At 43.5% G+C, this 72089-nt stretch overlaps 5 protein-coding genes across 5 annotated transcripts; 1 reads left to right on the forward strand and 4 right to left on the reverse strand.

Annotated features, from left to right (window-relative positions):
- Positions 1-1185: 1185 nt before the first annotated feature.
- Positions 1186-9183, forward strand: PDCL (phosducin like; the record flags this gene model as incomplete). Its single annotated transcript, XM_079706142.1, has 4 exons — positions 1186-1261; positions 2666-2842; positions 6250-6431; positions 8632-9183. The coding sequence occupies exons 2-4, from the start codon at positions 2671-2673 to the stop codon at positions 9181-9183; spliced, it is 906 nt and encodes a 301-aa protein (XP_079562268.1). The 5' UTR covers positions 1186-1261; positions 2666-2670.
- A 12181-nt stretch (positions 9184-21364) lies between these two features.
- Positions 21365-22315, reverse strand: LOC307054941 (olfactory receptor 1K1-like; the record flags this gene model as incomplete). Its single annotated transcript, XM_079706825.1, has 1 exon — positions 21365-22315. The coding sequence occupies one exon, from the start codon at positions 22313-22315 to the stop codon at positions 21365-21367; it is 951 nt and encodes a 316-aa protein (XP_079562951.1).
- A 6769-nt stretch (positions 22316-29084) lies between these two features.
- On the reverse strand, positions 29085-30055 carry OR5C1 (olfactory receptor family 5 subfamily C member 1; the record flags this gene model as incomplete). The annotated part of the gene is given in 4 exon segments (XM_079706666.1): positions 29085-29392; positions 29395-29788; positions 29792-30031; positions 30035-30055. Coding segments are annotated over 4 exon segments (963 nt in total).
- Positions 30056-57104: 27049 nt separating this feature from the next.
- Positions 57105-58049, reverse strand: LOC307054124 (olfactory receptor 1J4-like; the record flags this gene model as incomplete). The annotated part of the gene is made up of 1 exon (XM_079705653.1): positions 57105-58049. The coding sequence occupies one exon, from the start codon at positions 58047-58049 to the stop codon at positions 57105-57107; it is 945 nt and encodes a 314-aa protein (XP_079561779.1).
- A 10863-nt stretch (positions 58050-68912) lies between these two features.
- On the reverse strand, positions 68913-69861 carry LOC307054772 (olfactory receptor 1J4-like; the record flags this gene model as incomplete). Its single annotated transcript, XM_079706667.1, is given in 3 exon segments — positions 68913-69016; positions 69019-69556; positions 69559-69861. Coding segments are annotated over 3 exon segments (945 nt in total).
- Between the last annotated feature and the right edge of the window lie 2228 nt (positions 69862-72089).

Here is a 72089-nt window from a genome sequence, read left to right on the forward strand (position 1 = left end):
AGAAATCTGAGTATTCATTATGCAAACAAAAAATATAAAAAGTTACCATAGGATCTCTTTATATGAATTGTTCTTAACTTTGGGGATGGGGGTTCTGACTCTTTTGGTAGCCTGAACAAACAGCTTCTCAGAAAAATATGCACATATACAAATTTGCAGACAATTGCAGGTGGTGTAGAACCACAAATTAAGAATCTCTCAAACTTTAGGGAAATAAAACTTACCTGTTTTAAAGAGTGTATTGTTTTAGTATATTTCGAATGATTCAATTTACACAAAGCTTTCCATGAGCTACTTCGTGTTGTGTACTGGACATCTCAATAAGGGCTCAGAATTTGAAATTATTTTAGGTTTCCAAAAAGTTGCAAAAATAGTATAGAGTACCCCTATGTTCTTCACCCAGAATCCCCAAAGTTAACATCTTACATAACCGTAGTACAATTATCAAAACTATTGATACAATAATATTATTACTTGATACACCTTGCTCAAATTTCGTCAGCTGTCCCATTCACGTCCTTTTTCTGTTCCAGGGTCCAATCCAGGATTTCACTTTGCGTTTAGTTGTCCTGGACTTGGTTTTTTTTTTTTTTCCTTCTTTTTTTAATCCAAAAGGGCTATGTGTTCTTGGGCAAATTAATGTCCGAGTCTGTCTTCTGTCTTAATAGACGTGATGTGATTAAGAATCAATAAAAAAAAAATACATGTGGAATATTTTCGGAAACTTCAAAGGTAACGAAATTGTTCTTACTGCTCAAAGCTGGGCATATCTAGTGTGGCCTTTCGTTCAAATTAAAACAAAAATAAAAATAGAAGCGTATTATTATTGTCGAGATGTTTGTCCCCAAGTAGGACCCGTAGCTTCTCCCTTGGCCGCCAGGATACGCTTCCTCTAATTGGGCAGCGTATATCCGCGCTGACGCAGGAAGGCCGCCTCATTGGTCCGCGCAGTCGGGACTCAGGCGGCTTTTCTCTTAGTGCTCAAGGCGCCGACCCATTTCTCTTTCTCCAGCCGAGCGCTCCCTTCCTTCCGAAGTGCCAGCCTGAAGGGATCCAGACTGAGGTAGGCCGGGTAGCTGCACTGAGGTCAGCCGGGAAGAAGCGGCGGGCATGGAATACAGGTGGGAGGTGGTGGAATACGGGTGGTCGACGAGCCTGGATGAGACGGTCTTGTCGGTGCGCCCCCTCGACCCCCACGCTCTCCGCGACTCCCCTGCCCCGTCTCCTCCGCTGGCCCCACCTCCCTCGGGCTCCCCTAGAGCTTCCGCGCCCCTCCGCCGCGCTTCCGCTGGCCCCGCCCTCGACCCTCTAAGGTCCCGCCTCCTTCGCGAACCCTCCCGCTGGCCCCGCCCTCGACTCCTCCCCCGAAAGGCCCCGTCTCCCCCGCCGGCCCTCCCTCTGGCCCCCAGTCCGCCAGCTCTCCCGATGGCCCCGCCCTCGACTCCTCCCCCTAAAGGCCCCGCCTCCCACAGCCCCTCCGCTGGCCCTGCGCTTGCCGCCTCCTCAGCGGCCCCGCCCTCACCGAGCACACATTCCTCCCCGTCTCTTTCTTCCCATCTTTACCGCCTTGGTCTCTCTGCCTCTTTAAGTTAAGTTTAGTCCCCCTATTTCTCTCCACCTCCCTGCGCCCGGCCGTGTACCTGCACCTTTTTCTCAACCCTGCCACTTAGGTACCCCTCTCCTCATCTGACTGCCCGGGTCACCGGATTCCCCCACTGATTCAGGCTGCCTCTATATGAGCTTGACAGATTGTGCAGAGGCCTCGTGCTGGGCATTGGAGGTCTCTGTTTGCAAGACCTCCCCGCCCGGTGGGAGAGTCACTTTGTAATGGAGTCTAACAGGCTCGGGGATGCCTTTAATCAAAGATGCATAGTATTGGGATGCTTAAAGGAAGGGGTGCTGGAGTTACAACCCTTCCTTGTGCGATCTGCAAGCAGGCCTGGCAGGGACTAAGCTGTACCTTTCTCCCAGAATGTACCAGGCTTCTTCTGATGCAGAAGCTTGGCTCTAACCATTGTCATTTACCTTTAAACACTGGGGAATGATTAAAATCTTGTCATGGGCCCGTCTTTTAACCAAAGTTAGTAGGGCTTCAGAGCCCATCCATTCTAACCCTCGCTGTGCTGATTGGGAGGTGAAAGGTAAGAGACAGATGAATGATTGGCTTAGGCAAACAGTGAGTCAGCGTCCCATTCTTGATGCTGCTTTTTGGAATTTCTCCTGAGGATTCTTACAATTTTTCAATTACCAGCAGTCTTACTTGGTAGGTAAACCAAAGAGTATGTGTAGATAAAACCTTCAGTCAGTCAGTAGTTTCCTCCAAGCCACCACCCTACTTCAGTGTATACTGTTCAGAAGATGGTGACTCACACCTTCAGTCTCTTGGAGTCAGGAATCCCTGGGGTCTGAGCCCAGCTCCACCATTTGCTGTAAAGGTTGGCAGAGAAATTTTATCTGAGCCTCAATTTTACCTTCTACAGAAAGAGCATGATAAACCCTATCATGCATGGTCATGGTATGGATTTGCTGAGATCCTGCTTAGGAAAACAGTCACTCTTACGGTCCTGTACATAATAGGATCTGAGCACAGGTGAGCCCTAACTCTTCAGATTCATGTCTGTCTGATTCAAGCCAGCAAAGAGCCTGCTGTGTCGCCCTCTCCCAGGCACCATGACAACCCTGGATGATAAGTTGCTGGGGGAGAAGCTGCAGTACTACTACAGCAGCAGCGAGGATGAGGACAGCGACCACGAGGACAAGGACAGAGGCAGGGGTGCCCTGGCCGGCAGTTCCACGCCTGCAGATGCTGAGTTAGCAGGCGAAGGCATCTCAGTTAACACAGGTACTGGAAATCCCTGTGCCCTGGGAACAGGTTTAAAAAATACGGGAGTTCCCTTGTATGTTATTTGTCATTTTCCCTTGGTGCTTTCAATAATTTTTCTTTGTCTTTAATTTTTGCCAGTTTGATTACTATGTGTCTCGGCGTGTTTCTCCTTGGGTTTATCCTGTATGGGACTCTCTGCGCTTCCTGGACTTGGGTGGCTATTTCCTTTCCCATGTTAGGGACGTTTTCGACTATAAGCTCTTCAAATATTTTCTTGATCCTTTCTCTCTCTCTTCTCCTTCTTGGACCCCTATAATGCGAATGTTGTTGCGTTTAATGTGTCCCAGAGGTCTCCTAAGCTGTCTTCATTTCTTTTGATTCTTTTTTCTTTATTCTGTTCCTCAGCAGTGAATTACCATTCTGTCTTCCAGGTCACTTATCCGTTCTTCTGCCTGTTACTCTGCTATTGATTCCTTCTAGTGTATTTTTCATTTCAGTTATTGTATTGTTCATCTCTGTTTGTTTGTTCTTTAATTCTTCTAGGTCTTTGTTAAACATTTCTTGCATCTTCTTGATCTTTGCCTCCATTCTTCTTCCAAGGTCCTGCATCACCTTCACTATCATTATTCTGAATTCTTTTTCTGGAAGGTTGCCCATCTCCATTTCATTTAGTTGTTTTTCTGGGGTTTTATCTTGTTCCTTCATCTGGTACATAGCCCTCTGCCTTTTCATCTTGTCTGTCTTTCTGTGAATGTGGTTTTTCTTCCACGGGCTGCAGGATTGTAGTTCTTCTTGTTTCTGCTGCCTGCCCTCTGGTGCATGAGGCTATTTAAGAGGCTTGTGTAAGTTTCCTGATGGGAGGGACTGGTGGTGGGTCGTGATCACTTCTAATTCCAGCCCCGTGTCCAGAGATAACCTAATGTTACCATTTCACTGTGCGTGGTTCTAGCCATTTCACTGCCCAGTATGAATATGTATGCATAGCAACATGCTGATGATTAAAACAGACTTGCCTGCATTTGAATCCAGCTTCTCAAATTGATAGGTGTTTGATATCACCTAAATCATGGGTATGAGTATATTGGTAGTATAAATTCCGAGAAATGGCATATTTACACTTTTACATTTTATTATTTCCAAATTGCTGTCAGTTGAGTTGGTACTGGTTTATAGTTTAAGCAGGAGTGTGATATTTCCCCATATATGTGACCTTCTACTATGTTATCAGACTTTTTGATCTTTGCCATCCTCATGGATGGCAAATGGCAACTCACCTTAGTTTTATTTTCTATCTTTTTAGGAGTGATGTTGAGCCTCTTTTTATAATTTTAAGGGTTGTATTCATATCCTTTGCTCATTTTTGAAATTGGGTAGTTGGTCTTTTTCTTCTTAGGGAGCTATATATTAAGGAAATTAATCTGTGGTATGAGTTGCAAATATTTCTACCAGTTTATTGTTTGACTCTTGGCTTTTGTTCTTATCCTGGCAGAAAGTTTTTTTTATTGTTATGTGCTTGAAAGCATTATTTTATAGTTTCTTAGTTTTGTTTCTTATGTAAAGGCCTTTCTTCACTCCAGGATTATAAAAAGACAGTCCCATGCCTTTATTTTTTTTTTTAGTATTTTTATGATTTTTTTTTAACACAGCTATCTATCTGGAATTCATTTCGGTGCAAGGTATGTGGTAGGACTCCAACTTAATTTTTTTTGGATTGCTGCCCAGTTGTTTCAGCATCATTTATTGAATAAACCATCTTTTCTCCATTGTTTTGAAATGTGAGTTTTACCACATACTGAATTTCTGCTTATATTTGCGTCTTTAGCCGTACTTTGTAGTCTCTTCCACTGATTTGTCTTTTACTGTGCTGTATCACACTGTTTTTAAGGATCGTGTTATAATATGTTTTAGTATCTGGTAGGTCTGGTCCCCCGCCCCATACAATACCCTTCTATTTTTATTATTATTTTCTTAACTTTTGCTTTCTTATTATTTTCTTAACTTTTGCTTTCTTATTTTTCCACCACAAATTCAGGAGCAGGCACATGTGTGTAATCACATACTTTCATCAGAAACGCTTTAAATATATGGATTAATTTGGGGATAATTGGTACCCTTGTGATGTTGCATCTTCCTAGCAAGGAATATGGCGTTGCTCCATTTATTCAGGTCTTTTGTAGTGTTTCTTGGCAGCATTTTAAAGTTTTCTTTATACAGATGTTTATATTTTTGTCTGTGGTAGCAGATGACCTCCTAGTCTCAGTGTCTTGTGACAACAAAGGTTTTTTTCTCAATCATGTTACATGCTGCCTGTTGGGGTCAGCAGCTGCCCGGCTTCTGCTTTGTATGTCCTGTCATCCAGGAACTAGGCTGAAGGAGCAGCCCCTGTCTGGGACATGCTGTTCTCATGACCAAGTATAGAGAGCAAGAGAGGGCTGTTGGAAACATGTAGTGACTCGTTGCGTTTTTGCTCAGAATCCATTGGCCACAGCACGTCACATGGGCAAGCCCTACATCAGTGGGCTAGGGATACATGTTCTCATCCCACAGGAGGTATTGCAGTTCATGTGGTAAGGGACAGGGCTATATAGCATGGGGACAGGGGGGTGTGGGGGTAGCTTGACTAACAGAATAACCTGCCAGAGTCTTGTTAAAAAAGTCAGATAGAGGGGCTTCCCTGGTGGCGCAGTGGTTGAGAGTCTGCCTGCCGATGCAGGGGACACGGGTTCGTGCCCCGGTCCGGGAAGATCCCACATGCCACGGAGTGGGTAGGCCGTGAGCCATGGCCGCTGAGCCTGCGCGTCTGGAGCCTGTGCTCCACAACGGGGAGAGGCCACGACAGTGAGAGGCCCGCGTACCGCAAAAAAAAAAAAAAAAAAAAAAAAAAAAAAAGTCAGATAATACGGAAGCATAGTAAGAAAAAAGTAAAAGTTCTCTCTCACCAGTCCCCTTAGATCTCACTGCCTAGAGACAACCACTGTTAACAGTTTACCTATTTTTCTATGGACATACAAATGTACATGCACATATACAAATATCTGTAAATATTTATACATGGACATACAGTTCTTTTTCTAAAAATTGAAGGATCATACCACGATACTGTTCTGCATTTTGCTTTTTTTTTGACCTAATATGTTTGGACATTTTTCATGGCAGGGAACATATAGCTGCCTCATTCTTTCTAAGAGTCACTTTGTTTTCCTTTGAGTAGATGAATCTGAATTTATTTCACGCATCTCCTAACGCTGGGCCTTCGCGTGGCCCTTTAATTTGCAAACCGGGCTGCCTTGGACATGGTTGCGTGTAGACCACGCTGCCCTGTGTGAGTGTCACTGTGGTGTCGATGGAGCCAGCTTTAGACAGATGTGCGCTGGCCCATAATCCCTCGCTCATCCTTGGTCACCTCCGCATTCACACCACCTCAGGTCCAAAAGGCGTGATCAACGACTGGCGCCGCTTCAAACAGCTGGAGACAGAGCAACGGGAGGAGCAGTGCCGGGAGATGGAGAAGCTGATCAAGAAGCTGTCCATGAGCTGCAGGTCCCATGTGGACGAAGAGGAGGAGCAGCAGAAGCAGAAGGACCTCCAGGAGAAGATCAGTGGGAAGGTAATTAGAAGCGCCCAGGCCTTTCTCAGAGGCTACCCTGGCTGCTGGGGTTAGTGATTCAAGCGGCGGAGGGGTTTGATTTGGCCTCCAAGAAGCGGTGCAGGGCTTCCCAGGTGGCGCAGTGGTTAAGAATCTGCCTGCCAATGCAGGGGACACGGGTTCGAGCCCTGGTCCAGGAAGATCCCCAAATGCCGCAGAGCAACTAAGCCCATGCACCACAACTACTGAGCCCATGTGCCACAACTGCTGAAGCCCTCGCGCCTAGAGCCTGTGTTCCGCAACAAGAGAAGCCACCGCAATCAGAAGCCCGCGCACCGCAGTGAAGAGTAGCCCCCACTCACTGCAACTAGAGAAAGCTGTGCAGCAACAAAGACTCAGTGCAGCCAAAAATAAATAAATTAATTAATTAAATAAATTAGAAAAAAGATACTAAGAAGCGGTGCAGTGCAGGAGAAAGTGCAGTCATGTCATAGCTTGGCCACACCTGGGTTTGAATCTCAGCTGTGCCACTAGTAACTGTGGGGATGTCTCTTCCACTCTGACTCTGGTTTGTCGTTGGTTAAATGAGGTCAGTCTCTCGATACAGTGCCCATCACAGGCTGGTTGAAAGTGCTCAGGAAATGTGAGTTTCCTGTCCTTTCTCGAGGTCTTACCTTGAGCCAGAAATAAACCTCTGAGATTGGGAGATATTATCCCCATTTTACAGATGGTGAAACCAAAGCTGAGAGGCGGGAGGGGACTTGCTCAGGGCAGTGCAATTAAGAAATGCTAATAGGAACTAGGATTCTAACCCAGATTTTCCTGTTCTTTCCATGATGTTGTTCTGTTTCACCTGAAGCCTATTCATGAGAATTTATTTTAGTGAAGCAATACAGTAGAAACAGGCAGACACTGTGGAAGATATTTGGAACTAGATCCCTGACTCTCTCTTACCTTCCCAAAGCGTTCTTCAAAAGGATCCTTTATTCCCCACCATGCTTTCTGACCATGGATGGATGTCTAGAAGTGCCTGAAATCATTTGGCTGTGGCCCAAAGCAGCTCTTGGCTGGAAATACCTGCCGGGGTCGGGGAGCAGACAAGAGGATTAAGTGAGGAGTGCCTTGACCAGGAGGACGATTTCAGGGCATTAGACTCAAGCAAGACCATAACAGGTCAGAAAGAACCGCTCTGGAGGGGGAGCAGTGAGAGGGAAAGAAGAACGGCTCTGGCTGTGATGCAGTAACAACACGTGTCCTGATCTGGTGTGGCCTCCCAGCCGCCACCCTCTCCTCTGTGCCAGGGTAGGCAGAGCTGGGCTTCATCACAGGAGCAGGGATGTCTTGCTACACCAAGGCAGGAGAGGGAGAATGCTTTTGTAATGGAAGCTGGCTTCAGGACAACATGCCCACAGCTCACAGCGCTTCCTTGTGCTGCGGTGGAGACCAGACAAAGCCACACAGCACATGATCACATGGGGCAGTCCTGCTGGGTTGTTGCAATGAGACAGAACTGGAAACTGCCTGAATGCCAGAAGTAGGGGAGTGGCTAAGCAAAATAGGCCACATTATGTATAATTTTATAAAACATGTTTGGAAGCATGAGGAATAATTTATGATATAATAGTGCTAAGTGGCAAAAGCAGGCTATAGCTTAATTGGTACACCCACAGCTGCTGTTATAAAAGCAGAAATGGTTTTAGCATGTGACTGGTAATAAAAAGAAGAACAGATTTTTAGAATGTGTGTGGCTGTGTGTTTTGGCGTGGGGGCAAGGAGGGCGGTGCAGGGCAGGGATTATGAGTGTTCAAGTTCCTTAATGTCCTGTTGTCTTTTCAACAAAAGCAAAACAGTGGATAAAATAATTAATCCATTGTCAGGACTGACAAAAAGACAAAAGCTCACGAAGTGATGTTATCTGATGCTGCCTGTCTGGATGGAGAGGCGCTATGACACAGTAGTTGAAAGCCTGGGTTTCTAAAAAAATCTAGTTTGAATCCTGGTCTTATACTTGCTACCTATGTGAACTTATACAGATAATCTCAAGTCTCAGCACCTCATTTGTAAAGTGGGGGTAAAGAAGTCCCCTCCCGATGGGGTTATCAGCAGATTTCAGTGAGGTATAACGCATCTAGAGCATCAGCGTGGCGCCTCATACATCTTGTGTCACCCATGTCACTGTTGGGTTTATGTTTCTTGCGCTCACTTGCTGGTCCTCCCGCAGATGACTCTGAAGGACTTTGCCGTGATGAGTGAGGACCAAGACGACGAGGAGTTCCTGCAGCAGTACCGGAAGCAGAGGATGGAAGAGATGCGGCAGCAGCTCCACCAGGGGCCCCAGTTCAAGCAGGTTTTTGAAATCCCCAGTGGAGAAGGGTTTCTGGACATGATTGACAAAGAGCAGAAGAGCACCCTCATCATGGTCCATATTTACGAGGACGGCGTCCCGGGGACCGAAGCCATGAACGGTTGCATGATCTGCCTGGCCGCAGAGTACCCAGCCGTCAAGTTCTGCCGTGTGAAGAGCTCGGTGATCGGGGCCAGCAGTCGCTTCACCAGGAACGCCCTTCCCGCCCTGCTCATCTACAAGGGGGGCGAGCTGATTGGCAACTTTGTCCGTGTCACTGACCAGCTGGGGGAAGATTTCTTTGCGGTGGACCTTGAAGCTTTCCTCCAGGAGTTTGGATTGCTTCCAGAAAAGGAAGTCTTGTTGCTAACCTCCGTGCGTAACTCAGCCACCTGCCACAGCGAGGATAGCGATTTGGAAATAGATTGAATGGCTGGGCTGGTGGCATGAATTTCTCATTGTTTGGGCTGGAAGACACATGTCCGTGTGTTTATTTTCGTTCTTTTCTGTGTCTTCTGGCTTTTCTGCTGTTCTTTGTAGTCCCTTTTATGATATGTCAAGTTAAGAAATTCTTCTATCAAATCAGAATGTTGAATCACCTTGTGGCTATCCATAAAGTGACCTAACATTGTATAAACAGGAAGCCAGGCTTTTGAACTGTTTACTTAAGATTCTCTAGCATGACATCTCTGTTATTGTTTCCAGTCAGTATTTACATAGCATCCTGAAGACAGTGTCCTGGAAATTGTCTTCAGATGATCTCAGAGGTCTCTGCCAGGTCCGGGAATATAATTCTATAGTTAGTGTGTTATTTGCAACATAAGTAATACATTTCCTTCATCAAATGATTGTAAATTATATTTAGTTATAATCAGACTCATAGTCTTAGAAGGCAGTTAAATTTTTTCCCCCTAGACCATATTCTCTCCCAGGGTCTTGTTTAAAGGTTCCAGACCATGTATGTTTGCCCCATCAAGAGGGGGTGACCCTTGTCGCCAGAGCCCATATCCTGCTCAAGCATTATTAAGTCTACAGTAGAGGAAGGATCGAGATGGACTGCCCTCTTGATGCTGAAAGACCAGCTTGGCTTGAAAATTAGAGCTGAGATAGAGCTGGGAAGCCTTTTTAAAGGAAGATCTTTCAATTAAGATACCCCTGCTCATCTTTTTCTGTTTCTTTTTTATTTAACAAGGTAATTTTTTGGTTTCATGTAGCTTTTGTTAAAAAACTTTTTTGCATATTGAGAAAGTTAATATTCAATAGAATACAGAAAACACAGAAGCAAAACTAGGAAAATTAGAATAATCCTGCCACCTAGGGTAAAACACTATTAATATTTTGGGATATTTCTTTCCAAGGTGTTTTCTTTGTGTACACAGACATTTTGTTTGCTTATTAAACAAAACAGTGGGATCATTCTGAACATACTGTTTTATAGTATGGTCAGCTAATATAGCAAACGTTTTTCCATGTTATTACATACTCTTTTACGACATTTTTAAGTGGCTATTTATACCATTGTATAGGTGTGCTGTAATTTGCTTGGTGGTTGTCTCTTGAAAACAGCAAAGACTTTTTATTACAAAAGTAATTGATGTTCATTGTAGAAAATGTAACAAAAATTAAGCTAAAAAGATTTAAAAGCCTCGTAATTCCACCAACCAAAAATAATCCCTGTTAATCATTTTTACAGGTATCTTTCTGCTCTTCTTTCTGTGTGTTTATAATAATGATTGTCTTTTGAGTTTTTTCCTCATGTTTTTTACTTTAAAATATGTACATTGTAGGGCCAGGGAAAATGTAATCTGTAATTAAATGTTAGCTTTAAAGTTCAGTTTTGCTTTTCCTGGCTATTTAGGAATTGACTAACTGTAGAAGGGTCATGACAGTATCTCTTGTAGTTAATCAACAAAAAGAAAGTGCATGGTTTTTTAATTTAAAAAACTCATTGTAGAAAGTGTATGGAAAGTATAGAAAATTATTAGAGGCAGAGACAACTGTTGTCAGTGTTCTTATGTTCTTCCAGTTTTTTCAATATTTTTAATACATTGAGAGTTTTTTTAATTTAGTCTGTGTTTTGTTTAATTTAATATTATATCATAAATGCTTTGACATGTTATAAAAATTCTAAATAAATAATTTTTAACAGCCTGATAATATTCCATCACTTGGATATGCGATACTTCATTTAACCAGACCCTTAATATTGGATATTTAGATTCCTAGCTTTTTGCTAAAACACTTCGTATTTTGGGCTGTATTTTGGATTATTCTCTTAGTATAGATTTCTAGAAGAGGAATTATTGGGTAATGGACAGAAACATTTTAAAAGCTTTTACAGGCCATCTGCTGGTTCTCATTGGAGATGAAAATATATTGATATTATGCGCTCCCAGAACCTTGACTTCGCCTTTCAAGAGCAGAAATTCTAGGATAAAGTGAACAGACATGGAATGGGGAAATCTTAGAGTGTTAAATCTCCAACTCAGGGGTAGTGCAAACAGCACGGGCTTTGGAGTCAGATCAAATACTGTCTGTTTCTCACTGGTTGTGGAGCTTCCGTTGAGGCACCTAGCCTTCCTGAAACTCAGTTTCCTCGCCTTGGCAATGGGAACAACAGTACTTCGTGGGTTGTTCAGTGGTTCTCCATGTGTGGTTCAAGAACAGCAACATGAGATACACTGGGGAACTTACTAGAAATGCAAAGTCTCAGGCTTCATCCCAGACCTAATGCATCGGAAATTCTGGGAGTGGCTCGGCACACTTTTCACAAGCCCTCTAAGTGATTCGGAGGCTGGTTCAAGTTTGATCATCACCAACCTGTGGGTTGAGGTGAGTGACAGCAGCTCTCACAAAATAAGGGCTCACTGCTGTTGGTTTCCTTTTTTATTTGAGTAAGGGAAGGGAGGAGTTAAAAATAGGACAGCATTCAGATCACTTCTCTTCCTCTTTGTTTATATGAATCTCCTTTTTGGTCACAGACTTGGAGGAGGTAACAAGAAACTAATACTTGTCTATTACAAACTGTCTCAGTAGTTTTCCGGATTTCATTTCCCTCTGGAATGAAAGTTCCATGAAGCCGTGGACTTTATTTTCCTCCATGTATGGTATAACTTCTATTCACGCTGGGAATAGGCTGACATTTACAGCTTTGTGGGCAAGATATCTGCACTCCTCCATACCTCAGTCTCCTCATCCAAGGAGTGGAGATGAGTAACATAATACATGTAAAATACCTAGAATACAGCCTTCAAATAAGTGCTGTTTTTATTTTTATCATTTTTAAAAATATTTATTTATTTGGCTGCACTGGGTCTTAGTTGTGGCATGCGGGATCTTTAGTTGTGGCATATGGGATCTATCTAGTTCCCTGACCAGAGATCGAACCTGGGCCCCCTGCATTGGGAGCGCAGAGTCTTAACTGCTGGACCACCAGGGAAGTCCCTTTTTTTTTTTTTTTTTTTAGTAAGTGCTGTTTTTATCATCCCCAGGGCCCACAACTGGGCTTGGTGCTTGGTAAGAATTATTGAGTGTTTAATAATGAACATATGGGCACATTGAAGGCCACATCCTTTCAAGGTAAGAAGTAGTAACTTTTCAAAGATGAAGAAACTAAGACTTAGGAGAGTTAGGTAACTATTCCAAGTTGCATAGCTAGTGGGCAGGGCAAGGTTTAAAATCAGGTCTGTGTAGTTCCAAAATTTGTACTATTTCCATGACGCATGCTAGTTCTTGGTGGAGAAAGCACAATGATCAAATGTCAATAAAATGGTCAATTAGAAAAAAGGTAGTGGAGAGAACAGGTTGGAGGAGGAAAAACAGGGAGAGAATTTTAAGAAGAGAGAAAAAGGAGTGAAGCTGGGTGGAGACCTGGGTCTCCTAGGCTGGCCTGTGTTTCATGTCAGAACCGCTTCCGTCTGGACTGTGGCTGTGACCTGCAATGTACCCCCGAGGCATCCCCCTTTCCTCCATGACTCCCCAAAGGTCCTTCCTCCCAAAGTCCCTTTATACCCCCCGCCCACACTGTCACCCACGTCCGGCTATGGGTGGCAACGATCGGGAGTACAGTGAACATGAACTCTAGCCCTCTCCCTGACCAGCTGTGTGCCCTAGGATAAGTCTCTTCCTCTCCCAGGGCCTCAGTTTCCCCACTTGTAAGATGATAGGTTGCATTAGATGATTTTTTTTTTTTTTGCGGTACACGGGCCTCTCACTGCTGCGGTCTCTCCCGTTGCGGAGCACAGGCTCTGGACGCACAGGCTCAGCGGCCATGGCTCACAGGCCCAGCCACTCCACAGCATGTGGGATCTTCCTGGACCGGGGCATGAACCCGCGTCCCCTGCATCGGCAGGCAGACTCTCAACCACTGCGCCACCAGGGAAGCCCCACATTAGATGATTTTTTAAGACACAGTGAGCTCTCAAATTTTATGAATCAATGAATTTTAAAGGATCTACTGTTGCCGTCACACTATCATTCTGTATTGATATTTGGTTTAATTTAATGAAAAATGTAAACTTTTTCCTTAGTTGTGAGATGTGAAAGTCCCGGTGACTTGAATGACCTTGTCTTCCTTTCCCGTAGGGTAACCCCATCTTCAGCATGTGTGGTTGCCTGAGTATTTGTTTACACATTAGACTATGAAGTCTTTGGGGACAGGGAGTGTGTCTCATCATTTCAAGTCTCTGATCTGAGTTGACATAATTGAATGTTTGCTGCTTAAGTGGGGAAGATCCCCAAGGCTGGAGTAGGCTGGAATTCACCACAGTAAGGTAGAACACTATCTGTTATATAGCTTTTCCAGACGTGTTATATGTTTTTTTTTCCAGCAGCATTTTTATTATTTTGTTTTATCTTTTTTATTAGTTATACATTTTATACATATTAGTGTATATATGTCAAGTGTTATATGTTTTTAATCAGAGGTGTACTTACCTGTGCTCACTGAGACCCAGATAATAAATTCAAGTTAAGCTCCCAGCCCTGCCAAGGCCTGTGGAAATGCTGGTTATAACCGATATGACCACATGGTGGCAGCAGAGGAGAGGGAACGAATTTCTTGTGTGTCTGCTGTTAAATCAGCAGAGCCACAGACTTTGGGACCTGTGGGTGATGTCTAGCACCATATACGAATCCTTTTATTTACTTATTTTCTTTCTTTCTTTTGGGGGGCTGCTCCACGGGCCTGCGGGATTTAAGTTCCCCGACCAGGGACTGAACTTGGCCGTGGCAGTGAAAGCCCAGAATCCTAACCACTAGGCCACCAGGAACTCCCCGAATCATTTTAGAGAATTTGTTTTTAGGAAAGAGACCCGGAAAGTACCACATTCACATGCTTTATTAATGAGTAATGAAAAAAAACAAATATAGTTTCATGAATAAACATACATACACTTAACTTTCATATTATGCTCAGTTAAGGCTGAGGGAAAGTCTGGCCAGGAAGAGAAGAGGAAAGCAGGGGACACCCACCAGTCCCGAGTCCCAAGGACCTCAGGTCAGAGCACAGCGTTTGTGTCCAAATCCCAGTCCCGATGACTTCTTGTCTCTGTCTCCTCTACTTGTGGTGATGTGAGTGACCAACATGTATTTTGACTTACTTTGTGCCAGGTCATTGTTCTAAGCACTTGGTATGTATTTTCTTAGATAATTCTTGTAACAACCCCTGAGAGATATTATTACCCTCATTTTATAGTTAAGCAATTTGCCCAAGGTCAATCATCTAGTAAATAGTAAAGTCAGGACTTAAACCCAGAACTTGGAGTTCAGGAGTCAGGGTCTTAGTACTGTTTGGCAGCCTTTCCTATGAACAGGCTTTAATGATGTTCATCCAGAAAGACTTCTGGAAAGAGATGAGGGGTGCCTGTCCAATGGTTGGTGTTATGGACTGAATCCTGTCCACCCTAAAGCCCTAACCACCCCCCAAATGTGACCGTAGTTGGAGACAGGGCCTTTCAGGAGGTAATTAAGGTAGAATGAGGTCATAAGGGTGAGGCCCTAATCTGATACGACTGGTGTCCTTATAGGAAGAGGAAAAGGCACCAGAGCAGGAAGAGAGCTCTCACCAGAAACCAAACCTGATGGCACCTTGATCTTAGATTTCCAGCCTCCAGAACAGTGAGAAATAAATGTCTACTATTTAAGCCACCCACTCTATGGTATTTTGTTATAGTAGCCAAAGCTGACTAAGACACTGAATCCCGGTAATTACTACAAATTCAATAGAGAAGAGAGAAATACGATACCTCAAACTTACTTTAAAGGAGAGTTGGCAAGTGTATGGCTGTTAGCAGAAACGATACCATCTCGGGCACTTACAGTTTCTCCTGTCCTTCTGCCAGCCCTACCCAGGGCTCTACTGTGCAGTGAATTGCTACTCTGTCATCAAGGGCTTTGGATGTAATAGATATTGTTTAATAATCCTTAGGACCAGGTAGCCTCTACGCTCTGTTAGTCCCCAAACAATGATGAAAAGCTTCCCTGACATGTTCCCAGCACCCATGTAGCTAGTTACTCATTTATAAATCTTAACTTAGGAATGCACATCCTGTTTCCAAGCACCTACTCCCATGCCCTAGGTTAACTATAAATTGTCCTAATGGCCCTTTGGTGGTGCTGGGTTCAGCTTCCAGTGCTTCTGGATCATTTTCTGCCCGATCCCACCCTATGAGTAAGTTACCCTACAATAAACTGTGTTGATTATTTGCAACGCCTTCCTCGTTTTTCGGTCTCAAGATGCCTTCTCAGTTTGGTGGGTACTTTTCGTTCCCTCTGTGTCCTCCAACAGTAGGAATCACAGAAACCTCTTCTCCCCAGTGTTCATCATAACCGTCCATGTTTTCCAGAGTTGTATATTTCCTACAGCCTTCATGTCACCTCTGAACACTTCCCAACCAGTTCAGACTTTTTAAAAGCAGGGATGCCATATCCCTTTTGGCAGTCTCAAGTGTTACATGATTTAGGTCAGTGACTCTATTAGTGTGCCCCGCAGACCACCTGCATCAAAATCACCTAGGGTGTTTATTCAAAACTCAGTCCCATCCCTGGTGGCACAGTCGTTAAGAATCTGCCTGCCAATGCAGGGGACAGGGGTTCGAGCCCTGGTCGGGGAAGATCCCACATGCAGCAGAGCAAGGAAGCCCGTGAGCCACAACTACTGAGCCCGTGTGCCACAACTACTGAAGCCTGCGCACCTAGAGCCCATGCTCTGTAACAAGAGAAGCCACCGCAATGAGAAGCCTGAGCACCACAATGAAGAGTAGCCCGTGCTCACCGCAGCGAGAGAAAGCCTGCGCACAGCAACGAAGACCCAATGCAGCCAAACAAAAACAAAAACACAGTCCCAGCCCTCACCCAGGCCCTACTGATTCAGAAAGTTTGGGGGTGGAGAGTAGAATGTGCATTTTAATAAGCGTGCCATGTGAGTCTGATGCGTGGTCAGTAGATTTGGATAAGAAGCAGGTGAGGGGAGGGCTTTTACTATTTTTCATTTCAGTCCAGGGACAGATCTGTGCTCAAATAATAATTCTACCACTTTCTAGTTTGGCGCCTTGGGCAAGTTACCTCCCTGAGCTGCAATTTCCTCATCTGTAAAATGAGCATAATAATGTGTGCTGCACAGATTTTTATGAGTATCAAATGATACGATGAGTGCAAAGCCACCAGCACCAAATCTGGTCTATAATTAGTAAACTTCCTATCTTGTCATTGTGGTTTCCGAGGTCTGTGGTCACTTGATTTCGTGATATGTGTGGTGATGGTCTTGGTCGTGGGTTCACCAACTCTCAGTTGTTCTGCGTTTCCTAGAGAGAGGAAGGGGTGGGACGGTGGTGTCTGTCTATGTGTGGGGTCTGGCTACTTGCCAAATAGGCTGACTTGATCAGTTGTGCTCATTTTATCCTTCCAGCCTTTGCCAATTTCTATTTCCCTTCCCAGGAGGGAAGAGCTGAAAATGTTCCAGGGTAGGTTGAATCTGAGCGGGGGAGTGATTACAAAGTCCCCCCAAGAAGGCAACCAAGAGATGACCCTGGCTCTCTACAAAGAAAATATTGATCTCGTTATGAGATCTGAAAGGGGGATGAATCTGAAAGGGGGAGGAATGGCTCTTACTTCCAGGCGCTCCTCCTCAAATGGAAAGACATGACTAATTTTCCCTCAAAGAATCCTCGGTAGATTGGCAGAGCCTTGAGGGCAGAAACACGCTCAGAACAAGAATGTAAATCCCCAAAAGCAAAGAGAGAAAGCGAGTGTGCATTGGCAGCTCAGTCCTCAGGGCATTGAAGGGGCCGGGATGTGCTCCACTGGAGACAGAGGCAGGTATCAGAAACGGTTATGGGAGCTTCATCGGCTTGCTGTTACTGTGTAACACATCACTCCCAAAACTCAGTGGCTTAATATTTTCACTCCAGTGTCAATGAGATAGCCTGGGCTTGTTCTTGTGTTTGCAGATCAGCTGGGGGCTCTGTTCTGTGCTGGTCTTGCCTGTGTCACCTTGACTGGAGCAGCTCTGCTCTGTGTGTGTTTTATTCTCTGCTAGGGACCAGTGGGCTAGCTGAGCACGTCCTTCTCATGACAAAGAGAGAAACACAAGAGAACAAGCCCAATGCCTTAGCTTCTTTTAATGCCTGTGTCATGCCTCCTAATATCTTACTGGCCAAAGCAAGCTGGATGGCTGAACCCAGAGTCAGAGATGGAAGGCAAAGTTATGTGGCCAAGGATTTGGGGATGGGTGAACTGGAGCTATTAATGTCAGCTGTCAGAATCCTCAACTCTCCCTTCAATGACTCCCAATCTCCAGTCATTGCTCCCTCTTTGATGCTTCTATAATCTGCATTTCAGTTACGTATGTGAGGGCAAGGACTGTCTACAGCCCTAGTGCCCAGTATGTAATCATAACAGAGAGAGAGAGAGAGAGAGAGAGAGAGAGAGAGGGAGAGAGAGGGAGAGAGCCAAAAGGGAAGGAAGTAGGAACACAAGCAACAAAAAAGAGAAAACAGGGCAGGCACATCAGGGTAAAGGGAGCTGAGGAAACAGGACAAAAGAGACATGGAAAGGGTAAGTTAGGGAAGCACCCCTGGTTCAGAGTGAGCTAAATTGCTTGCTGATAAACAGCTTCTTGGAATATTGATCCGTTCCTAGTATTGTAAAGCAGTCATTTTCACAATGAGAAAGAGTCTTTATGTTTTAATTTCACGTCTAATGGCTGCATTTCCCTGTGGCAGCCCTTGCACGAAAGTAGACTTGGGTTATAGAAATTTTTTTGGTGCCCTTAGGAGTAATCAATTTACCATTTATGATCAGAGCCTCTTTCACTGCTAAGATCTCTCCAATTGCTGTACCTCTGGAATGAAGGCTGAAACTTTATAATGCAGAAAGATTGTATTAGAAACGAGGCTGGAAAGGCAGACTCAAATTCTTTTCTTGAAATGTCATTGTTTATTTTTTCTGGATGACGTGGTTCCTACATATTATCGGAATAAACTGAAGGGTTGGTAATATCAGTGCTGGGAGGGTAGGCTAGATTGATTCTGAAATGGCGAGAAGTCATTTCAGGACAACGTCAGGGAACGTGGTGGGTGAAGAGAAGCAGATTTCCTTGTGCAGCTCAAAGTCCTTCTGAAGAGGGACTGCAGATTCCCTGGAGCTGAAGCAACCTCCCTGGGATAAGTGTCATCTCTTCCAAGGGAACCGCTTGGAAGTGAATCAATCATTTGCATACCTTTGCTTAAGGTGTTGAAAATTATTCATGTGAAAAAGATGCAGGGATAATTCTTCAGTGGATTTATGAACTCCTTAGTGGTTTTTCTTGACTGGGGATGGGGGAAGGATTCCTCTTCTTGTCTCCAAGTCAGTATCATTTTTTAGGGCTTCCTGAAGTAAAACAAGAGGCCAGATCTAGGTGGAGGTGGGATGGGAATGGGGCCCGGGGACGCATAGGCCTGGTGACTGAGGCTATTTATGTGCCCACCATTCCCCTCTCTTGCCTGTCTTACTGGGAGTCTGGAACTGATCAGGCATCATCTAGCCCAGCACCTGGCACATAGAAGATGGTCAATAACTATTTATTAACTTGAATTGAGTGACGGTTTGTGGTGTGGTAGAGAGAGCATGATACTGAGAGTCAGGAGAACTGGGGCTTAAATTGGCGGGTGGAGCAAACCAGGACAAGCCTCCTTTCTTCTCCGAGCCTCAGTTTCCCTACATTCAAAGTGGGGATTTCTCCCTGGGCCATCATGAGACCTGAGAGCACTTGTGATGCTGGTCACAGTCATCCCGTAGAAGGCACTGACCATGCTGGGGCGGAGACCGCGTGCCTTGGTCAGAGGCCAAGGGCAGAAGCCAGGCTGTGCTACAACGTAGGTGGTGGGGACCACCCCCACAGAGCTGTGGCCTCTTTTGGGGGTTGACATCTGAGCAGGATGACCAAGTCAAGGCTGGCAGCCCAGAAGAAAGAAGCATTGACCATCCCCTGAGCCCCAGAGGGCCCCTTTCCCCTTACACAGAAATATCACCTGGAAGGAGACCAGAGGACAGACAAGGTGACAGCATAGCACATGCATATTCTCTGTCCAGGTTCTACAGACACAGAGGGAACTCAGGCAAGGTCCCTGATGGCCAGGAGGTGACCCACATTATGCCATAGGGCGGGGCTGATGGTACAGGGGTTGAATGGGTGATAAACATCACGACCAGTGTGTTTGTGAAACTTTAGAGAGGCGGTGGGAGGAAGCAGTTGCGGGACTATTGATAGAGTAGCGAGGATCTGGCGTCAACCTGGGCCTGCGGGTGTGGGTGGAAGGAAGGCGGACCCGGAAGGGATGGTCTCATGTTATTGCAGGACCAAGCGATGGGGTGCTGGCGGGCCGAGCCATTGACTCTGTGTGACCCGGGCAGGTCCCTTAACCACTCTGGGTCTCCGTTTCCCAATTTATCAAGTGAAGGGGTTGGCTTAGATCAGGGGCCCTTCAGGGCAGTGAGGAAGAGCATCGGGGAGGCTGAGAAGATGGGCTCCAGGCCTCGGACCCTTGTTCCAGCTACACTGTACAGCTTTTCCCCCTTCATTTTGGATAGTATGTTTCTGGGTAAGATTTCATTGAAGAAAAGAGTTGTGGTTTTCTGTTTTGTTTTGTTTTCTAAAGCCACTGGTCTAAAGACCTTTAAGTTTCCTTTCAGCCATAAACAGCGTAGGATAGCAGTTCCAGGGCCAGGTGGTGGCAGCTCCTTAGTGGGAGCTGGTAGGGAGAGCTGACCCAGCCCTAGGACCTCTGCAGCCCTCCTCCTCTCTAGAAAGGGGGGTGGGGAGGTACTGGGGTGCTGGAGTGGGTACAGATTTCTGGGAAAGACGGACAGAAAAGCTCCTGCTTCGTAAACCTGTTTGGTAAAAATTTGGGCTCACTGTGAGGGCCTTTCAGACCCCAAGACGGGTCCTCACCCGAGACAGTGCATCTGCCCTGGTCTGGGGTTTCTTCCTGCAAGTTCGTCCACGGAGGCTCCCAAACCCGGGGCCTGAATTCTATGGGGCCCAGTGAAAATACAGCTGAGGGACCTGAGTCTGCTACTGACTAACTCAGCACCTTCAAGCCTCCGTTTCCTCACTCGTAAAGTGGCAATAAAAGTACCCACGCTTTTTGTGGGTAAAAATAAGTGAAGTGCAGGGACTTCCCTGGCTGTCCAGTGGTTAAGACTCCGCGCTTCAAATGAGGGGGGATGTGGGTTCGATCCCTGGTCAGGGAACTAAGATCCCACATGCCGCATGGCCAAAACATAAAAATTAAAAAAAAAAAAAAAAAAAAGTGAAGTGCTGACATACTATAAAAACTTTAAAAATTACCTCTTCCATCTGCCCCTAATACCTGTGCCCCGTGCCTTCTCTGCCTTGCTTAATTTAATTCAATTTATTGATTTACGGTTCATGCCTAAAGCATGCTCCTAGTACAGAAGGCCAGGGGTAGCTGCACGGGCAGCATCACAGCAAACAAGTACAAGAACAAAGGGTTAGACAAATGGACAGCTTCTAAGGACTCATGAACATAAAAAATACAGTCATTTATTCATCTCAGATTCCCAGAGTGCCTCCTGTGTGCCAAACTGGGTTTACTAGGTGAGGTCAACCCCTGACACATGGTTATGTGAATTTTTGTTTCTGTCTCAGACAGTTGAGAAGAAGTCATTGTTTTGAGAAAACATGGTGATGTGATGGAAAACAAAGTGCCAGTTCCCCAGAGCAAGACCTGGGTGGCATAGCCTCCCATATAGCTTTAAGCCCTATACAGCAGAAAATGGTAGCATGCTCCCCAAATGCCTGGGAGTGACTGTTAGAAGAGGGCATGATGTGGCCGAAAGGTCCCAGGTTTTGCCACCTAAAAATGGTGTAAACTTAGGAAGGTCAAATCTAACTTTGAGCCCCAGTTTCCTTATCTATGAAACTGGGTCATAAAATCTGCTTGCCTGGTTGTTGTGGAATAAAATCAGATCGGGCAAGGATCTGCTTTACGGTAGCACTTGGAAAGGGATCTCCATTATTAAGGTTTTGGAAAAAGCACAGAGCGGATGATTGCATTTATGAGTGTCACTGTGGGAGATGCAGTCTGTCCTTGGTGGGGTCCAGGCCTCAGGAGTCACCAGCTGAGATCCTGTGCCGAGTGAAAAGGGCTCTGAGCACCCCCCGCACATCGCGATTCCGGAGGCTGTAGGTGAGAGTGTCCAGCATAGGCGTGACCACAGTGTACGTGACGCTGGCCACTCGGCCCCGCTCGGCCTCATACTGGGACATGGGCTGGAAGTAGACTGCAATGACTGTCCCGTAGAAGAGGCCCACCATGGCCAGGTGGGAGCCACAGGTGGACACAGCCCGGAGGTTCCCCGTGGCTGAGGGCAGCTGGAGCACCACAGCTGCGATGGCCCCCTGGAAGGCGAGAATGAGCAGGAAGGGAGTGACTACCACCGCGGCACCCTCGGTGAAGATGACGAGCTGGATGTGGTGGGTGTCGGAGCACGAGAGCCTTAAGACAGGCTGGTGGTCACAGAAGAAGTGGGGCTCTTGGTGGGAGGCATAGAAGGACAGGTGGGCCACAAGCAGGATATGCAGGAAGGAGTGGATGTGGGACACGAGCCACGCAGTCCCCACCAGGGCTGTGCACACAGCCCGGGACATCCTCGTGGCATAGTGGAGGGGGTGCCGGATGGCCACGTAGCGGTCATAGGCCATGGCAGCCAGGAGGCAGCTGTCAGTTACACCCAGGGCAAAGAAGAAGTACATTTGGGTCAGGCAGCCAGCCAGGGGGATGGAGCGGTCATGGGCCATCAGGCTGGCCAACATCTTGGGTACAGTGACGGAGGTAAAGCAGAGGTCAGCAAAGGACAGATGGGCCAGCAGGAAGTACATGGGCGCATGAAGGGTTGGACTGGCTCGGATGACGGCCACAATGAGTCCATTACCCAGGATGCCCGCCACATACAGGACCAAAAATAGGACAAAGAGAGGCCGCTGCTGTCCAGGATTTGTTGTTAGTCCTAGTAGGGTGAATGGGGTTCCTTCTGAAGTCTCATTGGCAGCATCCATGGCTGGGCTGCTTCTTTGTCTGGGACCCCAAGGGTTCCTTTCTACTGCTGAGTCATCTCCCCAGTGTCAAAGGAAAAGGGTGAAGGGCCACTAAGTTGCTCAAGGCTTTCTGGCCATGCGGGAAATCATGGGTTTGGAGTCAGACAGCCGTGTTGCTACACACAGGTGTGGACCATGTGCAAATCATTTTTCCTCCCTGAATCTTCTTCCTTTCCAGGCCTTAGGTTCCCCATCAGTAAAGTAAGGGAGCTGAACCAGATTACCTTGAAGGCTGCTTCCAACTTGGATACTTTGTGATTTGAAGCAAAAACAGAACAAAAACATTGCCCAGGATGTGGACCAGAGAAGGAAGAAAACACAAAAGAAAAGATCAAACAGAGAGAGGATCAAAATCAGGGAGAGATTTGACCAATGGGCATTTATTTCAGGAAAGTCAGAGTGGAAAAGAAAACCCAGATGGAAGCAAGGAACTTACCAAAGAAATAAAAATTCCAAACATTAAGGGCACACATATATTGACATGAATGTAAACCTACAGCACCCAAATGCAAACATGATGTTTTAGAACACTGAGGGACAAAAGGAGAAACCATCACTCCCAGGGATGTGAGGATCTGATGATGTTCAGATACCCAGACTGCCATCCAATATGTCATCAACAGTGGATGATGGGACGCAGTCGAGCAATATCATCAAATTCTGAAGAAAAAAAAGATTTTGAACCTAGAATTCTATCCTAAACCAAAATATTAATCAAGTATGAGAAAGGAATAAAGAAATTTTCAGACTTGCAAAACAAAAAAAAACAAAACAAAAAAAAAGAACCAAAGAACCTGGATGACTCCCTGTATCCCTGGAAAACGCTTCCAATGAAATCAAACACTTACAGCATCAAACAGATGCACACCCTTTATGGGAGACTCATGCAGACAGATGGATACACCTGCCAGATGAAGAGACTTGACTCTTAAGGACAGAGGCAACTTGTTTCAATGCCTCCATTTTTTCCTGTCTGAATCTCACTGCAGAAATCTTGGATGATTCTCCAAGAGGGGGGTCTTAAAAGGAGAGGGATTTTAGGATGGTTTTCCTGAAGGCTATGCTGAGGCCATCTCTGCAGGAGAATGATCTCTTAATTTCTTTTCACATCCTTCTCTCTATTAAAATAAAGACCCTTCCTACGCTATTGTCTTCCTTTTCCTCCTCCATTGGGTAAGAAGAATTTCTGGGGCCTCCCTGGTGGCGCAGTGGTTGGGAGTCCGCCTGCCGATGCAGGGGATACGGGTTCGTGCCCCGGTCTGGGAGGATCCCATATGCCGCGGAGCGGCTGGGCCCGTGAGCCATGGCTGCTGAGCCTGCGCATCCGGAGCCTGTGCTCCGCAACGGGAGAGGCCACAACAGTGAGAGGCCCGCATACCACAAAAAAAAAAAAAAAAAAAAAAAAAAAAAAAGAAGAATTTCTGGCTTTGGATCCCTGGAGAACATATTTTTCTCAAATTTACAATCACGTCGCACTGTCCAGGAAGGTAAGAGGATCGGGGCGATAGGGTAAGATGGAGTGGGAAAGCTTGCTTACGAATTGGCTTTTTCAGAAACTGGACCTACTCTGACCCGTGTTTAAATGGGTCTCAATAAACATTCACATACACGGAGCTGTTTGCAGAAACATTCATCTGTAATCACAAACACACCGGTGCAGGCATGCAGGCATGTGCAGCCTCCAGCTGTGCTCTGCAAATACACAGGCACGATCGATCACATACGGAAATGTGGACACTGACATCTGAGTAAGCAGACAAGTGTAACCACAAGACCCACGGACCCAGACCATCCTACACATAAACAGAGGGTCCAAAGCAATCACAAAGTAGCTCTGAGGCCAGAGGGTGACACTCATTTACAGACTCCTGTTCACAGGGGCTCCTGGCACCATGCACAGCTACTGGGACATGCACGTTCATGCTTCCTCTGAGCACGTAGTCTGTGTCAGCTCTCTACCAGTGCCCGTTCACCCCATCCCACACACCCTGTCACACCCCGTCACACAATCACATCTTCCGGCACAGCCCTGGGGGCCCACGGCCTCGCAACTTCACACACATGGCTACACTCACATAGGCTCATGCTGGGTCACAGCAGAGATGTGCCACCCTAGAGGAGCACGTCCATATACACACCACCTCCCCCTCCCCCAATGATGCCATCGGACAGTGATGGGGATGCACAGTCTCAGCCTCACACAAACAGCACCCGCTCTCACACTCACATGTACAGCTCATGCCCACAGCCACATTCAAGAGGACAGATTCGTATGCTCTCCAGCCTGACCACTTGCCCCAAGTGTACCTTCTGGCTTCTCCACATCACAGGAGGGAACAGCAGCGCGGGCCAAGAGTAGCCAATCACTGAAGGGTCTGGGGAGGGAGCTATTGGCCACACTTATGGGGTTTGGGGCCTTGGGAGCACCTTAGCTTCTCCCAGAGACAGCACCCTTTCCCCTGGCCCTCATTCCTGGGGTGGGAGGCAGCTTGGCTCTGGGGCTTGTTATTCTTTCTCTCTAGGGCCCAGTTTGATGGAGGTAGGGGTGGTTGGTGCCACCTTCAACTTGGGGGACCCTGAGGAACCCCATGCGTCATGAAACGGTTGCCCCCCGGTCCCTGTCTTGTGGAGACCAGAGCTGACTCCTGAACCCCAAGTCCGGGGTTTACAGCAGTAGCTTCTGGAGCCAACTGTCTTGTCCCCTCAGCTGTTGCTGAGCCTTTTTGTAGGAAGTGTAAGAGTGTGGGAAGGATTGTGCCTCTGAGGACTGTGGCAATAATATGCCTGAGTGACTGTGGGGTGTGTGTGTGTGTGTGTGTGTGATTGTATGCCTGGGTGTGAAATGATCATGTCTCTGTCAAACAAAATGTGTCTATGAGCTTGAGTGTGTGTCTGAATGTGCAGCTGTGCCTCTGTCTGTGTGGACGGCAGGGACAGCCTGAGAGTGTTTCTTTGTGCGTGAAGGTTTCCGATAGGGGATTGGGTCTGTGTTGCAGGGGCTATGTGTTCCCGTGTGTGTTTGTAGCATTCCAGGTGGGAATGGCTTTGCATGACTCAGCGTCAGAACAACCATGAAGGGTGATTTTGAACGTATGAACTTTCAGTGATTCCCTGCTGCCTACTGAATAAAGTCCCAATTCCCCTACCTGATATCCAGCCCATAGGGTGTCCTTCCCATCCCCAGATCTTCAATCTTCAAACTTCTCTCCGCTTCTTTCCCAACACATCTATCTCTAGCCAGTTAAATTTGTCTCCTTAGAGCCTTTTGTGCACACCGAGCTCATTTTACCTCTGTGCCGTTGTGTGTGTTTGTTTTTCCCCCAAGGAATACCCCTTTCTTTCAATTCCCACCCATGCTGCAGGGTCCAACTGATTTTGTGCAATAAGTACCCCAGTCTTCACCATCCCAAACCTGCTTTTGTCCTAACTGCTTGTCTTAGTAGATGGTGTTGAAGGAGGTTTCAAAAGGGAAATATTTGATCAGAATTGGGGAGCTTTCCTGGGCCTCTCGCTTTGGGAACGAGGATCTGACTGTTTCTCTTCCTTTATCCTCCAGGTTGGGCTCCGTTATGGTCTTCCAGTGCCTCCCCTTCCCTCTTGTTTATTTTCTTATCTATCAAGTAGGTCCAGCAGAGCAGCCTGAAACTTCACATTTCCTCCGGTGAATGTGTAGGATTTATGTGATTATTGTATCTGACTGCTTCACAAATGCTAAACATGTGGAAGGACCCATGTACACCCTGTAGGGCCAAGATGATGGAAGGGGCCATGTGCCTCTGGAAACTTTCCCTTGATTGTGGTAAGAACTGTATGTCCTAAGAGCCCAAGAATTCATAACAAGAAGAAAAGACCACAGAGGAGGTCTCTGAGTATAAACATCATTGAATTGGGGGCAAACCTTCCATTCTCAGTCCCATAGTTGCCAACTCTTCTGATAAAGTCTCCAACTACTGTCATGGCATATGAGTTGTCATGGTGATAGGAGGAAAGAACTGGGAAAGGATTATAAAAACTCGGGGTGGGGACTTCCCTGGTGGCGCAGTGGTTAAGAATCTGCCTGCCCATGCAGGGGACACGGGTTCGAGTTCTGGTCCGGGAAGACCCCACATGCTGCAGAGCAACCAAGCCCGTGTGCCACTACTGAGCCTGCGAGCCACAACTACTGAAGCCCACGCGCCTAGAGCCCGTGTTCGGCAACGAGAAGCCACCACAATGAGAAGCCCGTGCACTGCAACAAAGAGTAGCCCCCACTGGCCGCAACTAGAGAAAGCCTGTGCGCAGCAACGAAGACCCATTGCAGCCGAAAATAAATAAGTAAGTAAATAAATAAATTTATAAAAACAAAACCAAAAACTTGTGGTGGGAGAAGGGGTTTTAATTCATTTAAGCTTTTGGCAAAATGTGTGGAGTCTGGGATATTGTACCCTCTGCTCTCAACATGCAGGTTCATCAGGTAATAGGGTGACCAAACATCCTGGTTTGCCCAGGATGGAGGAGGTTTTCTGGACATGGGAGTTAGAGTTTTAAAAACTAGGACAGTTCTGGGCACACCAGGACAAGTTGGTGGCCCTGTCAGGAAACGTAAAAATTCTCTAAGAATTGAGGAGATAGTATAGTCCACGTCCCTCTCTCCATTAGTCTGGGACCTCCAAGAAGACCATAGTTACTAAGGAGGGGCCCAGTTCTGGTAACAAGGGGCATCACCTCCCCGGGGAGCCGGGATGAACCTTCAGTTTTCCTGAAGTCTAAGTACCCAGCAGCTGATTTCTCCTTGAAAGGAAGTTGGAGTGGTGAGGCCAGCCCCTGGCTGGGGCCCAAGGAACAGACTCCATGGGGAGCCTATTAGGGGGTGACAGTGAAGCACTGTTTGAGTCCCATACCTTGTCACCCCAGGTCTCATCGTAGCCATAATTAGGAGGAGCTGGAAAGGGGATGATACAGGAGCCGACATCTACTCTGACCATGCTCCACCTCTCCTTGGAAGCACCTATCATAACTCCTGGGGTCCAGTCCTGTCCTGTTCTTGCATGAAGGGGCTTCATGGGCAGAATGCAGTGCCTTGGGCCTTGCCCATGTGCACCTGAGTCAGGGAGACAAAGAAAATCTGTCAAAATTGTAAACTCTGGGTATATAAAAATCCCAAGAGTACTGGATCTGAAGGGTCTAGCATGACCTGGAGCTCTGTGGTTGCCTTTGCCCAAGAGGTTTATGGAATTTCCTCTCCAGACCCCAACTCTGCCTCTGGATCTTGTAATCTTAACACAAAGCAGTCTACACTATCTGACCACGTGCTAATCTGAGCAAACTCAGAACCCTCAATGAAACTTAAATCCACCAATAATTAGCTCCTACTCTTAAGCTTTAAGAAACATCAACCATTATCCATAACCCTAAGTACGTCTTAAAGTGACCCCAAACACGTTGATTTGATACTCAAAATACTCTTCTTATGCCTTACTTTCATCTAGTTCTGAACCTAGGCTAACTGTAATAATAACTAGACTGTGACTTAAGCTTATCACAAATGTTATCCACATACCAACTTAACTTAAATCGAACAGAGCTCTAACATGAACTAAACTCTAACTCAAATTTAATCTAGCAATAAAAAAAGAAACCTGAATTCTCATTGTAAGTAGTCCTGCCCTTTAACACTAACTATAAAATATTTCTAACATTTCTTTTTTTTATATTGAAGTACAGTTGATTTACAATGTTGTGTTAGTTTCAGGTGTACAGCAAAGTGATTCAGTTACACACACATTCTTTTTCAGATTCTTTCCCCTTATAGCTTATTACAAAATATTGAGTATAGTTCTCTGTGCTATATAGTAGGTCCTTGCTGGCTATCTCTTTTATATATAGTAGTGTGTACATGTTATTTCTAATAAGAGCTCAAATTTATCCAAACCCTTACTCCTAAATTTGTCCCCAATCCACTATTAATTAGAATCAATCCAAATTGTAAAATTTACATAATTTTAATTCAATCCTAAATTTGTCCATTTGTAACCTAACCCTGGCTTTACCCTAACTGTAACCCTAGTCTTAGCTGTAACATGAACGCTAACCATACTCTAACCGTAACCATAGTTCTGATCCTTTCCTAATCTCTATCACAGCCCTGAAATAAATTAATCTTGGTCAAATTCTAACCAACTATAGGATTTTAGGAATGAGCTCATGTATGTTCTGGTGCTGCTTAGCCATTGTCCTGAGAGATGGAATATGTAGGCTAATAGGGAAAGATATTTGCCTCACCAGATTCTATCCCATTCTTTGGCATGAGTGGGTACTGAAGATGTTCTCTTGGGGTCAAGGTGAGCAGAAGCAGACTCACTGGTCATGAAGGACCTCAGAAGAGCAAGAATCTAGAAACACTTGCAGCCAATACGGCTCTTATCTGGTGTTTCTGGGAATCATCCTCTTAGAAGTTCAAGTGGCAAATAAACTTAGTTACTGCATCTGGTGACATGCAGGAACTTCCATGTTTTGAACATCGAGGAACCTAAGGCAGCTCAACAGCAGATTAACTTGATCTTGATTCTGGCGCTGGGTCTAGATTACTCCAGGTTCCTGTCTCCTGTCTGTAAGCTTCAGTTTCTCCCCTTTTCTCCCCCTCAAACAATGACAAGACACACCCAGCCAGAGGAACCTCCACCTTTACCCACAGTGACAGGGCCCGGGAAGAGCTCTCCTCATCTCTTCAGAGTCAGTCCTAACCAGCCTCTCAGACCTCGCACTCATGCGCCGGCCTCGGACAGCAGCAGTGCTTCCAGTTCCTTCTGAGCATCTCCCTGACCTCTTTGTTGCAGAGGCTGTAGATGAGCGGGTTGAGAGCTGGGATGACAAGGGTGTAGAACACAGATGCTATCTTGTCAGTGTCCAGGGTGTAGCTGGAGCTGGGGCACAGGTTCATGAAAATGAGTGTCCCGTAAAGCACGGCCACAGCCGTGAGGTGGGAGCCACAGGTAGAGGCTGCTCGTCGCCGGCCCTTGGCCAAGTGCATGCCGATTACAGCTCTGGCAATGAACCCAAGGACACAGCAATAGCCAACACGGTGGCTGTCTGGATGAAGCCACAGACGATGAAGGGGAGGAGTTCACTGAGACTGGTGTCGTTGCAGGAGATGGCCAGCAGTGGAGGGATATCGCAGAGGAAGCTGTTCACCTCCCGAGAGCCGCAGAAGCTCAGGTGGAAGGTGAAGGTCGTGTGGACCACGGCACTCACTGCCCCACCCAGGCCTGATGCTGCCAGCAAGACCAGACACAGATGCTGCGACATGGCGGTGGTGTAGAGAAGAGGGTTTCCGATGGCCACATCGCGGTCATAGGCCATGGATGTCCATAGGCAATACTTGGCATCCGCCAGCCCTGTAAACAAAAACATCTGGAGGGCACAGGCTGCATAAGGGATGGTGATGCAGGGCAACAGCTAGTCCACGAGCATCTTGGGCCCGATGGCTGAGGAATAGCAGGCATGCAGCAGGGAGAGGTTGGCCAGGAAGAAGTACATGGCTGTGTGGAGCTGGGCAGCCACGTAGACTGGCAGCACCATGCCTACATTTCCCAGCAGGCTCACCAGGTAGACGGGCAGGAAGATCAGGAAGAGGGTCAGGTGCAGGTCCCAGCGATCTGTGATGCCCAGGAGGATGAACTCAGTAGGGGCACCCCTGGCTCAAGGGAAGTTCTCTGGCATCATCCTGCAGGACAGAGTCTGGGGAGATACAAAGCAAGAGGGAGGTGAGGGAAAGGTTAGGACCATCACCTGTGAGAAAGCGCTTTGTACTGGGAGACAGGTAGACTTGGGTGTGAGTCCTAACTGTGTAACAAAATAGTGGTGTGACCTTGGACAAGCCATATCACCTCTCAAAACCTGTGTTTTTAATGCTGAGAAGTCACTATCATTTAACCTTTATGAGAGCGGGAATCTTGCCTGTCTTATTCAATTTTGAATCCACAGTTCTGAGAATATAGCCTGGCACATAGTAATTGCTCAGTAAATACAGGCATACCTCATTTTATTGCCCTTGGCTTTATCATGCTTCACAGATGGTGTTTTGTTTTTTGCTTATGTTTTTGTTTTTTACAAATTGAAGGTTTTGGCACCATTTTTCTGACAGCATTTGTTCACTTCATGTCTCTGTGTCACATTTCAGCAATAATCACAGTATTTCAAACTTTTTCATCATTATTATATTTGTTATGGTGATCTGTGATCAGTGATCTTTGATGTTACTATTATGATTCACTGAAGACTTAGATGATGATTAGCATTTTTAGCAATAAAGTGTTTTAAAATTAAGGTACATACACTAGCATTAAGGTACATACACTAGCATTATTTAGACATAATGCTATTGCACACTTAATAGACTACAGTATAGTGTAAACATAACTTTTATATGCACTGGGAAACCAAAACATTGGTGTGACTTGCTTTGCTATATTGGCTATATTGCATTTGTCTGGAACTGAACACACAATATCTCCAAAGTCTACCTGAATTTGTTAAATGCATGAATGATGAATAGGATAATAGTTGGTGTCTGGACAAGGATTGAAAACTCCATGACTCTATATGCATTCGCCTCTCCAGTTTCCCAAGGAGGAAAAGAGGCAATGAAGTGGGCACAGTCTCCTGATCCAAAGGGTAACTATTCGCTGTGGGTCTTGAGGTTTTCTGGGAGGACATCTTTCCACTAGAGTAAGACCTGGGAAGGGAGAGTGCAGCAGTGGTTGGCCTCTGGGGGAGACGGCAAGAAGTAGAAAGAACAGATTTGAATATATTCCAGGGCTGGACTTTTCACCTCCCCAGGTCTCAATTTTCTCATCTGTGTAGGGAGAAAGAAAAAGCTTCAAGGATTCAATGAGATAATGCATATAAAGCATCTCACACAGAGCCTGGCACACAGCAGGCGTTTAATGAAGGATCAGTTAATTGAGTTGAGTTAGATGCCTTGCCTCCATACTAGAAGGAAGCAACTTTAAGGCAACCAGAAGTAGCGTAATTTCCAGAAAATATAACATTGTTTACACTCCTGTGCCTTTTCACTCCTTCCCTCTGCCTAGAACTCATTTCCTCTTTTTGTGTTTGACAAAAGCTATCTCAGATGTAAAGCCTTCCCTTGTTGACTCAGATGACTCAGAGGAAAATAAACTTCTCCCTACTTTGTGCTGGCTGCACTGGAGCTTACATCCATCACAGCATTTCATTATTCTTTTGCACATTTTTTAAAGTCTTCATTGAATTTGTTACAATATTGCTTCTGTTTTATGTTTTGGGTTTTGGCCGCAAGGCATGTGGGATCCTAGCTCCCGACCAGGGATCGAACCCACACCCCCTGCATTGGAAGGTGAAGTCTTAACCACTGGACTGCCAGAGAAGTCTCAACTGCACATATTTTTTTATGTGTCCGTCTCTCCTGTGGGCTTTGAGCTCCTTGATTCAATATTTATTCAACAAATGTTTATTGAGTCCTACTATGTGCTAAGTATGGCCCTGTGATTCATTTTTGTACCTCCAGGGTCTGGTATGTAATCAGTGCTCAATAAATGTTAGCCGAATGTATAAAACAGTGAAAAGAATATGAACATTAACAGCATGCAGACCTGGTTTTAAATCTGAGTTCCACCACTTTCTGCTGTGTAACTTCAGGCAAGTCACTTCACGTCTCTCAGACTGTTTTCTTATTCTAAGGTAGATGTAATATCTGTTGGAGGGTTCCAAGAGGCAATAAATGTGCAGCACCTGGAACTGAATAAATGCTCTTTCTCCTTCATTTAAGAGAAGTTTAGATGTTTGGGACCTACCTGTGGCTGGTGAGGATGATAAAGGTCTTCGTAAAGTGCAGCTTGGATGAAAAAAATTTTGATTATATCATATGTTGGTGAGGTTCTGCTGGTGGAAATGTAAATTGAAAATTTGGAGGACAATTTAGCAGTTAACTACAAATGTGTATACCCTAGTGTCTTAGTCTGCTTGGGCTGCTACAACAAAGCACCATAGACTGGGCTGCTTAAACAACAGATATTTATTTCTTGCAGTTCTGGAGGCTGGGAAGTCCAAGATCAGGGTGCCAGCATGGTTGGATTCTGGTGATGGCCTACTTTTAGACTTGCTGATGGATGCCTTCTTGCTTTATCCTTATGTGGTGGAGAGAGATAGAGTGCAAGTTATCTAGTCTCTTCTTATAAGGGCACTAATTCCATCATGAGGACCCCACTCTTAGGACTTTATCTAAACCTAATTACCTCCCAAAGGCCCCACTTCCAAATACCATTATATTCGGGATTAGGGCTTCAACATATAAGTTTTGGAGGGACACAAACATGCAGTCCATAACACCTAGTAATTCTACTTCTTGGTGTTTTGAAAACTCTCACACATGTACACAAGGAGATATGCACAAAGGTGCATGCTCTCCTGGACTGTTTGTAATGGCCCAACATTAGCCAATGTCAATAGGCTCGTGGGAGTTAAACAGGAATAGATTTAACTTATATGTATCAATGTGGAGAAATCTTAAAACCACATTGAGATAAAAACATAATTTGTGGAAAAATGTACAGATTGAAGAAAGAGCACAAAACAATAATATATGTCTTTATGTATATGTATACAGAATGCACTGAGGGTTGCTCCAACCAGAGATAGGATCCTAGCTAAAGGGTCCCAGGACATCTCAAAGGTTTCCTCTTCTTTGCCTCATCTCTACATCCCGAGCTGGTCCTCCTTATCTTTTAAGACTCAGCTCAGGGATCATTACTTTTTCCCAGGAAGCTTTATCTGAACATCCAACCACCCAGCCTCTCATTTCTGGAACCCCACTTACTGGCATCTCTATGTTATAGCTGTACTCCATCATTTTATAATTACCTAAGTGATGTTCTCCCTCACCTAACTGAGCAGTTGAGACCATGCCTACGTCTTCCCTTTATCCTTAGGGATACAGAATTTTAGGGATCTTCCCCTCTTCCTTGGTGGGATCACACTGGTGGAGGTTAGACAGCCTCCAGGAGTAGAAAACTGTGGGGTCCCAGCCCCACCCAACTATATGGTCTCCATGAATGAAGTCAGCTTGCCAGCTGAAGTTCTGCATCCAGCACCCAGTTGGTGGCAAACCCCGTGTGTATTTCTGTCTGTCCACGTGGAAAGCAAACACCACTCACCTTCACAAAGTGAGGAGCGGAGCTGCTTCGAGTGCCTTTCCGTTTCTTCACCTGTAAAATGGGGGTAATGAAACGTCAAGGCTTTTCAATTGCTTTGAAATTTGGGGGTGCAAGGATCCCAAAACTTCAGTTAAGCGGTTACTCCGGAGTGTGTGTGTGTGTGTGTGTGTGTGTGTGTGCACAAAACATAGAGTGAATTCTCCATTAATTTCTCTCTGTTGCCTTACTGCCCATGAGGAGTAATCCTGACATTCAGGGAATTAATTTTTTTCCTTGAAGTTAAGAAAATGGAGTTCCAAAGAAGGAAAGAGACAAGATACACAGCTCTTAAGGTATAGAGTTGGGGCTTGAACTCAGATCTGGCTCCAAATCCAATTTTCTTTGTCTCTAGACAGAGGCCCTAAATAGTTCTCTTAACAGATTACCGAGCTAGTTGTCACTATCTTGCCTCAGTTCTCTCATCTTTAGATTAAGCAGATTGGACCAGATCAGGGGTTCCCAGTCTGCTCTGCAGACTCTGTCATTAGAATTACTGGTGGAACCTAGGGGCAAGATGGGAATAAAGACACAGACCTACTAGAGAATGGACTTGAGGATACGGGGAGGGAGAAGGGTAAGCTGGGACAAAGTGAGAGAGTGGCATGGACATATATACACTACCAAACGTAAGGTAGATAGCTAGTGGGAAGCAGCTGCAGAGCACAGGGAGATCAGCTTGGTGCTTTGTGACCACCTAGAGGGGTGGGATAGGGAGGGTGGGAGGGAGGGAGATGCAAGACGGAAGAGATATGGGGACATATGTATATGTATAACTGATTCACTTTGTTATGAAGCAGAAACTAACACACCATTGTAAAGCAATTATACTCCAATAAAGGTGTTAAGAAAAAAAAAAAGAATTACTGGTGGAGCTTTGTGAAAAAACAGATGGCTATACCCAGTGCCCAGAAATTCTGGTTGATTTGATCTAGAGCAGGGCTCAGAAATCTATACTTGTAAAAAGCGTTCCAGGTGATTCTGATATGCGGCTTGATTTGGGACCGTGAGCATCAGAGCTTCTCCATCTTGAATGTGCATAGGAATCATGTAGGGATCTTGTTAAATGCAGGTTCTGCCTCAGAAGGACTGGGGAGGGGCCTGAGATTCTGCATTTCTAACAAGCTCCCAGGTGACACTGGTGCTGCTGGTTTGGGCACCATGCTTCGAGTAGCAAGAGCCTAGGTCATATTGGACAGCATTCCCAGCTCTGACATCTTAAGATTCTAGCTTTCTAGAGGGTTCTCTCAGCCTCCTCCTGCTCACTCCTTTCTCTCTGCTCAACTCTTTGCTTTGACTCATGCTCTCTCTCCAGGCCCCACTATACTCATGAACACATTTAACTTTGGTGAGGCTGGACTCTCGACATTTTTCCAGATGTGGCTTCCCCATTTCCTCCCAAGCCCCAGCTCTTGACGTGTTCCTCCTCAGCATGCCAACATTTGACATGTCTCTGTCCAGACACCAGCTGCTGTCCCCGTGTTGGTGTGTGGTTATTGGCTTGGTAGGACATTCCTAGGAAGTGGAGGTGGGTGGGGAGTTCTTCCAATAGAGCAGCTTCAGTCCAGCCTTTGGGTGACACTGGCAGGTGGAGGGGTCGCAGGGACACGCCCCACCCCAGACGCAGGAACAGGGGGACTTCTGCTCTTCTTTAGCCCTGGGGGAATGGCCTCTTTCTGGTTTCCTGTTGACTCCTCTTTCCCCCTCTGCTGTCCTGGACTCCATGGAGACTCCCTCCCCACATCCTTTGGGGACTCCATAACAGCTGGTGGCAGGGGAATGCCAGGGATGACTCACTCTTTGGCGCTGGGGAAGCTGGAAAAGTTTGGCTGAGTGGGTCCCCAGGCTCTGTGTGGGGAAGACAATCACGCTGCTTGTTTAGAGGAGTTCCTTTGGCTCACTTTCCTCCATCCATTCTTTGGGATTCAAGATTTTTATTATGCTTTATGATCTTCTACACAAATACAAACTCTTCTTGTGGTTCTCCTAACATTTCACATTATTCCTCTTGCCTGGAATGTCCAGCCCCTTTCTTGTCTCTCTCGAAAACTCTTCCTTTTTTGTTATAGAACCAGTTCAAATATCACCTTCTGCAGGAATCCTTCCTGCCTGTGGGCTGGAGCCATTTTCCCCTCCGTGCATCTGGGAGATGCATATACAAGAACACGAATCCAAGACAGACCAGGAAACAAATGACTGTGTCTGATGCTGCGCCAGACTGGAAGCAACCTGAGGCCAGGACCGGGCATGAAGTCATCACTCAGGAAATAAGATCAGAACTCTTAGGGGTGGACCCAGGTTCTGGTGATTAAGAACCACTCCTTAAGAGGTGGGAAGGGGGCTGAGCCTGAAGGTAGGGCTGAGTAGCTCAGCCTGTGGAGAGTAGACGGCTATGGGGTGAGAGCAACCTGGAATCTCCTTGTTTCTAGGGTGTGTCTCAGAGCTAACCTGTCATTCATGTTAGCAGAGCATTCATTAGTTCACATAACTAATATGTATTGCACTTTACTATGTTCTCAGCTTAAGTTTGAGGTCTTAATGATGAACCAAATAGCCATAGTCCCTTTTTTCCCTGGAGCTTGCAAGGAGTTAGAGTCAAAACTAATGAAATCAAAACACAGGGGAAAGTGTTTCAGGTGGGAGTGATTGCACGTGAAAAGGCCTGGAGGTGGGAATGCAAATGGCACGTTTGAAGAATTGGAAGAAGGCCAGTGGGCTTGAGCCCAGAGAATGATGGAGAGAGAGTTGGGACTGAGCCTAGAGCTGTAGTAGAGGCCAAATTGTGGAGCTTTTCAGGCCATGCTAAATATTTGGTTTTTTGTTTGTTTTTGTTTTTTATCCTAAAAGCAATGACCTTACCATGGATCAACATGCTATGCTGCTGAGAACACCAAGTCCTGTCACTCCTGGGAAAGGCATTATCTACTGGAATTTATGATGAGACATCCTACCAGGATGGGTGAGTTACTTTCACCCCTGGGTGAGGGGAAACTACTCAGTTTCCACTGGGATCCCATTGTCCTACTGCAAACTGGCCCTGTGGAAACACTCTATACCTGGAATGGAACATGCACCATTTAAAGAAGGGAGAAGTTGTGGGTCATTACCTGGTATATCCCTCCCCAGTCATCGCCTCATGCCTGACAGTGCTGTCTCCGCCTGCTAACACGTATGGTACACACAACTAGGTCAGATTCCTAAAGCTGCAGCCACATTAACATCTAAGGATCAGATCACAGGTGTAATCCTTATAGAAAGGGAAAGCCTTCCCATACAAGTTCCTACTAAAAATATGTCTTTGGGGCCTTAGACTCGTGCTGCTCTTGCAGTGTCTGGTCATGAGACGGGCACCTGATGGAAATACCTTTCTACAGTGGGCCCATTGGTATGCCCAGCAAAGGAGTCAATCCAACTGTTGGGTATGTGGGCAGCTGCCCCTCTCTAGCTCGTCAGGATGGCCATGGTGGGTATCACCACTCTAGGAAGGGGATTGGAAGGCCCTCAAGCACTCCACTGAGAAAGAATAAGGTAGGACTAGTATTTTTTTTAAATGTATTTATTTATTTATTTATTTATTTTTGGCTGTGTTGGGTCCTCATTGCTGTGCACGGGCTTTCTCTAGTTGCAGTGAGCGGGGGCTACTCTTTCGTTGCGGTGTGCAGGCTTCTTATTGCAGTGACTTCTCTTGTTGCGGAGCATGGGTTCTAGGCGCATGGGCTTCAGTAGTTGAGACACATGGGCTTATTTGCTCCGCGGCATGTGGGATCTTCCCGGACCAGGGCTCGAACCTGTATACCCTGCCTTGGCAGGAGGATTCTTAACCACTGCGCCACCAGGGGAGCCCAGGACTAGTATTCTTAATCCATCTGATATTACCAGTACTGATCCAGAAACCTGGCCTGTGGCACACACAATCAAAACACTGGGCATGGATGTTCCTTTTCTGTCAATCAAACTACACAGACAGCCCATCAACTATGGATTAGAGGGGTCCTAAAAACACCAGCATGGGTGGCTATGCTCAGATTTGGGAGGGGTTCATGTGGCTTATCCTGAGTTATGAACATGTGAGCACCTTACACTCCTATGTTGGGAACAGAAAAATCCCTCTAAACAGAACCAACCAAATTGCACCAGAACCGTGTAGTCATTCTCTCACATTAAAGGATAGTGATTTGCTTGGCACTGACTGGTTACACCACCCAGGTGTTTGTTTATTGGGTGACCCCCAATGGGACCCAGTGGTTGTGTGGCACAAATCTTTGACTGTGGCTTCCATTTGGATGATTGGGCTGCTGCACCCTGGGTTTTACCTGGACACAGGGTAGAATTTGCCACATGGTTAAAAAAAAATTGCCAACCTCCCTCTTCTCGGCGCCAGATGGACATTTTTTTTTTCAGTTGGACATGTTTTGTTTTCCATTGGTACAATCATTTGGCCACCATCTTCGTTTCCTCCATTGGCCTGGAGGACATTATAGCACACATAGAAGCCCTTACTAAATTCACCCAACAAGCCTTAATTGATAGCTGGCAAAACCTGTCTTTACTGAACACTGAATGTCTCTAATGAGAAAAGATGTCGTCTAAAATAGGATGGCCTGGACATTATTACTGCCTTGCAAGGAGACACCTGTGGCATTATTCAACCATCGTGTGTGTGTTCATACCTGATGAGTGTACTAATGTATCATTTTATTAAATCACATGAGGGCACAAGTGACTGCCCTGAGTGATCTGACCCCCCCAGCCTCGGGAACTTAATAAATCAGTGAATCAGTGGTTCGGATCATGGGGCTTTTGGTGGAAAAATTTGTTACTTATTTTGGGAATCATTATCTTAAACTGTGTTTTCCCTTGCATGTGCCTATACTATTGCTGTGATATCTGCCTCCAAAGCAGCCAAATAGCCACCGAACGAGCCACCCCCATGCCAGTGAAACCCCTTGCTGAACCCTTGCAAATGGTTCAAGGTATTTAGCTAATGCTCAAAAAACCTGAACTCTGTGATGGCTTTCAGGGAAAGGTTTTTAAAAGCAGGGTGAGGGAGAGGTGTCGCGGGGTGTGTGATCAGCTCGTGGACATTCTTCTGATTGGTTGGTGGTGAGGTAATTGGGAGTAAACATCATCAACCTTCTGGTTCCAACCCGTCTGGGGTCTACGTGCTTGTGGGCAGCATGCAGTTAACTTCTTCCACCTGGCGGGGGCTTCAGTATCTGCAAAACAGCTCAAAGGACGTGGCTCAGAGTGTTATCTATAGCCCTTCAGGAGGAAATAAAGGTCCTTGACTTTGTTTAATGGCTAAATTATTATTACTTTGTCTGGTTTGACTGTTTTATTTCTGCATTTTCTCACTTCTCTGATGAAATTTATTCCTTGGAACTCGAGGAAGGCCTAGGAGGCTAAAGTTTTTCTACAAACAAGAGGTAAGCGGAGGACGTGGCAGGGCGGGGATCTGTCCCAGGAGGTCCTGTTCAGTTACATTGCGGGAGGTCACGGAGAAGACTTGGCTTATGATTGACCTGTGAGTCGGACCTGGCTGATTGGAGGCACCTCACCCCTTCCTCTGTCCTTGAAATATACACTCTGCCCACGGGATGGAGCGGAGGGGTGCCCACGTGGGAGCCATTTTCAAGAGAACATTGAGAGAACAGTGTGCTGTTGAGACCATCTGAATGGCATGGGTGTCTGAACCCACTGAAGGCCTCTGTATAAGCTTTTAAGATCCTGACTGGTGCGGGGTGGAGACGTACTTGTGACCACCAGGACAAGCCTTACAAGTAATTCCCCCTGCTTATTCAGGGGATTCCTGCCCCTCTCCTCTGTGACAGGTGAACTATGCTTTCTATAAGCGGGGGGTGAGGGGTGGGAGGGCTTGTGTGTGGGTGACCTTTCTCTTCCCCTTTATCTTTCACAATCATCCCCCCTAATATATCTTTTCTGCTATCTAATTATGTTTTGGCGTTTGTTTATCGTAGACCCTGAACTGATGCTATAGTTAACAGAAAATGTTAAACACGTATTTTCAGATTGTTTCTGTTCTTTGGTTATTATGAATAATGCTACTATGAACATTCATGTACAGGCTTTTGTGTGGACATAGGTTTTCTTAGTTATATACCTAGGAATGGAATTGCTGGGTCATATGGTAACTCTATGTTTAAGTTTTTGAGAAACTGCCAACATTTTCCAAAGTGGCTGCATTATTTTACAATCTTACTGCCAGTGCAGAAGCGTTCACCCTTCTCTCATGCCTTGCCAACATTTTGATATTGTCCATTAAAAAAACGATTTAACCATCCTAGTGGAAGTGAAGTGGCATCTCCTTGTGGTTTTGATTTGCACTTCTCTGATAAGCAATGATGTTGAATATTTTTCATGTGCTAATTGGCCGTTTGTATCATTTATTTGGAGAAGTGTCTATTTAAATCCTTTGTGCATTTTAAAATTGGGTTATTAGTCTTCTTATTGTTGAATTGAAAGTCCTTTATATATTCTTACACAAATATCTTATCAGTATGTGATTTGCATATATTTTCTACCTTTCAGTGGGTTGTCTATTCATTCTCTTGATGGTATCTTTTGAAGTACAAAACCTGGTGATTTTGATAAAGTCCCATGTATCCATATTTTTTTTTCTATTACTGCTTATGCTTTTGGTGTCATACCTAAGAAACCATTGCCTAATCTAAGGTCACAAAGATTCATTCCCACACTTTCTTCTAAACATTTTGTAGTTTTAGCTTTCACATTGAGTTAATTTTTGTATGTGTGAGGTAAAGGTTCAGCTTCATTCTTTTGCATTTTGGTGTCCAGTCGGCCCAGCACTATTTGTTGAAAACACTATTCTTTCCCCATTTAATTGTACTGGCAGCCTTATTGAAAATAACTTGACCATAAATGTGAAGGTTTATTTGTTGACCCTCAATTGTATTCCTTTGATCTATATGTCTAACCTTATGCTAGAATGGCATTGTCCTTTTCTTAATTGAAGTACAGTTGCGGTACAATATTATATGTTACAGGTGTACACTATAGTGATTCACAATTTTTAAAGGTTATACTCCATTTATAGTTATAAAATATTAGCTATGTTCCCCATGTTGTACACCATATCCTTGTAGCTGTTTTTATACCTAATAATGTGTACCTCTTGGTCCCCTACCCTTATCTTGCCCCTACCCCCTTCCCTCTCCCCACTGGTAACCGCTAAGTTGTTCTTTATATCTGTGAGTCTGCTTCTTTCTTTCTTTCTTCCTTTCTTTTCTTTATTTATTTTTGGCCGCATTGGCTCTTCGTTGCTGCGTGCAGGCTTTCTCTAGTTGAGGTGAGCGGGGGCTGTTCTTTGTTGTGGTGCCTGAGCTTCTCACTGCAGTGACTTCTCTTGTTGTGGAGCGCAGGGTCTAGGCAAGCGGGCTTCAGTAGTTGTGGCACGCGGGCTTATTTGCTCCACGGCATGTGGGATCTTCCTGGACCAGGGATCGAACCCGTGTCCCCTGCATTGACAGGCGGATTCTTAACCACTGTGCCATCAGGGAAGTCCCTGCTTCTTTTTGTTATATTCGCTAGTTTGTTGTATTTTTTAGATTCCACATATAAGTGATATCATACTATATTTGTCTTTCTCTGTCTGACTTATTTTACTTAGCATAAGGCCCTCCAAGTTCATCCATGTTGCTGCAAATTTCATTCTTTTTAATGGCTGAGTAGTAGTCCATTGTGTGTGTGTGTGTGTGTGTGTGTGTGTGTGTGTATACCACATCTTTATCCATTCATCTGTTGATGGACACTTAGGTTGCTTCCATATCTTGGCAATTGTAAATAATGCTGCTATGAACATTAGGGTGCATGTATCTTTTCAAATTAGTGGTTTTGGGTTTTTTGTATATATACCCAAAGTGGAATTGCTGGGTCATATGGTAGTTCTATTTTCAGTTTTTTGAGAAACCTCCATACTGTTTTCCATAGTGGCTGCACCAATTTACATTCCCACCAACAGTGTACGAGGGTTCCCTTTTCTCCATATCCTCACCAACATTTGTTATTTGTGTTCTTTTTGATGATAGCCATGCTGACAGGTGTGAAGTGATATCTCATTGTGATTTTGATTTGTATTCCCTGATGATTAGTGATGTTGAGCATCTTTTCATATGAAGTACGGCATTGTCTTAATTACTGCAGTTTTGTTGTAATTTTTTATTTATTTATTTATTTAATTTATTTTTGGCTGCATCATGTCTTAGTTGCAGCATGTGGGATCTTCGTTGAGGCATGCTGGATCTTTCATTGCGGTGCGTGGGCTCTTCGTTGTGGTGTGTGGGCTTCTCTGTAGTTGTGGCATGTGGGTTTTTCTCTTCTCTAGTTGTGGGGCACAGGCTCCAGGGCGTGTGGGCTCTGTAGTTGTGGTGCACGGGTTCCAGAGCTTGTTGTAAGTTTAGAAATCAGGAAGTGTGAGTCTTCTGACTTTGCTCTTCTTTTTCAAGAATATATTGGTTATTCTGGTTCCCTTGCATTTCCATGTGAATTTTAGAATCAGCTTATCATTTTCTGCAAAAACGATAGCTGAAATTTTGATAGGGATTGCACTGAATTCAAATAGTTTATTATTTCTAATAGGGTTTTTTTTGGTTGATTTTTTAGGAGTTCAAATGTATACAGCATCTGTCATTTGCAAGTAGAAGTAGTTTTACTTCTTTCTTTACAGTCTGGTTGTCTTCTATTTCCTTTTCTTACTTAATCGTGCTGGCTGGAACCTCTAGTACAATGTTGAATAGAAGTGGCAAGAGTATCCATCTTTGCGTCATTCTTGATCTAAGAAGGGCAGGAATAGGAAGACTAGATAAAGGGATAGTGACACTCACAGGAAAAACAGATAATGTCCAGGTGATTAGAGTGGACTGGTGTGAGAGGATACTTTTTGAAGATGACATGAGCCTTACCCTGGGTAGGCCTGGAGTAGAAGAACGTGCCACATAGGGAAAAATACTAAAAGGAAAGCCCCTGAGGGAAAATATGTGTGGTATATATCAGTGAGTGAGGGCTCAGACAGAGTCAGCATCCTATTTTTTAATAATTATGGGACAGGAAATGGAGAGGAAACTCTTGGAGAGGGTGAGAGATGTGAGGGAGAGAGCCACTTCAATATTTAATATCATTCTAAAGTAATAGATTGTTTCAGTAAAAGAATAACACACTGCATACTAAAAGCCACTGAATTATAGACTTTAAAAATGAATTTTATGGTATATGAACTATATCTCAATAATACTGTTATTAAAAAATAACATATACTGAAGTAGGAAAAAAAACAATTTATTATTCGCATGAACTCCACATAGAGAAGCATTTTCCAATGATAACAGTGGCTGAAGAGTCACAAGGAGGAATTTTTTTTTTTTGTGCCATGCCTCAGGGCTTGCAGGATCTTAGTTCCCCGACCAAGGATTGAACCTGAGCCCTCAGCAGTGAAAGTGCCGAGTCCTAACCACTGAGCCACCAGGGAAGTCCCAGGATTTTTTTTTATTGGTTTCATATATGTAAATTGAAAACCCATTTATGTCAAAAAAATCAATAAGAAAACTGAAGGACAAAAATGTGATTGAGGAAAGTTTGCACTGTGAGTAGTCAAATGTAAAGTTTAAATGTTTAATATGAAAAGGACTTAACAGAAAGAGAAAAATAAATACCGTATGCTAACACATATATATGGAATCTAAAAAAAAAAAAAAAGGTTCTGAAGAACCTAGGGGCAGGACAGGAATAAAGATGCAGAGGTAGAGAATGGACTTGAGGACATGGGGAGGGGGAAGGGTAAGCTGGGACGAAGTGAGAGAGTGGCATGGACATATATACACTACCAAATGTAAAATAGCTAGTGGGAAGCAACCACATAGCACAGGGAGATCAGCTCGGTGCTTTGTGACCACCTAGAGGGGTGGGATAGGGAGGGTGGGAGGGAGGGAGATGCAAGAGGGAAGAGATATGGGGATATATGATATGTATAGCTGATTCACTTTGTTATAAAGCAGAAACTAGCACATCATTGTAAAGCAATTATACTCCAATAAAGATGTTAAAAAACAAAACAAAACAATGTATGTATTCATTGATTTCCCAGCTCTTGAAGAGGTCAGGATACTATCATATATTTTGATGTTTTTTGATATAATAATCTAAAATAGCTAGTCACTGCACATATTTTAAGCATATTTTAATTCTAAAAGCCATTTAAATTTCCTTTATTGTAGATTATCTGCTTATATCCTTTGCCCTTGTTTTATTAGATTGTAAATCTTGTACTCAGTAGTTTATATATTAAAATATGCCTTTTATTTGCCATATGCATTGCAAATATTTTCCACAGTTTATTTTTTCTCATTTATTAAAGGTATATGTTTTTTGCCATATGGGAATATTAAATTTTTATGTAATGAACATGAAGTTTATTTTAAAATTTGTTTCTGAATTCTTCTTTGTGCTTATAACTTTTTCTTTGTGATTTAGGTGCTTATATATGCACCAAAACTTATTTAACATGACTTATGTTTTATTTTAATGCTGTTATGATTTCACATTTTTTTAATATAAATTTATTTATTTATTTTTGGCTGCATTGGGTCTTCGTTGCTGCTCTAGTTGCAGTGAGCAGGGGCTGCTTTTTGTTGCGGTGTGCGGGCTTCTCATTGTGGTGGCTTCTCTTGTTGTGGAGCACGGGGTCTAGGCATGCGGGCTTCAGTAGTTGTGGCACGTGGGCTCAGTAGTTGTGGTGCACGGGCTTAGTTGCATGGGCATCCTGCGGCATGTGGAATCTTCCCAGACCGGGGCTTGAACCTGTGTCCCCTGCATTGGGAGGCGGACTCTTAACCACTGTGCCACCAGGGAAGCCCCCACATTTTTTTATATGTTAATCTTTTATCTCTTCAAAATTGATTTTGGTTTCAGGAGTGAGGTTGAGATTTAAATGTATTTATTGAGTTATGAAAACACCATTCCTTGTATAATTCATCTTTTCCAATTGATTTGAAGTGCACCTTGATTACATGCTGAATTCTCACATCCATTTGTGATTATATTTAGACTTTCTATTTTTTGCCTTCTTGTGTCTCTCTATTCATTACCCAGTACCAAACTCTTAACTAATAAATGTGGTATTTTTGTTTTTGGCTGTTCACAAACATTTCAGTTCCCTCTCTTTCCAGGCACATGGCAGGATTGTACTTGTCCATGCCTTTGAAATTAGATGTGGCCATGAGACTTACTTTGGCAATGAAGTTAAAGTGGAAATTATGTGTTTTGCTTATAGGTGGGAGTTTAAGATCTAGGATGCAATTTGCCATACTCCTTCTTTCCTGTCTTTGTAACAAGCAACATTCTGCATGGAGGCATTGTCAGCCTGTACTGCCAATCAAGGCTTATGCAAAGCAGAGTCCCTCTATCAACCTTCAGGGAATTTACAGAGTGACTGGAAAACAAACTCTATAGTTTTAATTCATTGCTACTTTGGGTCTGTTTGTTATTGCAGAATGATCTAGTCTATCTTTTTTTTTTTAACATCTTTATTGGAGTATAATTGCTTTACAATGGTGTGTTAGTTGCTGCTGTATAACAAAGTGAATCAGCTATACATATACATATATCCCCATATCTCCTCCTTCTTGATTCTCCCTCCCGCCCTCCCTATCCCACCCCTCTAGGTGGTCACAAAGCATGGAGCTGATCTTTATTGATGTAGAATTTGTGTCTAGAATGGGAGTGGTACACATAATCAAAACCTAAAAAGTAAGGTTTAGGGGAAGGGTAGGGGATGTAGGGAAGTTGTTATTGGAGACTGGAAATACGTCAATACAGATTATGGTGAAATATTTGGTAAAACTTTTGCCATTGACAACTTGAGAAGCAGATCATATTACTAATGAACTTCGAGCTCTAGAGGAAAAACTCAGGCATCTGAATGTTACTAGCATGTGTTGGTGGATATTGGCTGCTTTTGAAAAAGTATTATAAGAAAGAGTTGAAGTCAGAAAAGATTTGGCCAATTTGTAAATAGGTCTGGAAAGGGATAGAAATAATGGATGAATTCAGAGGCTTGATAGGGATGCATGAGACAAATGCTTTCAACATCAAACAGTGAAACATAACTAAGGAAGTCTTGGTGAAACAAAGGCCAATTAACATTCACATATGTGGGAAAGTTAAATTACAGGTGTACCAATTACTGAACCCTCTGAATTGATTAAGGTGTCATGGAGTAAAAATTCTGTGAGGTATCTGATAAATTCCTACAATGGACTAGATGGCTCAAAGGAAATAGACTAAGAATAGATTCTCCCAGGCCCTGAACCAAGATGGCAGAGTAGAAGGATGTGCTCTCACTCCCTCTCGTAAGAACACCAGAATCACAACTTGCTACTGGACAATCATCAACAGGAAGACACTGAAACTCACCAAAAAAGATACCCCACATCCAAAGACAAAGGAGAAGCCACAATGAGATGGTAGGAGGGGCACAATCACAGTAAAATCAAATCCCATAACTGCTGGGTGGGTGACTCACAGACTGGAGAACACTTATGCCACAGAAGTCCACCCACTGGAGTGAAGGTTCTGAGCCCCATGTCAGGCTTCCCAACCTGGGGGTCCGGCAATGGGAGGAGGAATTCCTAGAGAATCAGACTTTGAAGGCTACTGGGATTTGGTTGCAGGACTTCGACAGGACTGGGGTAAACAGAGACTGCACTCTTGGAGGGCACACACAAAGTAGTGTGCACATCGGGACCCAGGGGAAGGAGCAGTGACCCTAGGGGAGACTGAACCAGACCTACCTGCTAGTATTGGAGGGTCTCCTGCAGAGGTGGGGGGTGGCTGTGGCATACCGTGGGGACAAGGACACTGCCAGCAGAAGTTCTGGAAAGTACTCCTTGGCGTGAGCCCTCCCAGAGTCCGCAATTAGCCTCACCAAAGAGCTCAGCTAGGCTCCAGTGTTGGGTTGCCTCAGGCCAAACAACCAGCAAGGAGGGAACCCAGCCCCACCCATCAGCAGTCAAGTGGATTAAAGTTTTACTGAGCTCTGCCCACCAGAGCAACAGTCAGCTCTACCCACCACCAGTCCCTCCCATCAGGAAACTTACACAAGCCTCTTAGATAGCCTCATCCACCAGAGGGCAGACAGCAGAAGCAAGAAGAACTACAATCCTGCAGCCTGTGGAACAAAAACCACATTGACAGAAAGATAGACAAGATGAAAAGGCAGAGGGCTATGTACCAGATGAAGGAACAAGATAAAACCCCAGAAAAACAACTAAACGAAGTGGAGATAGGCAACCTTCCAGAAAAAGAATTCAGAATAATGATAGTGAAGGTGATGCAGGACCTTGGAAGAAGAATGGAGGCAAAGATCAAGAAGATGCAAGAAATGTTTAACAAAGACCTAGAAGAATTAAAGAACAAACAAACAGAGATGAACAATACAATAACTGAAATGAAAAATACACTAGAAGGAATCAATAGTAGAATAACTGAGGCAGAAGAACGGGTAAGTGACCTGGAAGACAGAATGGTGGAATTCACTGCTGTGGAACAGACTAAAGAAAAAAGAATAAAAAGAAATGAAGACAGCCTAAGAGATCTCTGGGACAACATTAAACGCAACAACATTCACATTATAGGGGTCCCAGAAGGAGAAGAAAGAGAGAGAAAGGACCAGAGAAAATATTTGAAGAGATTATAGTCGAAAACTTCCCTAACATGGGAAAGGAAATAACCACCAAAGTCCAGGAAGCACAGAGAGTCCCATACAGGATAAACCCAAGGAGAAACATGCCGAGACACATAGTAATCAAATTGGCAAAAATTAAAGACAAAGAAAAATTATTGAAAGCACCAAGGGAAAAATGACAAATAACATACAAGGGAACTTCCATAAGGTTAACAGCTGATTTCTCAGCAGAAACTCTACAAGCCAGAAGGGAGTGGCATGATATACGTAAAGTGATGAAAGGGAAGAACCTACAGCCAAGATTACTCTACCCGGCAAGGATCTCATTCAGATTCGATGGAGAAATCAAAAGCTTTACAGACAAGCAAAAGCCAAGAAAATTCAGCACCACCAAACCAGCTCTACAACAAATGCTAAAGGAACTTCTCTAAGTGGGAAACACAAGAGAAGAAAAGGACCTACAAAAACAAACCCAAAACAATTAAGAAAATGGTCATAGGAACATACATATCGATAATTACCTTAAACATGAATGGATTAAATGCTCTAACCAAAAGACATAGGCTTGCTGAATGGATACAAAAACAAGACCCATCTATATGCTGTCTACAAGAGACCCACTTCAGACCTAAGGACACATACAGACTGAAAGTGAGGGGATGGAAAAAGATATTCCATGCAAATGGAAATCAAAAGACAGCTGGAGTGGCAATACTCGTATCAGATAAAAGAGACTTTAAAATAAAGAATGTTACAAGAGACAAGGAAGGACACTAGATAATAATCAAGGGATCAATCCAAGAAGAAGATATAACAATTATAAATATATATACACCAAACCTAGGAGCATCTCAATACAGAAGGCAACTGCTAACAGCTATAAAAGAAGAAATCAACAGTAACACAATAATAGTGGGGGACTTTAACATCTCACTTACACCAATGGACAGATCATCCAAACAGAAAATTAATAAGGAAATACAAGCTTTAAATGACACAATAGACCAGATAGATTTAATTGATATTACAGGACATTCCATCCCAAAACAGCAGATTACACTTTCTTCTCAAATGCACAGTGAACATTCTCCAGGATAGATCACATCTTGGGTCACAAATCAAGCCTCAGTAAATTTCAGAAAATTGAAATCATATCAAGCATCTTTTCTGACCACAACACTATGAGATTAGAAATGAATTACAGGGGAAAAACCGTAAAAAACACAAACACATGGAAGCTAAACAATATGTTATTAAATAACCAAGAGATCACTGAAGAAATAAAAGAGGAAATCAAAAAATACCTAGAGACAAATGACAATGAAAACACGATGATCCAAAACCTATGGGATACAGCAAAAGCCGTTCTAAGAGGGAATTTTATAGATATACAAGCCGACCTCAAGAAATAAGAAAAATCTCAAATAAACAATCTAACCTTACACCTAATGGAACTAGAGAAAGAAGAACAAACAAAACCCAAAGTTAGCAGCAGGAAAGAAATCATAAAGATCAGAGCAGAAATAAATGAAATAGAAGCAAAGAAAACAATAGCAAAGATCAATAAAACTAAATGCTGGTTCTCTGAGAAGATAAACAAAAGTGATAAACCATTAGCCAGACTCATCAAGAAAAAGAGGGAGAGGACTCAAATCAATAAAAGTAGAAATGAAAAAGGAGAAATTATAACAGACACCGCAGAAATACAAAGAATCCTAAGAGACTACTACAAGCAACTCTATGCCAATTAAATGGACAACTTGGAAGAAATGGACAAATTCTTAGAAAGGTATAACCTTCCAACACTGAACCAGGAAGAAACAGAAAATATGAACAGACCAATCACAAGTAATGAAATTGAAACTGTGATTAAAAATCTTCCAACAAACAAAAGTCCAGGACCAGATGGATTCACAGGTGAATTCTATCAAACATTTAGGAAAGAGCTAACATCCATCCTTCTTAAACTCTTCCAAAAAATTGCAGAGGAAGGAACACTCCCAAACTCATTCTATGAGACCACCATCACCCTGATACCAAAACCAGACAAAGAAACTACAAAAAAAGAAAATTACAGACCAATATCACTGATGAATATAGATGCAAAAATCCTCAACAAAGTACTAGCAAACAGAATCCAACAACACATTAAAGGGATCATACACCATGATCAAGTGGGAGTTATCCCAGGGATGCAAGGATTCTTCAATATATGCAAATCAATCAATGTGATACATCATATTAACAAATTGAAGAGTAAAAACCATATGATCATCTCAGTAGATGCAGAAAAAGGTTTTGACAAAATTCAACACCCATTTATGATACAAAACTCTCCAGAAAGTGGACATAGAGGGAACCTACCTCAACATAATAAAGGCCATATACGAGAAACCCACAGCAAACATCATTCTCAATGGTGAAAAACTGAAAACATTTCCTCTAAAAGCAGGAACAAGACAACGATGTCCACTCTCACCACTATTATTCAACATAGTTTTGGAAGTCCTAGCCACGGCAATCAGAGAAGAAAAAGGAATAAAAGGAATACAAATTGGAAAAGGAGAAGTAAAATTGTTACTGTTTGCAGATGACATGATACTATACATAGAGAATCCTAAAGATGCCACCAGAAAACTACTAGAGCTAATCAATGAATCTGGTAAAGTTTCAGGATACAAAATTAATGCACAGAAATCTCTTGCATTCCTATACACTAATGATGAAAAATCTGAAAGAGAAATTAAGGAAACACTCCCATTTACCACTGCAACAAAAAGAATAAAATATCTAGGAATAAACCTACCTAGGGAGACAAAAGGCCTGTATGCTTTTGCACAGCAAAGGAAACCATAAACAAGACGAAAAGACAACCCTCAGAATGGGAGAAAATATTTGCAAATGAAGCAACTGACAAAAGGTTAATCTCCAAAATTTACAAGCAGCTCATGCAGCTCAATAACAAAAAAACAAACAACCCAATCCAAAAATGGGCAGAAGACCTAAATAGACATTTCTCCAAAGAAGATATACAGATTGCCAACAAACACATGAAAGAATGCTCAACATCATTAATCATTAGAGAAATGCAAATCAAAACTACAATGAGATATCATCTCACACTGGTCAGAATGGCCATCATCAAAAAATCTAGAAACAGGGCTTCCCTGGTGGCACAGTGGTTGAGAGTCCGCCTGCCGATGCAGGGGACACGGGTTCGTGCCCCAGTCCGGGAAGATCCCACATGCCGCGGAGTGGCTGGGCCCAAGAGCCATGGCTGCTGAGCCTGCGCGTCCGGAGCCTGTGCTCCACAGCGGGAGAGGCCACAACAGTGAGAGGCCTGCGTACCGCAAAAAAAAAAAAAAATGGCCAAATTAAAAAAAGTCTAATGAAAGTAAAAAAGAGGCAGAAATGAGAGCAGTAGAACTGGAAGCGTTGTGAAGGATCCGGATATGCCACCCCAAAATAGGCTTCTTTGGCAACAAAATGATTTTTTTGTCCCTAGTTTTTGGGGTTTTTTTTCACTTTTTATTTTTATTTATTTATTTATTTTGCAGTACGTGGGCCTTTCACTGTTGTGGCCTCTCCCATTGCGGAGCACAGGCTCTGGACACGCAGGCTCAGCGGCCATGGCTCACGGGCCTAGCCGCTCCACGGCATGTGGGATCTTCCCGGACCGGGGCACGAACCCGTGTCCCCTGCATTGGCAGGCGGACTCTCAACCACTGCGCCACCAGGGAAGACCTCACTTCTTATTTTTATTTTAAAAATTTTTGATTGGAGTGTGGTTGATTTACAGTGTTGTGTTAGTTTCAGGTGTACAGCAAAGTGAGTCAGTTATACATATACATATATCCACTCTTTTTTTTTTTTTTAGATTCTTTTCCCATATAAGCCATTATAGAGTATTGAGTAGAGTTCTCTGTGCTGTACAGCAGGTTCTTATTAATGATCTATTTTATATATAGTAGTGTGTATATGTCAATACTTTGGGATTGGGCATCAAAATGATTTTGAGCTGAATGCATTTAGTTTCTGAAATCCCATATCTGCCTAAAAGCAGAGCCTCCCCAAAGATCTCAAAGTCACTAAATCTTCTTCTGCAAAGCAACTGTAATCTTCTCATCACACCCAAACAGACTTTGTCACAAGACTGACATTTCCCCCATTGGTTCTTCTAAGGTCCCTTTGATCTTTCCAAGATGTCATTTGTTTTTCTATAAGTGCCCTTTCTCCCCTTCCCCTTCCCCTAGTGAATTAGGTCTACAGACCCCAAATTCCAACCATCCCTTTGATGTATCCATCTCTGAGTTCTCCCCTGTGTATGCTCAGTGCACATGTAAATGAATTTGTTTTTCTCTTGTTAAAAAAAAAAGTGGGACTTCCCTGGTGGCACAGTGGTTGGGAGTCCGCCTGCCGATGCAGGGGACATGGGTTCGTGCCCCGGTCCGGGAGGATCCTGTGTGCCGCGGAGCAGCTGGGCCCGTGGCCCATGGCTGCTGAGCCTGCGCGTCCGGAGCCTGTGCAGCCGGAGAGGCCACAGCAGTGAGAGGCCCACGTACTGCAAAAAAAAAAAAAAAAAAAAAAAAAGTGAACTCATAACAAATCAAAGTTCTTATAATTGTTTCCATTTTTCTTTAAATTGGAATGTACAAACTAGGAAAGATCTTTTTCTTGCTAATAAGCTAATACATTCAGAAGAGTAAAAGTTGTGAATTAATTTCTGTCACACTAAATTGTTTTCTTAATGCTGTATCAAAGTTTCAATGACTTGAAAAAAGTTGACACTAAGGACTTATAAAATGTGTTTCAATTCGAAGAGTTTAGTCTTTAAACTTAAATTGTTCAATAGACATATTAAAGATGTTGGGCAATTATTTCATGCTTGCTTTGGGACAAGCCATTTTAATGGTATGTAGAATTCCTTAACAACATCAAAATTGGGTGATCTCATTTTTATGTTATTTTGTTGCAATTGCCATGGTAAATAAATATATGAGTACAAGCTCTGGAATTTCATGAATTAGGCTTCTAAAAAGAGGTCTCCAGAGTCTATTACATTACTTGCTGCCAAAGATCAAACATAGGCCTGAGTCCCTGCCTCCCATGATTTAATCAGCTGATCACTGTGTTTGTTCTGTCTCACTTACATGAATAGGATTAAAGCACCATAAAATTGTGAAAGCATATTTTATTATTATAAAAGATAATAACACATTGATCCCTGTTTTTTTATGGATTATGGGTGTTTAATTAGCCTAGTGATAAGATTGGAGAATGGGTTAGCTAATTGATTGTGTAAACAAAGGAAATAATGAGAAAAAAAACCCCTTAATCCCATCAGTATTTACTCTTGGTAAACACTCTGTTGGAGAATGATAAGCAAGCTAGGACATTTCATTGGGTAAGGAATTAGGGTGAATGAGAGAAGGATTGTCACTTGTTGGCCATTTATCCAGCCACTTTCTTGAGTGCTTGCTTTGTGCCAGACACTATGCTAGGCACTGGATACAGAGGTGAATTAACCACAGCCTCTTCCCTCCAGGAGCACATAGTCAAATAGAGGAATTGAGCTTTATAAAGTGCATCCTATCAACATCTGAAAAACCTGAATCCACTTTGGTTGTGTAATACCCACAGTGATTGTAGCAGTAATGGTGGCAGCAACAAGAACAATTATTATTTGAGCCTTTTACTACATGGCATCCCTATAAGCATGTAATACTTAGCCAGTGTTGTAGACACATTTCAAATAAGAACACTAATTAAAAGACATATGCTGTTGTTTAAATGAAACTAAATCATTTAGTGGTGGCATTAATATTGGGGATTTTAAATTCCAGTCCAGTTCTGAATCTTTGTTAAATTAAGACTGTGGAGAACCTCAGAGATCTACTTTTGAAATATTCAACAGGAATAGCAATTCTTGTGTGCTTTTTCCTATGTATAAGGCCTGTTTTAAGCATTTTACAAATCTCATTTATAGGTATGAACTGTTATTACCCTCACTTACCAATGAGAAAACTGAGGTGCATATAGGTTAAGATTTTTGCCCAAGATCACATAGTTGGTGAGGGGGTGGAGGTGGGGTTATAACTTTCCAGTCTATTAGCCTAAACACTAAGCTATTCTGCCTTTCAAAGTACTAACCCCAAAGTGCTATTGTGAGCACAAAATGAACAAAGCATGTAATACTTAGCATGGTGTCTGTCACACAGTCAACACACAACATATATTAACTGGTATTTTGTCATCACTACCCTCGCATATACCTCCGAGCCATTTCCGTCCTTGAGAAATATGTCCCCTTTTCATCTTGGTCAACGTACAACATCATCAACCAGCTCTTCTCCAGTCACTATAAACAGAACTTTATATATAATATTCTAATCCTTAAAGCAATCATTTATTTAAAAATTTGGTGTTATTAGCACTTTATACATAAACAGACTAGAAAAAAATAGACTAGAGCTCAGATATGTTAAATAACTGCCAAATTCACAGAATTTGTAAGTGGTAGATCTCAGAATTATATTTACTTTTATTTGGCTCCAGAGCTATATATTGGGCCATTATATCATGCTTATTATTCCACAGGAAGAAAATAAAGTGATGACCGAGTGAATGATTTGGGTAATGAGACAGAAGTGTCTGCCATTTGTGATGTCTGGGCATTGATGAAGTAGTCTCCCATCCTATCAGTATCAGTGGCATGAAGTTGTTGCCAGGGACTTGAGGTGCATTTAAACTTCCCTTGAGAGTATGTCCATACTTTCTTGCTCCTGCAATGGCAGGCATTGTACCTGACTTCCCCCATGTGGTTCTAGAGGAAAGATCTCAGGGACCCCACAATCTCTAAATCTCACCTCGACTCCCTAGTCCTGACTTCCAGCCCCATGCACTGATTTGTCCTTCAGCACCATGGCCAGATCCCTGAAATCTGACAGAAGGCTGGAGTCACAAAGTCCAGGGTCAGAGAAGTCCTTTCTTGCCAGGTGAGTGTGTGGGTAGGGAAACTAGACTTCATTCTACATCTTGTTTCCCCCTGACCAATTTTTATCTTTCTTGATCAATAACCTGTCTCTCACTCTGGATCCATCCTGTTTAACATCATCCTTTCTCCTTTAGGTCCTCACAGCCATTCCCCTCTCTTTCCTCACCCTAACAATCTCTCTCACCAGCCCTCCTTTCTGTTCCTACTCTGATGTTCCATTTTTCACACCTGACCAGTTTTTTTTTCATTTACACCATATCATGACCCCCCATTCTGTCAGATTCTCTAGAATCAGTCCCCAAAGAAAGAGCTTCCATCAGAAACTCACTATAGAACTTACTAGATGAGACAGAGAAATAGGAACGGTAATTGGAAACATGGGATATACCTGAGATTAGGGAAAAACAATTTAGGGAAACTTCTTGGCTCATTGGTTTCTTGTAGGTCTGACAGTTATAGTGCACATGTATTGTGACATCTTTCTTTTTTTCCATAAGGTTTTGGAAAATTGTTTGGAAGCTAAATCTGTGGTTCTCACTGTTCTAAGGTAAATGTGACCTAATTTTGGATTCTCCATGATATAATGGCTTGAATGTCCTGATGCTGAGTGTGTGATTGAATTAACTGTGGTGGATGTTATTTTGAGCTAGAAAGGTGTGCTTAGCCTTATGAAAGAATAAAGAAAATATACGAAAATGCTCTTATATTTCAGTAGTTATCCTTGCCTTTACTGTTTATGTTTTTAATAGGAAATTTTCATAATGTAGATATAGAGACCAAGACAATGAAACACATATATGTAATAGTCAACTTTAACAAAACTTAACATTTTCCCTTTTTGTTTCAATTCTTATTTTGGAAAAATAAACTGCTACTGATACAATTAAAATCCAAACTGGGCTTCCCTGATGGCGCAGTGGTTGAGAGTCCACCTGCTGATGCAGGGCACACGGGTTCGTGCCCCGGTCCGGGAGGGTCCCACATGCCGCGGAGCGGCTGGGCCCTGTGAGCCATGGCCGCTGAGCCTGCGTGACCGGAGCCTGTGCTCTGCAACGGGAGAGGCCACAACAGTGAGAGGCCCGCGTACCGCAAAAACAAAACAAAAAAAACCATACATTAAAAAGTGAACCCAAGTGGACTTTAAATACAAGTATTAAAAAATATTAAAGATGAACCAAGAAAATTAAAAGGCAAAATCTTAGAGTAATATCTTTAAGAACTTTGGATAGACAAAGATTTCTTAAACAGGACACAAATAGAATTAACCCCATTGGAAAAATATACATTATATTAAGATTAGAACTTCTGTTCAACAAAAGATATTAATATAGGGAACAAGCAAGCTACATAATGAAAGAAAAAATTCTTCACACACATATCCAACAAAGGACTCATAACTAGAATATTTAAAGAACTCCTGGAAATTAATTTATAAAAGCAGACTACCCAGTAAAACAGCAGCAAAGGACTGGGAACAGGTCTTTTGTAAGAGAGGATACCCAAATGATCAACAAGCATAGGCAAAGGTGATAAACTACAGGGGTTATCAGACAAATGCAAATTAAAACCATAACACAGTTCTTCTACAAACCCATAAGAATGTATACAGTGGAAAATATGGGTGGTATAAGTGTCGGCGAGGAAGTGGACCACACTTTTTCATATATTACAGGGGTGATTGGTACAAACACTTTAACTTTCTGGTATTATCTATTAAGGCTGAAAATATGCATTCATTGTGAACCCCAAACTCCATTCTTAGGTGTATAGACAAGTCCCAAACTGGAAACAATCCAAATGTCAATCAAAACTAGAATGGATGAATACATTAAGGCATATAGACCCATTTGAAAATGATAAAGGCTTGAGACAGAGTTAACCGTAATGATACTGAACAAAAAAAGTGGAACACAAAAAGAGTACTTACTGTATGCTTTATATAAGGACAAAAACATCCAAACTGGTAAATAGTGTAAAGATCAGGATAATGGCAATAAAGTAATCTGGTTAAACACATGTTTTTTTTTTTTTTTTTTTTTTGCGGTATGCGGGCCTCTCACTGTTGTGGCCTCTCCCGCTACGGAGCACAGGCTCCGGACGCGCAAGCTCAGCGGCCATGGCTCACGGACCCAGCCGCTCCGCGGCATGTGGGATCTTCCCGGACCGGGGCACGAACCCGTGTTCCCTGCATCGGCAGGCGGACTCTCAACCACTGCGCCACCAGGGAAGCCCCAAACACATGGTTTTAAAGTCATACATATCTGAGATTAAGTCTTAGGGCAGCTGCTTACCTGACCTCTCTGAGCTTTACTTTGCTTCTCTGCAAATTTGGAAAGTGTTAGCACCCTTATAAGAGGCTTGTGCTGAGGATTAAATAAATTGTACATTAAAATGCATAATTAATGCCAGCTGTGCTCGATACCATTGCATAGGTAAAGCAGTTTGGTAACTTCTTTGAATTCCTCACACATGAAATAAATGAAGGTTGGTGGTATTAAGAAAATTCATATGACTATGTGTTGATATCAGTACCAGACAGAGAAGTCTATTGAAGAAAAAGATGGAGATAGAAAACTAAAAGCTCAGGGAAGTAGGTTCAAAAGTCTCACGGGCTTGTGAACGTCATAGGAGGATTTGGAATTCCACTGCAGAAACATTAATACACAGAATTCAGAGAGCAGATGGGGAAAAAAAACATCAGGTGAAGGAAGAGATGAGAGGAAATGTAAAATGAGACTGAGAGAAAAATGGCGTCAGTGATAAGACTTGTCCAAGTTACAACTTTTAAAGGAGACATATTTCACAACTCCATGAGTGTCCGTGAGAAGGAATGAATTAATGACACCAAGGGGTGTCCTTGGTCCTGAAAATTTTCTGAAGAGCACGTTTCATATCCTTATTCCTCAGGCTGTAGATGAAGGGGTTCAGCATGGGGGTGACCACCATGTACATCAAAGAAGCAATTATGTCCTTGTCTTTGGAGTTGCCTGATGAAGCGATATAGTAAATGCCTGCAATTGTCCCATAATATAAAAACACTACAAACAGGTGAGAACCACATGTAGACAAGGCTTTGAAGATTCTCTTGAAGGAGAGGACCTTCAGGATGATGGCTGCCATGCTGATATAGGAGCCCAAAATACCACCCAATGGCAGGGTGAAGATAAATCCCCCTTCAGTGAGGATGAGCAACTCATTGAGGGAGGCATCGGAGCAGGAGGACTTGAGCACAGCAGCAAGATCACAAAAGAAGTGGGGGATGACAGTCCCTGCACAGAAGGACAACCGGTCCACAAGGAGGGTGTGCAACAGAGCGTGGGCACAAGAGGCGAACCAGCACCCAGCCACTAGGATGACACAAAACTCATCCCTCATGAGGGTGGTGTAGTGGAGAGGGTGACACACGGCCACATACCTGTCATAGGACATCACTGCGAGAAGAAAGCTGTCAAGGCAACCAAAGAATATAAAGAAATACACCTGTGAAATGCACCCTGTATATGTGATAGATTGGCATTGAGTCTGCATGTTCATCAACATCTTTGGGACAGTGACAGATGAAAAGGAGACGTCAGAGAAGGCCAAGTGGCTGAGGAAGAAGTACATGGGGGTGTGGAGGCGAGAGTCCAGCCTGATGAGCAGGAGGATGAGCGTGTTCCCCAGCACCGTGATCAGGTACATGCCCAGGAACAGGGCAAAGAACACGCCCTGCTGCTCTGGCCAGATGGGGAGCCCCAGGAGGAGGAACTCGGATGCGCTGCTCTGGTTCTCAGGCCTCATGCTGTGCTTTTATATGCTGGGGATAAAGGAGGGTTAGGAATATCAGAAAGAACAGTACGGATACAGTTCATACTGCAATTTTCTGAGAAACCAATGAATTTTTAACCACCTTCCTATTAACTTTTCACACCTATGGATGCATGCATCTTTGCTCTATCCCAGTCTGGATCCAGGAAAACATCACACCCAAAAGTAGCCAACAAGACTTCATTGCACAGAGGCAAGATCATGTTTCCCGTTTCATTCAACCATTATTTATTGAACATTGAGTCTGAACCCAGCCCTCTACTCAGGACTGAGAATGCAACTGTAAATAAGAAAGGCAAGGTCCCTCTCTTCTATGGCTAGATTTTTTATAAGCATGCTGGGATAATTCATGACAATGAAACAGAGCTAAACCATAATACTTCACTGTGGCAGAAATAGTAGATGAAACTCTGAAAACTGGTCTCAGTTGTTTCCAGTGCTGAGGTGGTGTTGTTAGAACCTTGTCACACTCCTCCTGGGAACCTGGCCGGGTACCATTGACCTACAGCTGTAAACTCATCAGTACTCTAGAAATGGGTGGTCACTTAAAACCACTTGGTGCCAGAATAGTCCACAGACTATCTTTTATAATAATGATGAATATTTGGGGGACTATACTCTGTGACCAGCACTGTGCTGAGGGTTTTACATACATTTACTAACTAAATCCACACATTAGCCTTACATAACCAGATAAAATCTTCATTGTTGTACTAAGAATTAGTGTTCTTTTCCCATTTAAGCTGTTGGGAAATGGAAATACACATGATATAAATTTCACAGGCATACAGCAAGCTGTCAGAGATGGGATACATAGATATTCACATATATACAAGGTGATATATGTATATATACACATACATAGATGGAATATATATAAACATACATGGAACATGGGATATATGTGTGTGTATATCCCATATATGTATATAGGGTGATTGAACAATAGCCATATAGATATACATATACACATACGACATATTGCATGTGTATATAAGAATATACAAATAGAAATATATAAAAAGGAATATACATAGGAATATACATATATTTTGTATATAAAATTGCCATTTTCTGTAGGTTAAAAATGATCAAACGTTGGTTACTTCATGGAGTTCAATATAATACCATTGTGTGATCAGAATCCATGCCTTTAACATGGAACTCTCCCCTTTCATTGGTTATGAGTGTCAGACACTGTTATTTTAGGGCTGCAAGGAAACTGAAGTTGTCCAGAATTTTCTTAGTGCTCTGCCTAGATAATTCCTTTCATTCATATTTATATATTTTCCAATTGAGAGAATGCTGTCACATACATTAACTTCTATTCAAGCCAAAGATATTTATTGAGGGCCTGTAAGCTTCCATTTTATAGATATATAAACTGAGGCCAAAGAATTAAGTGACTTCCCAAGGCCTTACTGCCGTTTGGTGGGGCTTCTGCACTCTAACTTCACTCAGCTGGGTGCCTAGTGTTTCTTTGCTGGGACGTTAAGTGAAAGCAAAGGAGTACAAAGCTCTGAGCACCTCAGTCACACTCAGGTATATGAAAGTGAAAGCAGATCCTTTACAGGAAACAGTCACTTGGGGCATTGTTTATCTCAGTTGATGTTACCCCAGAAGGAGGTCACATAAAGAAATATTTGAGGTCATGGGTGCAAATCAGAAGCCTCAAACGCACATACAAATCTCTCTCTCTCTCTCTCTCTTCTCTCTCTCACACAAACACACACACACACTGCTGATCTGAGGATTCCCGTCACCTGTGGCCCAGTCCCATTCTAGGAGAAGGATAACCAGTATGTGGTTCAGTTCATAAATACTCATATATATCCAAGTCATAAATAACACACAAGGTAAGACATATACAATGCACAATAACGTATCACCCACCAATACACTCACAATGCACCATTGACACACAAGTATGACATACCTGGTAAAACACACAACTCACATACCACATATACATAACTCATCACAATACATACACATCAACGAAAACACACAAGGCTACATACAATTCAAAGATCTCACAAGACACACACCAACAACACACATGCACACCTAGCCGCACACTCACTGCAACAAGCAGCACACACACTCCCTTCACTGAGCAGTGTGCGTGGGCCCCAAACCCTTCCAGGGTGAAGGCAGTCAGCGTAGGGCAGCTAAGCCTATTCACCACCACCAGCCTGTACACGTGGTAACATACACACAGACAAAGGCAAACAGCACACAGTCCTGCTCTCACACACGAGTGTGTCACTCACAGACACAGCTCGTACACATGCTAGCACACACTGCTGGGTGGAGGTTGAGCCCTGTCCGACCTCGGCTCTCTGGTGAGGTCCCAGCCCTGATGCCGACCACTCTTCCTCTCAGCTGTGACACCCGCCGGATAGCGGAAATGCCCCCATCATAACAACAGGAGACAAATACTAAGATCACAGGCACAACTCAGGAGTCCCTAATCGCATGTTAGGAAGCTGATAACTTGATCTACATGTGCTAAAACAGGATCTGGATTGGGTCTAACTCAGGAAAAGAATCAGGCTCTGAGTCAGGTACATAGTACACACACACATACACACACAACCACCAAACAACACGTACACAAGCATACACAATACACACAGACACACACACACACTCATAACACAGAGATACTCATACACAAACCCACAAGCCCACAAGCAGATCCATCGTCAAGTGCAGGTTTCTAGCTCCTTCTGACCTATGCTTGTTGTTGGTGAGTTCAGACACCTCTTCCAGACTGTTGCTCAAATCCTCAGCTTCTCTTCGTAGTAAAGGAGGAGCCACCGTGGATTAATTGGCCAATTTCTTACTGCCATTTTGGGAGCAGTGTGTCCAGGAGCCAGAGGGGACTGGAGTCACAGGGGACAGTGTCTCTAATGCCAGGAATGACTTGGACTCCTTCTTTCTTGGGCATGGTTCCAAGCTCAAACTTAGCTTGGGCATGGTTCCAGCTGGGACTCAGATTTTTTTTAATTTAATTTTTAAATGATCTCAGACTTAGAAAAATGTTGTAAACATGATAGAATGAATTCCTGTATGCCCTTCACCCACACCCCAGAAAGGCTAACATTTTACCATGTTTTGCTCTATTGTGTGTGCGTGTGTGTGTTTATCGAAGATTCTGGCTGTACACAGTGCATATTACCAGAAGACACATGATTTGGTTCAAGTGTCAGAGGCTGATGGCACTTCACAGGAAGAGAATTTAAGAGAAAGTTTATTATTCACACAAAAGACTCCTGGGGAGAGCTGGGTGGGTACAAGCAGATTTGCTTGGGCAAAGCAGAGGAAATGGGTTTGGGAATCTGCAGTGGTTAAGGAGTGGGACTGGGGAAAAGTTTCTACTGGAGAAACAGACCATATGCTGTGCTATCTGAGCAACTTTGTGTTGTTTATTCACACATGGCAATAAGTACCCTTCAGGGAACAAATGCCCCCTTGGCTGACCAGCAGATAATCTAAGGCTTAGCGATTGTCAGCAACCATAGCTGCCAGGGAGCACTGCCTCCCACTCAGGGCTTCGAGGGCTGTGGCAGGCGAATAATATATTCAGATATTATTTTGGATCAATTATTTTGTTGTATAGTATTGTGGCTTCCAAGGCAACACTGATGACCCCCTACGTGGTCAGCAGAATAAAGGCAGTTGGCAAGAATATAACATACTTGGTGGTGAGAATAAAGTTGGTGTGCTTTGTTTGTGGGCAGGAACCCAAAATGCAGGTAGTGCAAGTCAAATCATAAGGAGCAGCCTGAGTTAGAGGCATAAATCAGTGCAGGAGTGAGGGATACTTGGGGAAATAAAAGAACCTTCATGGGCTAAAATCTTAGACTTAGCATTCAGCCTGGGCAACCAAGAACTAATATGTTTCCAGTAAGCCTTTTGATCGGGAGATAATATGGGGTTATTCTGGATGGTTGGAGTTAGTATTTTTTTTTTTTTTAGATTTGAATTTTGTTCTTCCATTCATTAACTATATAAAGTCAGGAAACTACCATTTTGAGAAAAATAATAAATAAGTATATTTGAAATGTCCAGTGTTTAATTTAAAAACTTATCTTAGTTGATTTTATTTTACTTTATTTTATTTTTTTACATCTTTATTGGAGTATAATTGCTCTACAATTCTGTCTGCTGTATAACAAAGTGAATCAGCTATATGTATACATATATCCCCATATCCCCTCCCTCTTGTGCCTCCCTCCCACCCTCCCTATCCCACCCTTTTAGGTGGTCACAAAACACTGAGCTGATCTCCATGTGCTATGCGGTTGCTTCCCACTAGCTACTTATTTTACATTTGGTAGTGTATATATGTCAATGCTACTTTCTCACTTCGTCGCAGCTTCCCCTCCCCCGACCCCCGAGTCCTCAAGTCCGTTCTCTCCGTCTGCAGAATGGTCAACAGGGACTGATTTAAACACTATAGAAAAAATTGCCAGCAAAGTGGGACTGCATTTATGACGTCATCTAATGGTTGGCTATGGCAGTGATGTTGAAGAGCCCAGATAAGTATGGGCTGCAGCAGGCTGAAATATAGCCTAGACGCTGCCATGTTGCCGGGTGGGGTCTACCCGTCAGCCCGCAGTGTGCTGGACCAAAGTTATTATCCAAAGTAGTAATATCCAGGCTATGAAAATCCAGAAGGCTAAGCAATAACCTTTGTACCATGTGGGTACTATGACCTGAGGCACTGGGGCTGGGGACACTGATTAATATGGTCATAGTTGTTTTTTTTTGTTTGTTTTTTTTTTTTTTGCGGTACGCGGGCCTCTCACTGTTGTGGCCTCTCCCGTTGCGGAGCACAGGCTCCGGACGCGCAGGCTCAGCGGCCATGGCTCACAGGCCCAGCCGCTCCGCGGCATGTGGGATCTTCCCGGACCGGGGCACGAACCCGTGTCCCCTGCATCGGCAGGCGGACTCTTAACCAGTACGCCACCAGGGAAGTCCTGGGCATAGTTTTTTTAAACTTTTTATTTTATATTGGAGTATAGTTGATTAACAACGTTGTGTTAGTTTCAGGGGTACAGCAAAGTGATTCAGTTATACATAATACATGTATCTATTCTTTTTCAAATTCTTTTCCCATTTAGGATGTTACATAATACTGAGCAGAGTTCCCTGTGCTTTACAGTAGGTCCTTGTTGGTTCTATAGCAGGTTGTACATGTCAATCCCAAGCTCCCTAACTATCCCTCCCTGCCACCCTTCCCCACCGGTAACCATAAGATCATTCTCTAAGTCTGTGAGTCTGTTTCTGTTTTGTAAATAAGTTCATTTGTATCATTTTTTTAAAGATTCTGCCTATAAGTGATATCATACTATATTTCTCTTTCTCTGTCTGACTTAGTTCACTCAGTATGACAATCTCTAGATCCATCCATGTTGTTGCAAATGGCATTATTTCATTCTTTTTAATGGCTGAGTAATATTCCATTGTATATATGTACCACATCTTCTTGTTTCCCCAATTACAACCATCTTGTATTAGGTACTATGATTATCTCATTTTACAGATGGGGAAACGATCACTAGTAAGCCAGAAAACGAAGGTTAAAATGTATTTTTTGTCTGACTCTGGAGTTCATAACCTTACCAGCTTTAGTATCCTGCTTCTCAGTGCTAATGTTTGTACCAAGAGATGGATTCATATTAAGCTAATATGTTTATGCTGATGCCTACCATGTACCAGGCACTGTGCTATGCACTACTGGCAGAATGTAAAAAAGAGTAAGATACTCTCCATGTCAAAACATGGTGGAGACAGACACATGTTCAGTTTGGTGTTAAGTCAGATGGTGATAGTTGCCATAACAAGTGTTAGAGGACAGAAGGAAGAAAAATAATCTACCTGAAGGTGGCCAGGTCCAGTTTTACTCACACGGTGACATTTTATTGAGCCTTAAAATGTGAGCTCATTTGAACTCTTGAAGAAAAAAAGGTGACAATTCATAGGGACAGGTTATTTACTGTAGAGGTCATGCTAGTTCTTGGAGCCATTCCAACCCAACCTTGGAAATGTTTTGTAGTGGTTTTGTCCCTGACCGTGGGTCTTGCCTTTTTTTTTCCCAGTCTCATTTCTGTAAAGTCTCTTGGCCAATTCTGTTCTTGGTGACTATCTCTCCCTATTTTTTTGTTGTTAATGTCTTTGAATTCTGGCTGCAGATTAGTATTTCCTAGAGGTCCAGAACTCTCTAGAGAAGAGACACTTGTATTTTTCATAAAAACAAAACAGGTAATTTTAGCGCAGCCAGGTTCATGAATACCATTGTGGGATTTCCTGCCTGGCAGCAAAAGGACAGAAGAAATAAGGCATGAAAAATATCTAGTTCATTCTTTACCCTATTAAGGTAAAAGTTGGTGGGTGTAGAAGGGGTTAACAGCACCCAGAAGTTCCTGAATACTTAATCCTTGTTCAATCCATTTATCTCTAATTCAATTTTTTTTTTTTTCCTGCGGTATGCGGGCCTCTCACTGTTGTGGCCTCTCCCGTTGCGGAGCACAGGCTCCAGACGCGCAGGCTCAGCGGCCATGGCTCACGGGCCCAGCCGCTCCACGGCACGTGGGATCTTCCCGGACCAGGGCACGAACCCATGTCCCCTGCATCGGCAGGCGGACTCTCAACCACTGCGCCACCAGGGAAGCCCCCTAATTCAATTTTTAATTCTTTGTCTGCTGTAATTCTCTGCCTCTCCAAAAAGGTCCTTTGGGACCTGCTACACACCATGTACGGTTCTATCTATGAATAACGTTTATTTCACTTTTATGTAGTTTTAAAATTATACTGACAATATTATCAGAGTGAGGCATTCCTCACTTCCAAAGGGTCTATTTATATCCTTATCTTTGTGATTCTATTCCCATTCAAAAAAGATAAGCAAGAGGACTTCTTAACGCTCTGCCCATTGGAGGATTGCTTCTTTCTATGGTTCTTTAGAGTCCTTCCTGAGTGGAGTTGTATATGGCAATATACATCTTGGCAGTATATATACATCCATCTGTAGCTCATCACAAAGCATCATGACGGTATCCATGAACCAGGTCCAAGTGTTTTCGTCCCTGGCCTCTGATACCCCAGAATAACTTTATTTCTGTTTACACCAGGGACCAAACTCCCTGTTAGCATTTCTTATCAGTTCTGTCCTAGGGAGGAGTGCACCCAGGCAAATTTTGGGTGATTCTGTTGTCTTCCTCACCAGTATATCCTTTGTTCCTTTAATGAAGGGAGTGTCTTCTGACCTTTCTTGGGGAATGTAGTTAGCTGGTGAGTTCTCTGGTCTCATATAATAAATCCATTCTAACATGGTCAGATCCCTGAGATTCTGACCTCTTTCTCAATACTTTGCCAAGGTGTTCTGGCATGTGCATTCCATTTACTGTAGGTGACCATCATTTCCAAGCCTATCAATGGTCCCATCAGTAAATGAGAATTCATTTTAAGTGCTCTTCTCTCCTAACCCACCCTTATGTTCCATAACTTCCTTGTCCAGCACCCTGAGGATCCACTTCCATTTGTATTCCTCCAGTTACTAGTGGTATGTATTAGCCAACTCCTGCTCCCATTTCGATGAATTAGGTAAATATCCACAGAGCTGGGGCTATGCTGAAATCTGTTCCAAGTTATTAGTCTATGGAAAATGAAGGAGGCAGGCATTTTGAAGGCAAACATCATCCTGTGAGTCATTTCACCCACCTCAGAGGAGCTCTGTATCAGTTATCAAATACTGCGTAACAAACCATCCTCAAACTTAGTGTTTAGAAAACAACAGCAACCATTTATTTAGTTTACATTTCTGCTGTTAGCAGTTTAGACTCACTCAGCAGGGTAATTCTTTTAGTAGTTTTGGGTGGGCTCACTAACATATCTGCCATCTTGCCTCTTGGCCATCAGTATGTCTTCTTTGGAGAAATGTCTATTTAGATCTTCGGCCCATTTTTTGATTGGGTTGTTTGTTTTTTTAATATTGAGCTGAATGGGCTGTTTGTAGATTTTGGAGATTAATCCCTTGTCGGTCGCATCGTCTGCAAATATTTTCTCCCATTCTGTGGATTGTCTATTCATTTTGTTTATGGTTTCCTTTGCTGTGCAAAAGCTTTTGAGTGTAATTAGGTCCTATTTTTTAATTTTTGTTTTAATTTCCATTACCTTAGGAGACAGATCAAAAAAGATATTGCTGCGAGTTATGTCAAAGAGTGTTCTTCCTATGTTTTCCTCTCAGAGTTTTATAGTATCAGGTCTTACATTTAGGTCTTTAATCCCTCTTGAGTTTATCTTTGTGTATGGTGTTAAAGAATGTTCTAGTTTCATTCTTTTACGTGTAGCTGTCCAGTTTTCCCAGCACCATTTATTGAAGAGACTGTCTTTTCTCCATTTTATAGTCTTGCTTCTTTTGTTGTAGATTAAATGACCACAGGTGTGTGGGTTTATTTCTGGGCTTTCTGTCTTGTTTCATTGATCTATATTTGTTTTTGTGCCAGTACCGTACTGTTTTGATGACTTGATCTACTGTAATTTTTGGTATGGTCAAGGTAGAGGAACAGCGGTGCTAAGATATTTAGTACAGTCTGGATTTTTCAGGACATATGTTTTGATGCTAAAGATCATAAAGTGCCAAGAGCACTCAAGGAAAATATATGGAAAAGAAGTTACCAGAAAGAGGGTAAAGTTTCCAATGGCAAAGATAATAGCCATGCTCTGAGTCAGCTGATAATAAGTACATGAAAAGATGCTCAACATCTGTTAGTCATTAGGGAAATGCAAATCAAATCCACAATGAGATACAACTCCACATCCACTAAGATGGCTAAGATAAAAAGGACAGACAATAACAGTGGTTGGTGAGAATGTGGAGAAATTGAAACCTACATCGCCAGTGGGAACATGAAATGTGAAGGCACATTTTTTTTCAATAAAAATACATTAGATATTTTATAATTTTTCTTTGTACACGGAAGAGGAACTTGAGGTTCAGAGGAGATTAAGTAAATTGCCTGAGGCCACCCACCACAGCAGATAGAGCTTGCAACTGAGATCTGTCTTTCCCAAATAATCTTCTCTTACACCTACATGGTTCTGAGTCTCACAGGCAGTTTTTTGTTTGTTTTGTTTTATTTTTGGCTGCGTTGGGTCTTCACTGCTGCACGCGGGCTTTCTCTAGTTGCAGTGAGCGGGGGCTGTTCTTTGTTGCGGTGGTGCAGGCTTCTCATTGTAGTGGCTTCTCTTGTTGCGAGCATGGGCTCTAGGCACACAGGCTTCAGTAGTTGTGGCTTGCGGTCTTCAGTAGTTGTGGCTCGCAGGCTCTAGAACACAGGCTCAGTAGTTGTGGTACTCGGGCTTAGTTGCTGCGTGGCATGTGAGATCTTCCCGGACCAGGACTTGAACCCGTGTCCCCTGCATTGGCAGGCAGATTCTTAACCACTGCACTACCAGGGAGGTCCTCACAGGCAGTTTTGATCCTGTTTATCCTTAACTAAGTGCAGCCAGAAGAAAGAGAACTATATGGTCCTTCACTGATGCCAAAGAAGATAAATTACTTAGGCTCATAACACAAGCCTGTGGTCACTAAGCTGAGTAGAAATAATTTTGGGGAGACAAATAATGAAGAGATTGAAAGAGACAGGTGCCAAATTCAGTGGGGGAAACAGAAGACTCCAGACCATGGTTGCTTTCTTTGTTTTTCTCACTCCGAATCTGGACTGAGCAGGTGTCTTCTTCACATATGTCTTCACATATTCATTCAGAAAACTTCATAGACAACTGGTCTGAGAGTGAACATCTGAGTGAAGGGCATTGTTGTCTATAAGAGGGATCAGCTTTCCTAAAATCAAGAAGAAGCCTCGAGTCCTTCTCTGTTAAGTGAGGCAGCTGAACTCAGTAACAGTGCAGAGTTTCCTGGAGCTATAAAGGCTACCATACAGTTTATTCTCTGGACCTACCTTTGTTACTAATGACAACAAAAAAATAGGAGAAGAGAACTGAATGGGAAGTGGGGAACGGAAAGGAGATACTTTACAAATTCCCATTCTGCAAACTTTCTATGCCAAGGGAGCCTTGTTAGCCAAGATCTTCCAATGATTCATAAGAACAAATAAATTCCCAACATCACCCCATTTCCCCCTCCCACCAGCCCCTGGCAACCACCATCCTATCCTCTGCTTCTGTGATTTGACCATTTTAGATTCCACATGTAAGTGGGATCATGCAGTATTTGTCTTTCTGAGTCTGACATTTCACCTAGCGTAATGTACAAAGTTTCAGTTATGCAAGATGAATGAGTTTTGAGATCTAATGTACAGCAAGATGGCTATAGTTAACCGTACTGTATTGTGTATTTGGTATTTGCTACAAAGGTGGATCTTGAATTAAGTCTTCTCACCAAACACGCAAAAGTAAAGTGGTAGCTATGTGGAGGTGATGAATACATTCATTAACTTGATTGTGCTGATCATTTCACAATGTATACGTATCAAAATATCAAACTGTACACTTTAAATATATGCAATGTTTATATGTCAGCTATACCTCCATAAAGCTATTTTAAAAAGAACTAATAGATTCCCAAGAAATAAGACAGGAGACAAGTTCTGCTAATGATGTAATTTCTCAATTTAATAGACAAGAGCAATAATCAATAATATGAACTCAGAGTTCACAATTTCTACTAATGAAATGGAAGGAAATGAGAGAATAACTGTAACAGAATGCAATTCAGGTTATCAAATATCTAATGGGCACTTATTCCATGCTGGATTCAAGACTGGGGTGTAGGATCTGGGGTTATGTGAATACATGTGTCTGTTATAACGATGAGCAAGCATCATTGAGAGAAGATTTTGCCCCATGGAAGAGTTTCTCCAGGGCCCCCTTCATCTCCCTGTTTCTTAGGCTATAAATGAAAGGTTCATCAATGGTGTGACCACTGTGTACATTGCAGAGGCAATTATGTTCTTGTCACTGGAGGTGCTGTATGAGGGGAAAAAATATAGCGCAATAATTGTTCCATAATACAGAGATACCACAGAGAGATGGGAGTCACATGTGGACAAGGCTTTGCAATTCCCCTTGGTGGGTGGAACCTTCAGGACGGTGGCCCCGATGCAGCCATAAGAGATCAAGATGCCTATTAGTGGGAGGATAATGACAACCACTCCTGCCATGAAAACGGCTAGCTCATAGAGGGATGTGTCTGAGCAGGAGAGTTTGAGCAGGACAGCAAGGTCACAGAGAAAATGGGGGATGGTGTTGTCAGCACAAAAGGACAGCTGGGACAGGAGAAGGGTGTGACACAGGTCATTGGAACAGGAGAGAATCCAAGATACAGTTACCAGTAAGGTACACAGTCCCTGTCTCATGATGGTGATGTAGTGGAGAGGGTGACAGATGGCCACGTACTGATCATAGGCCACTGAAGTGAGCAGGAAATCATCCAGATCAGTAAAAAAAAATACATCTGTGCTATGCACCTTGCATACGGGATGGATTGATCCTGGCTTTGCATGCTCATTAAGATCTTAGGGACAGTGATAGATGAAAAAGAGATGTCAGTGAGAGCCAAGTACCTGAGGAAGAAGTACATGGGGGTGTGGAGGCGGGTCCAGCCTGATGAGCGGAGGATGAGCATATTCCCCAGCACCGTGGTTAGGTACACGCCCAGGAACAGGGCAAAGAACATGCCCTGCTGCTCTGGCCGGATGGGGAGCCCCAGGAGGAGGAACTCAGACACGCAGCTCTGGTTCTCAGGCTTCATGCTCCTCTCCTGTCTGCTGAGGATGAAGGGGAGGGGGAAATGTCAGAGGCTTTGAAACTGTGATTATGGCCACCACACTAGGGTCTCTTAATACCTCGTGGAGAAAAAGAATAACTGCCCAATTTCCGTCATCACCTAGAGCTGCCAAAGCAAGTGACACCCTCAATGTTCAACATGATTCCTTTCAATGGGAACTAGAGCAAATTCATTCTCCTGTTTTCTTTTTAATTAGCCATGTTTCTGGCACTAAGCTACTGATTGGAGACACAAGAATAAATAGGACAGGGACTTCCCTGGTAGCGCAGTGATTAAAAATCCGCCTGCCAATGCAGGGGACACGGGTTCGAGCCCTGGTCCAGGAAGATCCCACATGCTGTGGAGCAACTGAGCCTGTGTGCCACAAGTACTGAGCCCGCGAGCCACAACTACTGAAGCCCACGCGCCTAGAGCCTGTGCTCTGCAACAAGAGAAGCCACCGCAATGAGAAGCCCGTGCACTGCAAGGAAGACCCAACACAGCCAAAAATCAATCAATCAATCAATCAATCAATTAATTAATTAATTAATATTAAAAATAAAGAGTAAATAGGACATACAGGACCTCTTCCCTCTGGATACTGACCCTCTAGGGAACACTGGACCAGGAACCAACTAAAGGTGTGGACCTGAAGCCAGATTCCTCATGTTACAATTCAGGCCCCGCAGCTTTCTAGCTGTATGACTTGGGATGCTAAATCTCTCTTGGCCTCTTGTTGTGCCTCTGTAATGTGAAGAGACCAATACCACACATTCATAGAGTTAATAAGAGGATTCTAATTCGATGCACATTAATATCTAAGAACAGTGTCCTGCATAAAATACACACAAAATTTTATCAGTTATTTTTATGATAAGTATCCAAAAAAAAACCAGTATCAAATTCAGGAATTTAATAAAACAGTATTATGAGTTGCTCAGCACAAAAGACCAAGAGACTGATCTAAAATGTGTGTCTATCTGAGCGCTCACATTCTTAAGGTGAGTTTCTAAGCTCAGATCCTATCACTGGGGTAAATTCCCTGGTGGAACTTGTCTTAATGCATGTTTATCTTCTTGCCAAGAAATAAACCTTAATTCTGTGCATGATCTCCATCTATCTCCATCCTTATCTGGTGTTTCATGCCTCAGATCTGGATATTCACAGGTACAAAGACAACTGAGATCTGAGATCTGGGGTCTGAGAGCTGGGAGATACTGAAGGATTGGAGGTGTCTATTTGAATTCAGTTACCTGATTGACCATCACTATCCCAATATTGATCTTCACACTGATAATAACTGACATTATTGAACACTATGTCAGACTAATATATTTTTGGATTATAGCCTCATTACATTTTTCAACAGTCCTAGGAGGTAGGTGTTATTAAAACTTCATTGTCAACATGCTCAGAAGGAGTAGGAACTAGCATGATCATACAGTTAGTAACTTCTATAGTCACAATTCTTTCCCGTGTTTTTTAAAAAATGTATTGGAATCTCTGCTCCTGTGACTCCATTGTTTCTCCCTCTCTTTAACTAGATAAAATAGGCAGGACATTAAGAAATATTATTTCAGGATTTGAAGGAGTCTTCCTGCTCAGATAACTGTCGACCTTCTTATTCCTGCGACCCTTTAGTTTGCGAATGGTTTTCATATGACTTCAATTTCATTCAATCCATCAGTTTTTGTGTGTGAGAAGTAGAGATGACAGTAATTTTTTTCCCTTCATTTTACTAACAGGAGTAGTGAAATCACTTAAACAATCCCACACAGATACTGTATAGTGGAACCTGGTCTCAAAGGTTGATTTTCTGATAATCTTTTCGCTAGAAAGAGAATCCACCCATTTCTTTTTATGGGGGGTAGAGAGGCTAAAGTTAAATACGAAATGTGAAAAGTTAAAGTTAAAATATGCTTGGGAGAGGAACTTGACATTAACATTGTGTAAGACCCTCTCAGTAGATGCTTGTTCCAGACCAGAGCGTTGCTCAGGGTCATTAATTGACTCAGCTCATGGGACACAAGGAGGGACCAGGTACTTGACTCTTCTGCCAGGACTGGCTTCTCCCTGAAAGTTGCTAGGTCAGACTTAACCTGGGTCTCAAAGATCTCCTACAGGAGAACCAGAGTACGTAATGACACCAAGGAGCTGCAATTCGAAGGGAAGGGAACAATATAGAAATGGCACTTTGGGGCTTCCCTGGTGGC

This window comes from Hyperoodon ampullatus (assembly GCF_949752795.1).
Source record: "Hyperoodon ampullatus genome assembly, chromosome: 6".
In the NCBI taxonomy this organism is placed as follows: domain Eukaryota; kingdom Metazoa; phylum Chordata; class Mammalia; order Artiodactyla; family Ziphiidae; genus Hyperoodon; species Hyperoodon ampullatus.